Below are 72089 nucleotides of genomic sequence, written 5' to 3' on the forward strand. Positions count from 1 at the left end.
AAAAATAGAAGGGCGCATTTTTGGATTTTTATTTATTGACAAAAAGTAAACACACAACTTAAATTTAACACACAAACAAGAAAAACAGAATCTAAACAAAACTAAGAAACTGGAATCTTTATCAGAAGAAAGTTCTGATACTTTCTCAACTGGATCCCAGAACAAATTCAGCCTTCAAGTTTGCCTTTTCTTGTCCCCCTTTTGGCATCATCAAAAAGTCTGGCTTTTTCAAGTTATTAATCATCTAGCCACAGCCTCATAAGCAATTCATCGAGTGTGGGAAACTGAAGGCAGCGCTGCTAACTTCCTTTAAATTAAATCCACTTCCCTGCATAAGTTTTCATAATATACACAAACACACATGTTTCTGCCAAGTTCCAAAAGTATTCATTAAAATCAAAAGATGAACATCCTGCTGAACAATTAAAAATTTTACAAGCCAAAATAAATTGTTCATAAACTAAAACAGAAATTAAACAAGTTCATGACTGAAGTAGAAAAACAGAGATATGGCTAGGCTAAGGTAAGCTAAGGGATTTGAAGTGAGGCTAGTCTTGGTTAAGTCTGAAGGAGGTCAAGAATTTTCTTGTTCTCTCCAATGTTCTACTTCACATACCCCTCCATTTTATCTTGAAGACTCTTGAGATCCTTCTGGAACTCCAGCTTCTGCAGTTTGAGACTGCCCTCAAGACCTTGTAATTTCCTCTCAAGTTTCTGCACTTTTCTGTAGTTGACTTAAGCTGCTTCTCAGCAATATTAGCTCTATCAATAAGCTCAGCAACCTTCCCTGCAATAATATTTTCCTCATCATCATCCAATTCAAGAGGCTTCTCCATACTTGTTTTAGGAGTAGTGCTAGTTGAGAGCCTTCTACTCTTCCTTACAGCTTTGTCAGGAACTTCCTTCCCTTTTCTCTTTCCTCCTACAACCTTTTTCTCCTCTACTCTTCTAACCTTCCCATTCACTACCTCAAGGCTTATATTCTGTAGTGTCTCACCATTGATTACATTCTCTGGTTTTCACCTAGAAACTTAAACATAGTAGAAAGCACATCCCCATATCCCAGTTTGTTCTTTCTAGTAACACAATGTGATAGGTGTTGATACATTAATGAAGGAAAATTAATTTTAATCTTCTTGTAAAGGCAAAAAATGACAGCCAAGTCCATAAAAAATGCTTGACTTCTCTTCTCAGTCCTAAGCAGAATTGTTTTTCTAACCAAGATAAACAACAACTTGTTCAAGGGTCTTAGATCATTATGACTCATAACATTCTTCCCCCTTTCTCCTCCAAAAAACTCAACTATATCACCACTTAGATAGTCATTAATCTTCATAATTGTCTTTCCTTTCACATACAGTTCATAACCCACAGTAGGTACTTTCAGAATTTTCCCTAAATTTTCAACATCAAGTTTAATTTTCTTTTTATTCACTAAACTAGTGATCTTTCTTTGCTTTACCTGGAACTTTCTACAGAATTCATCCATAGCAACTGGATACTGAACATTATTTGAAGCAGTAGTCAACAAATACTCCCACCCTTGAAATTTGATTAAATCAAGAAATTCTAAAACCTAGACTTCTTGCACCAAGATATATCGAGTCTATGTCCAAAAACATACCTTTAAGAACTTGCAAGAAGTTCCAATTGATCATCATTCTCTTCTTCTTCTCTCTCTTCTAACACGTTTTCATCACTTTCCTCTTGATAATCTTCTTCTTCCTGCTGAACCCCTTTTTCGAACTCGTCAACTTCCTATATTTGCTTCTCAAGTAATTTTTCTTTTTCTTTCTTATGTTTCCATTCACAAACCCTTTCAAGTACACTTAAGGAAGCAATTTCTTCCTTTTCATTCTTGCTCTCTACTTCTTTAGGGTTTTGAAGACAGAGTTTTAGGGTTTTCAGCGGGCTTAGGTGATTTGGAAGTAGTTTTGGTTGTTTCATGAGAGGGTTTGTAGTTCACCATTGCTAGAGGAGAGGTTTCTTCTTGAATTATGTTTTCTGAATTGTGGGAGTTTTCTGAAGATAAAATTTTGGTAATGATGACCATAGTGTTTGATGGTGATTTTAAGCTTTGATGTTTTAACTGAAGAGGATTAATTTGATTTGACAGTGGAGTGAAAAGGTGGGTGAAAGATGCTTTTATATTAATTGAAGCGGTGTGATGGAATTGATTGGGTTTTACTGTTCAGTGATTTATTGGAACAAGTTCAATTAATTTTGGCAGGATGTATTTTCCAAAATTCGTTTTCTTTCCAAATTCATTTAATTTACAAAACAAGTTTTCTTTCTTAAAATACACATAATGGAACACGGTTTTAACACATATGAAATGTACATTATTAATTACTCAAGCAATTAAGTGTTTAGTGAACTAACCTTCAGTGATTAACAACGGTAACACTTCAGCTATGTTTAGCACACCAAAATTGCGCCAAATGCTCTTTTTGTTTTATTTACATTATTTTTGACTTTGCCATATCTTGGAACTTCAAAAGCAATCAAGTCAGCTTGATCATCCTAAGTTCCAATCTCAATTTCTCAAACCTTTCTTTGTTTAAGGGCTTGGTTAGAATATCAGCAATTTGATTTTCAATTTGACAAAATTCTAACTTAATATTCCCTTGCTCCACATTGTATTTTAGGAAGTGATGCCTAATGTGGATGTGTTTTACCTTTGAATGTTGAACTGGATCTTTAGAAATAAAAATAACACTTGTATTACCACAGTAAATAGGAACACATTCAAAAATAACACCAAAATCTCTAACCTGTTGTTTTATCTATAAAACTTGTGAGCAACATGTTGTTGCTGCCACATACTCAGCTTCAGCTGTGGATAATGCGACTGTGTTTTGCTTCTTGGAACCCCAAGAAACTAAACAAGGTCCTAAAAACTATACCATACCTGGAGTACTTTTCTATTAACCAAATCACCTGCATAGTCAGCATCAGTAAAGCTATTTAATTCAAATGAATCACTTCTAGGATAGAAGAGACTCAAGTCATCAGTTCCTTTCAAGTAATGAAGGATTCTCTTCACTTCTATCAAGTGAGATTCCTTTGGATTTTCTTGGAACCTGGCACAAAGATCTACACTAAAAGATAAGTCAGGTCTACTTGTTGTTAAGTAAAGTATTGAGCCTATCATACCTCGATACATAGTTTGATCTATGCAAGTTCGAGTTGGATCTTCATCCAACCTAGTTCCAATACCCATAGGAGTCTTATTGGTTTTTGCATTGTCCATCTTGTATTTCTTGATCAGTTCCTTGATATACTTTTGTTGATGGATCATGATTCCTTCTTAAGTTTGTTTAATTTGCAAACCGAGGAAGAAGTTTGACTCCCCCATCATACTCATTTCAAATTCTCCACTAATTAGGTCAGCAAAATACTTACACAAAGATTCATTAGTTGCACCAAATAAGATATCATCAACATAAATCTGTACAAATAATATATCAGTTCCAATTGATTTTAAAAACAAAGTTTTATCAATTTTTCCACGTTTAAAACCATTTTTCAATAGGAACTTTGACAATCTTTCATACCATGCTCTAGGAGCTTGCTTCAGCCCAAAAAGAGCTTTGTCAAGCTTATAAACATGGTTTGGGAACTATGGATTCTCAAATCCAGGAGGTTGTTCCATATAGACTTCTTCATCAAAAAATCCTTTGAGAAATGCACATTTAACATCCATCTGGTACAGCCTAAATCCTATATAAGCAGCAAAAGAAATAAGTAACTGTACAACTTCTAACCTGGCTACAGGAGCAAATGTTTCTTCATAATCGATTCCTTCTTGTTGATTGAAACCTTGTACAACAAGTCTAGCCTTGTTCCTGGCAATAATACCATGCTCATCTAGCTTGTTCCTAAACACCCATTTTAATCCAATTGTCTTCTTCAGTTTGGTTCTAGGTTCCAGATGCCAAACTTTGTTTCTTTCAAACTCGTTAAGTTTAGCTTGCATTGCATTAATCCAGTCAGCATAAGTCAAAGCTTCAACATAGTTCTTAGGTTCTATAGAAGATAGAAATGCATATAATGCATAGAAGTTCCTAAGATGAGATCTGGTCTGAGTTCCTTTTGTGATATCGCTTATGATTGCATCCACTGGATGAGATTTCTGATGTTTCCAAGGTTTAGGAGTAAAGTGTTTTATTGGATACAATATTTCTTCATTGTTGATGGCTGGTTCAACAGTAGGAACTTCATCTTGATTCTCAGTTTGAACTTCTTCAGGAACTTCCACATTAGCATCATTATGTTCTGGAACTTGTGGAGTTCTTGTTTCATCCTCCAATGTAGGTGCTTCATTTGCTTCTAGATTTGCTTCATTTTCCACTTGTTGCTTCTGCAATGATGTTGATTCCTCATCTGGATCCTGCTTGCGTACGAGTCCAATTTCAAAATCATCATCACAATCTTGTACATTAATCAACTATTCAGTTTCATCAAATATAATATGTACAGATTCCTCAACACACATTGTTTTCTTATTATAAACTCTATAGGCTTCACTATTAGAGGCATATCCTAAGAAAATTGCCTGATCATGTCTTTCATCAAACTTTCCCAAGTTCCTTTTACCATTATTATGAACAAATCATTTACAACCAAAAGATCTTAAATAAGAAATGTTGGGATTTCTCCCTTTGATATGTTCATAAGGAGTTTTGTTGGTGATGGCTCTAATAAATACTTTGTTTAAAATATAGCATGTTGTGTTTATTGCTTCTGCCCAGAAGTTCCTAGGAAGTCCACTTGAGATAAGCATAGTTCTAGCCATGTCTTCAAGGCTTCTATTCTTGCGTTCCACTACTCCATTTTGTTGTGGAGTTCTTGAGGCAGAGAAGTTGTGATCCATTCCATGCTCAGTGCAAAATTCATCAAATCTTGAGTTTTCAAATTATGTTCCGTGATCTGATCTAAGATGAATCAATGAGTTACATGTTCTTCCCTGTTCTATCTTTACAAAAGCTACAAATTCATCAAACGTTTCATCTTTGCTTACAAGAAAGAAAACCCAAGTGAATCTTCAAAAATCATCAACAATAACCATTACATACTTCTTACCACTTCTACTTTGGATCCTCATGGGACCACAGAGATCCATATGAATAAGTTCCAAAGTCTTTTTGGTGCTTACCATCTTTTTGGATTTAAAAGAAACTCGAGTCTGTTTTCCTTTAAAACAAGCATCACACACTTTGTCATATAGGAACTTAATGCAAGGAAGTCCTTCCACTTGTTCCTTAGATCTAAGTTTATCAAGTAAAGAAAAGCTTGCATGACCAAATCTCTTGTGCCATGATAGAGGATCATCCTCAATAACACTGAGACATGTTAGACTGCTATTAGGAACCTCATTAAGATCACAACATATTTGTTCCCTTTTTGAGTTCCTTCTAAGATTATGTTCCCAGTGTCATTGTGTATGATTCGGCACTTATTAGAAGTAAATCTAACAGAGTTACCTTTCTCACAAAATTGTGAAATACTTAACAAGTTGTGTTTGAGACCCTTGACTAAAAATACATTATCAATAGCATGGGAACTTCACCTTCCTACCTTTCTAATAGCAATTATATCTCCTTTCATATTATCACCAAAGGTCACAGTTCCACCATAATAGGCATCTAGTGAGAGAAATCTAGATTTATCTCCAGTCATGTGCTTAGAACAACCATTGTCGAGGTACCAAGTGTTGTTACCCCTCACTGGAACCTGCATGAAGAATCACACGTTAGTATCAGTAACCTAGGTTTCCTTGGGTTCCTGTGTAGGCTGAGATTACTTTTCATCACCCAAATACTGTTCAACAAATTTTTCATTCTTTTGTGTACTTTTTTATTTCTTAGGACATTTAACTTGTTTATGTCATGTATTTCCACAGAAATAACAAACAATACTACTAGGCAAATTAACATACTTCTTTTCCTTTAGGAACTTCTTCTTAAAACCTAGTCCCTCAGTTCTTTTGGTCTGAGCATTAGTAATCCAGTTAGGAACATTATACTCAACAGGTTGTTTTCCTTCCCTAACCTTCTCAAGTTCCCCCTCAAGTCTAGCTTTCTCCATCTTTGCATTTTCCAAATCAGATTTCAATTTTTCAAAATTGTTGAAATGAGATAGAGAAGGAACTTAAGAATTAGGAGTATCAATACTAATTTTAACAAGGATAGTTCCACATTCAAAAGTATTCTATCATGTTTCAATCATTCTATAGTCTCTTTTAAAACAATGTTATCATAAAAAAGACTAAAAAACCTGTATTGAAAGTCAAATTTAATGTTATCAACCCACTCACTATTTTCTTTGTAAGTAGTCAAAGCTTTATCACTTAGCTGTTTAGCTCTATGCAATTCCTTAAGTTCCTCTTGAATATCTAAAACAATACATATTAGATTCTCTTTAGAAAAATGTTTTAAATCATTTTGAGAAAACCATACCTCGGCCTCAAGTTCCTTCATCTTGGCCTTTTCATCAGTTTTGGCCATGAGACATAGATGAGCAGTTTCTTCAGGAGGTTGGTCTTCTTCCTCTTCTTAATTTATGTCTCCCCAGGAAGCTAGCATTGCCTTCTTCACATTGTCCTTAGTGAAGTAAGGCTTATATACTCTGGATTCTTTAGATTGCTCCTTTCCTTTGTTCTTTCCTTCCTTAAGTGGAATGTCTTTAATGAAATGATCTTTAGCCCCACACTTGAAACAAGTAGTGTCTCTGGAACTATTGAACTTCTTGTTCCTATCAAGCTTCCTATTATTCATCATCTTTTAAAATCGTTTAACTAGCTTGGCCATCTCTTCTTCATCATCTTTTTAAATCGTTTAACTAGTATTGGAACTCAGGTGTAGTTCATGAGTCATCAATGATCCTGCTAGTTGTTCCATATTGAACTTAGTGAAGTCCTTTGCTTCCTACATGGCAATAATTTTGGATCTCCACCATTCATCTTGTGGTAAGCTTCTCAAGATCTTTCTTGCCTGTTCATCAATAGGAATATGCCTTCCAAGGGAACTTAGTTCATTAATTATGTCATTGAACCTAGTAAACATTTCTTCTATAGTTTCCTTTAACTACATTTCAAACCTTTCATATCTAGAGATCAATAGATCGATTTTAGAACGTTTTACCTCATTTGTACCTTCATGAGTTACCTCTAGTAGATCCCAAATCTGTTTAGCAGACTTGCATGCCATGATACGATTATGTTCATGAGGTCCAAGTCCACAATGAAAATACTTTATTACTAAAGCATTCAATTCAAGTTTCTGATAGTCCTCTTTGGCATAATCTGAAATAAGTTTAGGAACTACCTCATTTTTGTCATTGGTTGCAGTTACCTCAAAATCACCAGCCTTAGTAACACGCCAAACTTGGTAATTTTTAGCCTTGATGAAGATCTCCATTCTATTCTTCTAGTAGGTGTAAAACTTACCGTTGAACATAGGTGGAAGTTGGGTGGAATACCCTTCTTCAAGTTTCTCCTTGTAGTTCATTTCTCCTCAGGAACTTACTCAGCAAAATTATCTGCTTAAACGTGAGAACCTTGCTCTGATACCAATTGTTAGTTGAAACGAATACTACAAGAGGAGGGTGAATTGTAGGTGAGTTCCTAGTGACTACTTTTGCAAATTATAAAACAGAACACAGAATGAACTTTGCAATGCACAAAGGATTTTACGAGGAAACCTTCCAGGGCCCAACTGGAAGTAAAACCTCGACCCTTTTAAAGGATTTCCAAACAAAAAACCAATCTACTATAATAGGGAAAACACCAAGTTACAAACCTATTATAAGACAGACCTTTACTCAGAAGATCCAATTAGAACTTGCTACATAGTAGGACTCCCCAACTCAAGTTCCCAACTTGAATTCTCTCGTACTCTCACAGTATAAATAATACACCACTTTTGCACTCAAAGCTATATTACCTGTATGCAATATAAATTTCATACACTTACACCCAAAAGCCCAACCAATTACAGATTATATAACACCTAGAATATGTTAGGCAAGAAATGCACAAAACCCAAAACTAATATGACAAGATTAAAGCTTGGCAAACTTACACAAATTAAGCTCAGAGATTTCTTCACGCAAAACCCACAAAAACTTATGAAGATGTGATATCTACTATTTATACAAGATTAACTTATAGCGAATAGGGTTTTTCAAAAGATAAATAAGTTAAATTAACTAAATCACAAAATATAGTTTTATGTAAATCTTTTTGAAGAAAACCTTTTTCGGAAAATAAGATAAAATAAGTTATAGCTAAAAGAATAATACCTTTTGTTAAAGCCGATTTTAAGAAACAAAACAATTTGAGAATCTTTTCTTAAATCTATATTTAATTTTTTTCCGTTTTAATTAAATTTGCCAATTATCTTATCAAGCTTCTAATAAGTTTCGTGCATATCTACTTAACATATTTAACAATAGACCCAGAAGATAAAATCTTAACAAAATTAATATTGTTGTGCCGCGTTTCTGTAATCCTGAATTACTTGGACTTCACGCAGACCAGGAACAAGTTCCTGCTGTCACTCGTTATCTAGTCTTTAACTTTAACTTTGCTAACTAAGTTCCTTCAAAAACTTACTATCTTCAGCTTGCATCCTCCAAGTTCCTGTTAGGGAACATTCTTGTTAAGGAACTCAGTTCGTGTTAGAGAACTCTTCTTCTATATTGTTTGATTTTCTTCAAAGGTCTCTTCATGTCTTCATAGTCTAAGTTACTCTTCCACCTCCAAGGTCAACTTCACCTATACTAATCAAACACTTATAAACCATTATTATTTGAGTTTTCTTTAGTTTAAGTTCGTTATCATCAAAACCTTTAAGCTTAAAAAATTGGTGATACCTTTAATAACACCTTGTCACGAACTTTAAACTCCTCTTCTATACGCTTCAACTCTGCGTAGCTCTTTTGGCGATCTTGAGCTGCTTGAATCATAGCTTGAATTTCCTTTACTTGCTTCACTGTATCCTAAATTATTTGAGGCCCTAGAATCATTGTTTCACTTATATCGTTCCAACAAATTGGACTACAACACTTCCTCCTATATAATGCCTCAAATGGAGCCAATCCTATGCTCGCATGATAACTATTATTATAGGAAACTTTAATCAAACCTAAGCTATCCTCCCATCCTCCTTGGAAGTCTATAACACAATCTCTCAACATGTCCTCTAAGGTTTGAATGGTTTTCTCAGTTTGCCCATCTGTGGCAGGGTGAAACGCTGTACTCATCTTAAGTGTCGTACCAAAGTTTTTTTGTACACTTTTCCAGAATTTTGAAAGAAACCTGGAATATTTGTTAGACACAATATCCTTTGGAACTCCATGTAACCTCACAACGTTCTTGATGTAAGCTTTTGCAAGTTGCTCTATCTTCCAAGTCTCCTTCATTGCTAAGAACACCGTAGATTTTGTAAGTCTATCCACCACTACCCAAATGGTGTCATTTCCACTCTCCGATTTTGGAAGGCAAGTCACAAAATCCATTGAAATGCAATCCCATTTCCATCTAGGGATTTACAATGATTGCACAGTCCCTTGGGGTCTTTTGTGCTCTATTTTCACCTTTTGACAAGTCAGACACTTTGCTAAAAATTCCGATACTTTATTTTTAATCTAGGCCACCAATACACCTCTTTCAAGTCCTTGTATAGCTTATCCCCTCCTAGGTGCACTGAGTAGGGTGTATTGTGTCCCTCTTCCATTAGCTTTCTCTTCATTTCGTCACACTTTTGGGGTACACACCATCGACCTTTGTCCCCCAAACTCCCATCTTCATGAATTTTGAAACCTGTAGCCTTGCCTTGTCTTATTTTCTCACGAATCCTATCTAATTTTACATCTCCTACTTGGATTTCCTTTATGTCATCGAAGATGGTTGGTTGGATAGTTAAATTCTTAAGAATGCCAGCTGGTACTCCCCATTCTACAAGTTCTAAGTTCATTGTCCTCATTTTTCTACATAACTCATCAACCACTACAAAAGTATTCAATCCAAGACTAGTCTTACGACTTAGAGCATCTGCGACTACATTTTCTTTCCCTTCATGATACTGTGTGTCCAAGTCATTATCATTCATACACTTTAACCATCTTCTTTGGTGAGAGTTCAAATGTACTTCAAGCTCTTATGGTCTGTGTAAATTCTACATTTCCCTCCATACAAGTAATGATGCAAGATCTTTAGTGCAAAGATAATTACAGCAAGTTCTAAATCATGGGTTGGGTAATTCACTTCATGGGTCTTTAACTGCCTTGATGCGTATGCAATCACCTTCCCATTTTGTATAAGCACACACCCCAAACTATTCTTATAATACCCCAAAATTTTCTATTTTATGTTTTGGGACAAAGCTTGTTTTAAGGAGGGTAGATTGTAATACTTATATATTTTGTGATTATAAAGTATGTGCAAATCAAAGTCTTATAATTTAAATTGTATTGCTTATTTGATAAAATTATATAAAATATATATGTTTATTTGAGTATATTTTTTTCTTATCAATTTATAAAAATCTTTAAACCCTCAAAATTCTTTTTATTATAATAATAAATAAATGTGCAGGCGTGTGTTTGGTTTTTATTGTTATTTATATTGATTTGTTCTTTGCAGTTGTGGGGAAAGTCTATCCATTCATACCTCCACCAATTTATGCACATAACATCATCATTATATATGATGATCAAATATTGTTTTTAATCTTTGCCAAGAAATAATAATTGGCATGAGTCGGATACTTTGACACCACAAGATCGGCGATCCTTTAATATTTTTTAGCTGAAGGTAATCACTCAGAAACTTTAGAGATGTTTGTATTATATTTCATATTATTATTATGTGTGATAAGATTTATTATTTATAATTTGTATTATTATTATGTGCAGGTTTTATATATGTAATTCGTGTGATCAAATTTGTATATGTATATTCCATATGATTGATTATTGTTATTATATGATATGATTAGAAATGAGTATCTGTAGACACCTAAAAATGTCTCCCCAAAACCAAACCCGATGATGAACAACCTTTCACCGCCATTATTGGTCGGGTTGAGGTATTTAATCTTGGAGTGCTTAAATCCATATTTCCATTTCATAAACCAATACAATTCCTAGCCCATTTCCCCAAACCATAACTTATTTTCCTCTTTTCGTGCCTTTAAACCCAAAATAATTCATTTCGTGTCCTTTATATAAAAACGTTTATTCCAGTTTATTTTGGTCCATAATATGTGTAATTGATTAAATAGTTGTATTGTGCTTTAAAAGAGCTTTCCATTTATATATTATAAGCCCAAATCCGAGTTATAACGAATAAGTTATGGCCAAAATATTAAATTGAGCCCAAACCGAACCTAAGCCCACCTTACCTACGACCCAATGATCATGTGGAGGGTCCAAATTATTTAATCCCATTACTAAACCAATTAGGATTAATTAGAAGCTTTTATAAGTTTCTAAAAGATCTTAATTATCCGTTTAGAAAAGATAAGATTAAAGAGTTTAAAATTGAATAAAACTCCTTTGTTTTGAAAGTCCTAATTTTATTCGAATTGAAAGACATTCAAAGATAGACATATATTATTTTCTTGCCTCATATTTTTTATCCAAATTTTATATTGTTGGATAGCCCTTGCAATTATCTTTCCAATGATATATTATAATATCAATTCCAAGCTATAACGGAAAAGATATGAATAAAATGTCAAACTCTATCCAAAACTGACATCGTCTTACTATTTCGGCCATATTTTTTATTATATAAAATATTTTAATCTAATTCTAATTAAATTAAAAATTAGATTTCAAGAGCTTTCCAACGATATCTTATTCATTTTATTCCAGTTTCTGGATCAAAAGATATGATAAAAACAAAAAATGCAAAAACTGCTGTCTATCGCAAGAGTTTTATCCGATTCGAATTCTTATCTTTTCTTGATTCGACCCCTCATATTTCCTTATAAATAGAGGTAATATCTCCCCTTTGAAATCATCAACAATATTGATCATCAAATAATTCTCTTCTCCCTCTTTAGCCTAAACACTAGCCTCCCCATTCTTTCACTATTTCTTCCTTTAAGCACTCCAAGGAGTCCATACAATACCTGAAGTTCTATACTTAAACCAAGGTGTGAAAGGTATAATTAACTGAGGGTTTGGACCAAATCAAATCTATATTTATTTAATTTAATTTTCATTTGCTTTACATTTTTATTGAAGTTACTAACAGTTTATTCATGATGTAGCAATTTAAAGGAACGCGCGGAATGTGAGTAATTAATTAGTTTAATTACTCTTATTTTATTTTAATATTGCTAGCATCATGATTAGGTTATTATTATTATTGTTTGATTTTACTAACAATTTATTGTTGAATTGCTTCCAATATTAATATTTATTTTATTATATTATTTATTGATCACTAAATTGCATGTTTAAAGGGAATATGTAATTGAAAATCACGCCTAATAAGATAATTTGGACAATCGGTTTAGGTTCCTTTTTAATCTTGTTATTAAATCAAGTGATCACGAAATTTTAGAATTACATGTTGCGTTAATATTCAACCAATTTAGCATAATAATAGTTTGGAGCAAATTGAATATTTTGTTTGTATGCCTTTGAGATCGCAGGAATCACTTTTCACTATAAGAATCGAGTAAAGGCCAATACGGGCGAATGTGACTCCATGACTCACTTCGTACCATCATCCCTGATCCTCCTTTCGTGGTTCTGAACCATATGGAATTAGTAATCTCATGGATTATGAATGGGGTGTAACCTTCACGGGTCAATCATTGTTGTCTATCGTTGTCCCTTATTCGTGGTTGCCTTTTTATGATCCGTGAACGGTTTACAAGTTCCTTAAAAACTTGTTGGCGGCTCCCTACTTTGCTTTGTCCCTAATCGTTGTCCTTAATCGTAATGTCAATTCCCACTTCCTATGAGTGTCAAGCATATTCACCACATGCTTTTACGTAGGCGCACTTCGAGCGACGCCTACAGTATCATATTACTTTTATTGTTTATTATTGATTATGTTTTATTCTAGGGTTCTAATGTTGTTTCTATAGGGAGTATTTTTTCAAGGATTTAGGGTTATTAATGCAGAGTATTATTTTGGGTTGGGAATTAATTATTTTTGGGTGCTAGTATTATTTCCATAAGAGTTGAGATGTTTTTGAATCAAATTGTTACATTATTTGGGAAGATGTGCCATTATTGAGATATTATAAATTATTTGTGAATGATTATTTGATTAACGATATATGAGATCAAAAGGTTGAGATTATTATTTTGTTCTTGGTTTGATTCTCGACGTTATATATCTTAGTCCTTGGCATGTTAGTGAGAGGATGATAATCATGAGTTGAGAATGAGGTACAATATTTATTTATTATTTTTCTATAGTCCCCTACAGTGGGAATTGGCCCGTATGTTGTCTATCTGAAGGTGTTTTTGTGGTTATTGAATGTATTCAAGTTTTTTTACTTGTTGGTCTGTTATTCGAATTATCCATGTCCAAGGCTAGGTATAAAACAAAGAACATGAAAAACTTATGGGATATATGAGTTAATTGAGTAAAAGGAATGTATTATTATTTGAGGTTGAGTTGATAAAGGTTATTTTCAGAGTACAATGTGTAATGTAGTATTTTAAACTACATTGTATAATTAATCTAGTAATGTTAATTATTATATTATTCTTTGTATTCTGATATGTGGTGATTACTCAGCTTTTGCTGACGTGTGTGTTGTTTTGTTGTGCTATTTGTGTTTGCGGCCATGTCTTTTTCTTATGGTGGTCCTGCGAGGATCTATTTTGAATTTGTCCTTAATGGTGAGCAGTCAAGTTTGTTTAAGCAGGTTAATCAAGTGATCGTAGCTAAAGGGAATCAAATGATCGATTAGTGTTTTTATAATGAGTTTGTAAAGTTGTATAAATAGCTCACCTAGATTTATTGAGTTGTACAGTTGGGATTTTGCAAGCCTTAACACTTGACAGGTTGTTGAGTGTGGCAGTAATACCTCCGATTTAGGTGTATGCATGCTCCGCAATTTTATTTTAAGATTGTCTAATTTTCCTTTATTGATTGTTTATTATTAGCTAGTAAATCGGGGGTGTTACAATTCTTTGATGCATAACAATACACATCATAGATACTAGTGTCGTATGGCAGTGTAAGCACTAGTGCTGTAACCAGCTTCTGTTTCAAGAGTTGGAATGCTTCTTCACACTTATCATCCCACTCAAACTTATTGCCCTTCTTCATCAGAGTAGTCATAGGTTTAGCGATCTTTGAGAAATCCTTCATATATCGCCTATAATATCATTTGAGACCTAAGAAACTCCAAACATCAGACACTGTTTTGGGCGTTGGCCAACCCTTCACAGCTTCGATTTTGGCTGGATCTACTTCCACGCCATCCTTAGACACAAAATGACCTAAGAATTCTACCCTTTTCTAACCAAATTCACACATAAAGAACTTTGTATAAAGATTGTTTTCTCTCAGTGTTTGCAGAATTGCCCTCAGGTGTTCTACGTGCTCTTCTTTACTTTTTGAATACACCAATATATCATCTATGAACACTACTAAAAAATTATCCCTAAATTGATGAAACACCCTGTTCATCAAATTCATAAAGATTGTTGGAGCATTTGTCAATCCAAATGGCATCACTGTAAACTCAGTGTCCATATCTCGTCCTAAATGCAGTATTAGGAATGTCCACATCTGCAATCCTCAACTGGTGATAACCGGACATCAAGTCAATCTTAGAAAACACTGTTGTGCCTTTTAACTGGTCAAACATATCATCAATCCTTGGAAGTGGATACTTGTTCTTTATTGTCACCTTATTTAATTCCCTGTAATCAATACACAACCTCATACTACCATCTTTCTTCTTAACAAACAAAACTGGTGCTCCCCAAGGAGACGCACTCGGTCTAATGTATTCCTTGTCTAACAAATCCTACAGTTTCTCCTTTAATTCACTCATTTCTGCAGGTGCCATTCGATATGGTGCTTTGGATATTGGTATTGTCCTTGGGACTAAGTCAATGGAGAAATCAATTTTTCTCTTAGGTGGCATTCCAGGGATCTCGTCCGGATATAAATCCAGAAATTCATTCACTACTTCTAGCTTAGTTGCCTCATCATGATCCATGTTTCTCACATTGAAAAAGTACACTGGATGCCCCTTTTTCATGTAACTTGCCAAATTTAATACAGATATCAACCTAGGGCATTTGGTTTCACCATTCTCACTTGTGTTCATTTTCACCTTCTGCGACCGACAACTTATTTCTGCATTGTACTTCTTCAACCAATCCATTCCTATAATGATATCAAATCTTTTAACCCAAACTTGATGAGGTCAGACTGAAACACTTTCACTTCAATCTCTAAAGGTACATTCCTAAAGGTTTTGGTACAATTCACTACCCCACTCATCGGAATGGTTATTGGTAAATCTACTACTTCTATTGTTTTCAGACATTCTTTAATTTTCGAAATAATTCTTTTTGAAATGAAAGAAAAAGTTACATCAAAATCAAACAAAACTTTAACATGAATAGAGTGTATAAAAAAATTACAAGTGATGTCATCTTTCGTGGAATCAGCCTCATGCCTACTTAACACATTCAGTTTTCCTACAACTCCACTTTTTTTGCTGATTGTTCCCATTGTTGCTATTATTGTTGTTTTTGCTCCATTCTGTTGTGCTCCCTTATTCCTCGTGAAGTTATTGTCGTTTCCCTGAAAGTTCCTTTGAGTCCCCCTTGAATTATTGTTCTTCTTATTCCAATTAGAACCTTTTGAGAAACACTCATACTCTCGATGCCCCGGCTTGTTACAAGCACGACAAGCAACCAAGTTTCCCTCACAATCCTTTCTAGGAAGATTAAATTTGCACCTCTTGCAAAAATAATGCCTCTCATTTCTATTATTCCCTTGGTTATTGTTTCTAGCCCCTCCATTGAAGTTACGTCCTCCTTAACGATTGTTACCTTTTGAGTTGTTGTTGTTGTGAAAGTTACTATTGTTATGGTGGTGTTTTTGCTTCTTGAAGTTGCTCTGGTTACCCTGTTGGTTCCCAGAGTTCTGCCCCACCTCTTTCTCTTCTCTTTAACTTCCACATCAGTGAGTTCCTTCTCTTTCTTCAACTCTAAAGCATACAAGTGTGCAGCTCTGCCATACACCTCATCCAAGGTTTCAAACACTTGTCCACATAACATTAGCTATAAATCAGTTGTCAAACCACTCTCAAATTTCCTAGCCTTTGCCTTCTCCGGTAAAAAGGACTCTTCTGCAAAACGAGACAACTTAATAAACTTTGTATAGTATTCAGTCACTGACATCCCCTCTATGTTGAGGTTTGAGAACTCCTCAGCCTTCTGCTTCTGTAAGAAGCTAGGATAAAACTTATCTCTCACTTTCTCTTTGAACATAGTCCAATTTAATCCATGTAGCGCTCTAATAGTTGTCTCATTTTGCTACCACCAAATATCAGCTTCACCTCTCAAGTAATAAGTAGCACATGCCACCTTAGAATTTTCTGGGCATCCAACTACCCTAAACAGTTTCTCAAACTCCCTTAACCAATTTTCTAGTATGGTAGGGTCAGGCTCTCCATGATAGATTGGTGGTTTACCTTGGGGCACCTTCTTGAAAAGTTCACCCAGAGCAGCCCCATTGTTGGTTGAAGTCCTAGCCAACTGTTGCTACAACTGCCAATTGTCTCATTACCTCATTCAAATCATTTCCATCATTACCGGAATTACTTCCCTCTGCCATTTTTCTTCTTCTTAATTAAGATCAAGGGTTTATATTAGAAATGACTTTGGTTAGCTCTTAAGATATACACTCATTTATTACTTAACACCCTTGAAACATTCACAGTAAAATTTGAAGCTAACAAATAGGGATAGCAAAAGCTAAGAATTCCCTAAAGTTGTAGCTTTGTTAATCAATTATTGGTTACTAACCAGCCATGCATTTAATAAAGCATCACATAAATAATAAAAAGTAATTCCCATAAATCCCCATAGCTTAGAAATAATTTATTGGAATTAATTTTCTTGGAATTTGACAATTGGGATGGTGACGTGAAATGGAAGATTTTGGAAAATAAAATGAATTATTTATCAATAGTATAAATAAGTTAACAAAGAAATAAATAGGATTTTTATTAATTAAAATAAACCAGAATTACAGAAATAAAATTGAGTTCTATAAACTTATGTACTACATAAGCTCACTGACTCAATGTGGTCATGTCACTTATTAATTTAAAACTAAAATAATAAAAATAATAAACTGTAATTAAAACTGAGTATCCATAACGAGGAAAACTATAAAAATCTAATCCTTTCGGATGTTGTCTCTCTTGTCTGCCGACTGCTTGTAGATACCAGGGTAGAACTTACGATCATCTGCCTCCTCCATTGGTTCAGGTGACTCTGGTTCAGGTTCTACCTGCATGAACTCTCCATCTTCTCATCAGAATAAATTTCTTTCATAATTGGAGTCGGAGGTGGATCTGGGTTAGAAATCTCCATGAGTGAACTATCTACGTCCCCTTGTTCTCTATTCTCTTCTTGACCACCTTGTGAAGAATTTGGAGGTGGATTTTTTCCCCAATGGATTTTCATAATAGTAGTTAGGGTAGGGAAGGTTGAATTGTCGGCAATAGGCTTTATCTATCCTAACAAGGTAAGAAATAAATATTGTGTAATCAGGGTATCACCGTCCATAATAGTCCCTATATTTGTAGTAATTTTTGATGTCCCCTGGTAAGTAGAAATCATCGAATTTGGCTTTAACAGCATAATAAGGAGGCTCCTCACGCAAACAAAGGACAATGATAGCTGATATACGATCAGGGCTATCAAAACCCCTGTCCCTTAAAACATTCCTGTAGGAACAGTCAAAGCGAATCTTTTGAACATAATCATAGGGATGTTCATTAGGTTTTTTAGTGAGTGAGCCTAATTTGGTGTATCTGATAGGATGATTCGGCATCCTGTATAGAAAAGACTTAGAAAATAATTCCCTTTCCCAATGAAAACAAAATAATACAGTTCTTGCATGAATTAGGTTTAATGTTCAATTAAATAATTTTCTTATTTCTAAACACACAAATACATATCCTCGAGCAATATATTCACATGATTAAACATTCACAACCTAAATATTAATCCATACAAGAACATGATTATTTCTAACTTATATGCCCAAAGACTTTCCTACCCATTCTCACCAACGTGCTTTTAAAAAACTGTAAACATATAATACTTACCTTAATCCTTGCTTTCCTACAAAAGAACAAACTAAAAAAAAATATTTGGACTCCTTTTTAATTCATATTTTCGAAATTAAATAGAGAAGAAGACCAAAAATTTTCGGTCCTCCCCCTTAAAAAAAATTTCAGACATTCTCCAATAATAAAAAAAAAAAATTTGGTCCTTATTTTAAAAATATCCGGACCCTTTTTTTAAAAAAAAAATCGGCTTTTGAATTTAATCAAATAAATATTTGATCTTCTCAAAATAAAATAAAATAAGTTTTAAAAAAATTTCACCAATAAATAAGTACATGGCCAAGTTTTAAATTAAGACACTGTAAAACACGTTTTTGGCTTTAGTGGTAATAAAATCTCAACCAAGGCTCCCAGATACAACTTTATAACACCCTAAAAATTCCTTCCTTTTAAAATACCTTTTTTTGCCCTGTTTAAAACTTTAAATAGGAACATATAAGACATTACCGCAACCGTGAAAACGGCTAAGGTAACTATCAAAGACACACATCGGAAGACTAACTTCAAAACCATTCAAAACAAGTCAACTTGAAGAGTCAAAAAACGAAAGTAAAGTCAAAACCCAAATGAAACGAAATAAAATAAAATCAACCTACAACTTGGAACCATTATAGGCCCTTATTAAAACCAAACCTACTTCAAAACTTTGCGTTAGTCTCATGCATAATAATATCATAAATAATAAAATCATTAAACACATCATATACCTATGAAAACTAGCATGATTTACTCTTCACTCATGCCCATTCATGAATATGCTTCATCACCTGAAAAGCTTCTCTCTACTTGTTTCCACTACTTTCCATTAAAAATGGTTCATTATATGGCCTAGATAAAGACAAGACCAACAAACACACAAAACACACTATCAACAAAGCTGAGTACATAAGCGCAATTAACACACTAACATGCAATTACCTATCAACACACAAATTACCTTGTTGCACCTATTTTTCAAGCATACAACATTCAATAAACTTCTCAACTAGACAACTACATAATTTATTTAGCGTTGATTATGCATCCCAACTAACCTCCCACAATAAATTGAGGTTACTGACATAGGAGCTAATTGTGCCAGTATCAATAACCACTCGTAAGTGGCGGAATTCCTGCGCAATATAATAATAAAAAGAATGTATAGCGTCCTGTACTCCATTAGAAGTTATGGTTAAATAGAAAAACCCCACAATTCCCCTCATATGTTTATTGAAAGGGTAAAGTCGTATCCCCAAATCAAAAATAATTACCTAGGTCCTCTAACTAAAGTAGATAGGGAAGTAGGGTCGAACTCCACAGGGAAACAAGTCTTTCTATTCCTAATTAATTATTATAATCTAAATTATCTAAGTAACCAATATTATTGTGAATAAATTCTATACTACGGAGAATAAGGTCGAAAGAAATAAAATAGGGGAAAATCAAATATTAAAAGACCTAGGGCATAGGTTCACTAATAAACAATATTCCAGGGCAAATCATAATAAGCAATCATCAAGCATTGGTTAATCAGATTATAAAGGGCTTTCGCTACGTATTATAATCACAGAGTTAATTTACCAGTATTAAATCTCATCTGTCGAATCTCGACTTAACTATTTATAAATTAGTCCGCCTATTGAAACTAAGCCTAAACATCAATTCTCATCTGTCAAATCTCGAATTAATTTTGCTAAACTCATACAATTAAATCTGGCCAAACCTAATTGCATAACATTAAATCAATCAATAGGAAATTAACCAATCATTGATAATTAACAATCACAAAATTACCCCTTCATATCATTTATTAGATCCCCATAAACCCTAGAAATATAACTACTCAAGCATCATCATAACTAAACTAATCAAATAAATAAAGCAAAGCATAATCAAAGAAGTAAGTAAAATAGCTGAAATTAAAAGAGAAGAAATTGTTACCAAAAGAAATCCGGATTAAAGGAAGTAATTAAGAACAAAAGTTGAGAGAGAGAATTTAAGGGAGAGAAATATCCTAAGTAGAGAGAGAAAGTCTGAAAAAGAAGGTAAAACAAAATTACGTACATAATTTATACTTAAACATTCCCCAAAACAAAAATTAAAAGTAATCTAATCAGGTCTGAGAAAAACACGCGCCCGATCGGGCGAAGGGCCGCCCGATCGGGCCCGCCTTTTTTGCTTTGCCCGATACTGGTGTGCCGCGCCCGATCGAGTTTATGCTCACCTGATCGGGCGCGCCTCTCCCTTGAGGATCCTTATGCGCGCAGCCGCCCAATCGGGCGTATGCTTGCCCGATCAGGCCCGGTCTTCTTCTTCGAGGCTCGGATTTCGATTGGGCTCAATTCCTCGGTCCAATCTAAGTTTCCTCATCGGGTCTTGATTAAACGATCCAATAGCCTCGGTATCTCATACCAAGCCCTTAATCATCGGCTCTCACCGACCCTGGGCTTCAAAAATGGTCGTGTCCTTCTAGCTTCCGTAGTCGATCCATAAAACCCGGGAAAATGCTCCAAAAGTGCAATTTCCTGTAAAATACAACTAAAACTACGAAAACACTAGAAAACACAAATTATTAATAAAAGTGGCTCGAAAGAGCCAAAAACAATACTACAATTATGACCAAGAGACGGGGGTAAAATACTATATAAAATGGACATATTAAACTCCCCCAAGCCAAACCTTTGCTTGTCCCTATGCAAAGATCTCATCAATGAAATATAAAGCATGCCTCACCCCAATAATCAAATCAAACATAAACGATTCAAGGCAAATCTAATGAACATGCTTCAATATCAATCAATCTTATTCATCCAATCACCCTTCCTCCCTAACAATTGTCAAATAGAGCAACCCACAAGAGCATATAGAATTCAAGACTAGTGCTCACACACTCAACTCTCATTTATGTGGCGAGTAAAAGATGAACTCGATCGCTCTCCAACCAACCCCTTTACTTGTGAACAATGCCCACCCATCTCACACTCTCGTGTGTTTAAAACAATGAACACTCAACCTACTAGTCGACTCGAAATATGTCAATTCATAACTTGCATTGATAAACAACACTTTCAGATTTACACAACTCTATGCACAAGGTCGAAAGGTCTTTAAAGCTTGTAATGTAAGGCTAGGGTAAAGGGTAGGATAAATTTGGGAGTATGTGAGAGAAAAGCTATGCATTAAGGGAGCCAAATCCTAATGAACCCATGATCAAAATAAATGATGATCATACATCTCCATCTAACTAACTCCAACAAAAATCCACCAAATACAACTCCAAACAATATAAACAATCCCATTACTTACAAAATTCACCCATAAAAATAATGATAATGTAGAACTTGAGTGAAATAAAAACTTTGAACTCATTCTCTTTTTTTTTTCTTTCTTTTCAAACTTGAATTTTTTTCTTGAACAACCTTCAAATAGAACACTTGAGCATTAAATTTTTTTTTTTACTCTTTTTTTTTCTTTTTAACTCATATTGGAAATTTCAACTTTGAAACACAACAAATCAATATTTTCCAATCAAACATCAAAGAACAATAACACTTCTTTTATTCCCACATTGTGCAAATAATGTGCACACCACAACTCCCTCACCTCACCAACTAATAGCTCCACCAAGCCAAGCTTGGGACTAGTAACCAATGGGGCTCATAAAGGCTTGTAATATGGCTAAATAAACAATAAAAAGGGCACAAGCAACAACATGGGTAACAAGAAGGGAATAAATGTATCTAATAATGTCTTAAGGCTACGTAAAAGAATGACACCTTCGTCCTCCTCATGTGCATAATAAAAAGTCATGAAACACTACTCTTAGTTGCAAATCAATACTCAAATTCATTGACATACCAGGAACAGTGGAACTATCACACATTTCCTAACCAAATCAACTAGTCAAGTACTATATTCACAAGTAGTTGGCAAAATTGACGCATGTTTAGGAATCCAAACAATTAAACTTCAAATCATGACCAACAAATCCACAATGCTCATTATCAATAACCAAGAATCAAAACAAATTTTCTCAAGAAAGGGCACAGGGAAGCATGATTTACAATTCATTGGAACGTATTTTTGGATATTTTTTTATTTTTTATTTTTTTTTTATTTTTCTCATAAAGGAAAGCAATAAAATCTACACTAGAAAGCAAATAAAAAGAGAAAAGGAAGAGAATTACCAAGCGTAAGATCACCCCCCAAGCCAAATCAAGCAATGCCCTCATTGACTTGGGAGTGTAGCCTACTTCTCATCCTCGTCCATCCTCGAATAGCCCCCTCCATGGCTAGAACCGGCTCCTCCATGGCTAGAGCCACCACCTCCATAACCCGAACCACCTGCAAAGTAGTTAGGGTCCACACTCCCCCCAAGCCCACCAAAAGGAACATCGGTCCCATAACCATGGATCGATGAGTAGTCCACATAGGTACCATAGGCACTTGGGTCCGTGTATCCGCCTTGCGGATATTGGAACCAATTGGGACCAAGTGAATCGGGGGGAATAGCCCCCCGACGGGCATAATCATTATACATGGGGTACAAACCCCTCCCGACGTTCCTCTCCACATACCCCGCCCGTCTATCTAGAGACCCAACTCTAGTGTCCAAATCCCTAACCATACTCTCGACTCTCCCTTGCCCCATCTCAATCCTATCCAATTGGCTCCTAAAAGCCGAAAAGTCATAAGGGGTGTTGGGGTCAATGTTGTAGTTGGTTGAGGAAGTGGGAATGTCATATGTGAAGGGTGGAGGTGGTGGGTAGTGTGGTGAATGGTTATGAGGGGAGTGGTCTAAGGGAGATTGGTGGGGTTGTGGTGAAGGGTGAGGTGGTTGAACCTCACCTTGACTGTTAATCTCGAAAGTATAAGAAGGCTTCCCCTTCTCAAATTTGGTCAAGGTGGGGTTGGGCAAAGTAAAAGCATTGTCCCTTCTACCCGATTCCCTTTGAATCACCCACTAAGTCTCACCTCCCATGACATTTATCCAATTTAGGCCACCTAAATAGGGTAGGTCCATAATAGTTGGGCCGACTACCTTCCCGTCATTGTTAGGGACAAAGTTAAGGTGTTTGACCGCTATGTGAGTTACTAGACCACCAAAATAAATGGGTACCCCAGACCTACCCGCCTCGGCCGCATTGGCCACCCTTTGGAATTGGTTGGCCATCTTGTGGAAAATGTTGAGCTTATCACTTCTAGGTATCATGTATGACCCTAACAATTCTAGCTCATCCCGCCTAACGTTGGCGGGTTCATGCCTCCCAAAGATGGTAAGGCCAACAAACCGTTGCCAAAACTTTGGCACGGGATGTTGTATCCAAGTGCCCTTAGCATGTTGGAGGAACAAGTTAGCATCCCCCATAAGGGATTGATAGACAACGACAATGTTGTCTTGAGGAGGTTCAATTGGCCTATCCGATTTTAACTAAAATAATTTGCCAAATTCTTTCAAAGACAATCTAACATCATTAAGTAATCTAAATTGAACATGAGAAATCAAAGCATTAGATTTTATGACATTAAAACTAGAAATAAATTCCAAAGTCAAGTAATCATAAGTATCATAATGCATGTTAAACAAACCACTCATGCAAATTCCTTTAAACAACTTTTCTATGGGTTTATCAATTCCTAATTAAACTAGGGTGGGGTGATGAACAAAACGTGTAGGAATTACCAGCCTTGACGTGAGATTGATCATCCTTTGCTTTTGCTCTTAGGTGGTGATGACCACCCTCTCCCATCCCAGAACTTACAATTCCGGGTCAATCCTAGGCTCTTGTTGCCTTGAGCTTTCCCCCCTTACAGTCCTAGATCTTTTGAGAGCCATTTTTGATGAAAAAAATATAGGAATTGAAGCTTTCTCTCTCTTAGGGTTTGATAAAAATTGAGAGAAAGTGGTAGAAATTGGGTGTAGATTGTAGAGAAAGATGAAAGGATTAAGAATATGCGAAAAAATTGAGTTTTGATGGAAGAATTGGAGGAGATCTTGAAAATAAGGGAGTTTGAAGGTGTAAAAATGGAGGTTTTAGAGAGAGAAAGTAGTAATGAAGAAGATGAAAGAAGAAGAAAGTGAGGCAAGAAAGAAGGGAAAGAATTAAAAGGGACGGCCAAAAATAGAAGCGCCCGATCGGGCAAGCCTCGCCCGATCGGGCGAATTATGCTGAAATCCAGATGCCTGGTTGCGCGCCCGATCAGGCGAGCTTCGCCCGAAATTTCTTTTCCTTCACTCGATTTTTCACAAAAGTGCGCCCGATCGGGCGAATTAAGCTCGAATTTCTAACTTCAGTTGCGCGCCCGATTAGGCAGCCTCTCCTGATCGGGCAAATTAAGCTCCAATTTCCAACTCCATTTTCGCGCCTGATCGGGCTGCCTCGCCCGATCGGGCGAATTAAGAGCTGAAATTTGTCCTCGCTTTCGCGCCCGATCAGGCGAGCTTCGCCCGATCGGGCCCGTGCCCAGTCGGATTTCCTTAGCTTCTTCTTCGATTTCTTTTCGTCTTCAAATTTTTCTAAGTCTCTTTACCTCTCAATCCTATACCTATACAAAAACACTTATAAAAGGTAAAATTTAACTCTCCTCGCTTCTTTAAAATAAAAATAAAAATAAAGAAAAAGGAAAAGGAAAACTAGTCTAGAAAGCAAGAAATACGGGTTGCCTCCCGCAAAGCGCTGGTTTATCTAGGTCTCGCACGACCCTCTTACCACAGTGAAACTCAGAGTGAATCGGAACCGCTTAGGTGAAGTAATTCAACTGCACCGATTGTAGCCCCCTCATGATATAGCTTGAGTCTTTGGCCATTAACCTTAAACTCGTTTCCATGTTCGTCGAAAACCTCCACAGAACCGAATTTATTGGCCTTTTTTACGATAAAAGGACCCGACCACCTTGACCTTAACTTTCCTAGGAAAAGTTTAAGTCATGAGTTGAATAGTAACACTTTATCACCCTCCTTGAATTCTCTCGGAAGGATTATCTTGTCGTGCCACTTCTTCTTCTTCTCTTTGTAGACTCGAGTACTATCATAGGCCGTCAACCTAAACTCATCGAGTTGGTTAAGTTGAAGTAACCTCTTTTCTCCCGCTAGCTTGGCATTTAGATTGAGCTCCTTAATAGCTTAATATGCCTTATATTCCAGTTCGACCAGGAGATGACATGCTTTTCCGTACACGAGTCTATACGGAGTAGTACCTAAAGGGGTCTTGAATGCAGTTCTTTATGCCCAAAGGGTGTCGTCCAACTTGTCGCTCCAGTCTTTCCTTGACTTTGCCACCACCTTCTCTAGAATGGCCTTGATCTCACGGTTAGAAACCTCAACTTGGCCGCTAGTTTGGGGGTGGTAGGCTAAACCTGTCCTATGGTAGACACCATAGTTTTTGAGGAGGGTGTCTAACTTCCGTTCATGAAAGTGAGATCCCCCGTCACTTATTATAGCTCTGGGTACACCAAATCTTGGAAAGATGATCTTCTTAAAAATTATGTGGACGACCTTGGCGTCATTGGTAGGAGTGGCGATGGCCTCAACCCACTTGGATACATAGTCGACAACAACAAGAATATAACGGTTCCCTTTTGAAGAGGGGAACGGTTCCATATAATCAACACCCCAAACGTCAAAAATTTCAACTTCTAAAATTTCTGTTTGGGGCATCTCATGCCTCCACGAGATATTGCCAGTCCTCTGGCAAGAGTCACAAGCCTGCACAAAAATGTTACCATCCTTAAACATCGTAGGCCAATAAAAACCTGACTCATTAATCTTGGCCACCGTTTTAGTCGGGCCATGATGTCCTCCATATGGTGAGGTGTGGCAACTAGTAAGCACACCGTGGACTTCCCATTCGGGAACACACCTGCGAACTAATCCATCTGCACACTCACGATACAAAAAAGGATCATCCCAAAAATAATGTTTAAAATCAGAAAGGAATTTCTTTTTTTGTTGGTAGGACAAGTCAAGAGATAGAGTACCACCCACTAAATAATTAGCAAAGTCCGCATACCATGGGTGTTGCTCTACAACTGCATAAAGGTTGTCATCAGGGAAAGAATCATCTATAGGTAGAGAATCCTTACCCTCATCATACCTGATATGTGACAAGTGGTCTGCCACTACGTTCTCTGCTCCCTTTTTATCTTTTATTTCTATGTTGAAATCTTGGAGCAAAAGAACCCATCGGAGTAGCCTTGGCTTTGATTCCACCTTGGCTATCAAGTACTTCAATGCTGCATGGTCAGTAAAAACAATGACTTTAGAACCAACAAGATATGATCTAAATTTTTCTAAATCATAAATAACAGCAAGAAACTCCTTTTCCGTAGTGGCATAGTTGACTTGGGCTTCATCCAAGGTTTTGCTAGTATAATAAATAGCATGCAAAACCTTGTTCTTTCTCTGTCCAAGCACGGCTCCTAGATCAAAGTCACTTGCATCACACATGATCTCGAAAGGAAGGTTCCAATCGGGAGCACATATGATGGGTGCCGATATCAAAGCCTGCTTAATCTTGTTGAAAGCCTCAAGACACTCGTTAGTAAAAATAAAAGGAGCGTCCTTGAGCAAAGGCTGTGTCAGTGGTTTAGCAATTTTAGAAAAATCTTTGATAAAGCAGCGATAAAACCCCGCATGACCCAAGAAACTTCTAACTCCCTTAACATTAACTGGGGGAGGTAATTGCTCAATAACTGATATCTTAGCTTTGTCTACTTGTATGCCCTTATCAAATACAATGTGACTTAGGACTACTCCCTCTGTCACCATGAAGTGACATTTTTCCCAATTAAGAACTAAATTGCACTCTTCACATCTTTTCAAAATCTTAGCGAGATTAATTAAGCATGAATCAAATGAAGAACCATATACGCTAAAATCATCCATAAAGACCTCCATAATAGACTCTATGAAATCAGAAAAAATGCTCATCATACAACGTTGAAAGGTAGCGGGTGCATTACATAAACCAAAGGGCATTCTACGATATGCAAAAGTGCCATAAGGGCATGTAAAAGTAGTCTTTTTTTGATCTTCAGGGTGAATCGGAATTTGGAAAAATCCCGAATACCCATCCAAATAGCAAAAGAATTTATGATTGGCTAACCTCTCAAGCATTTGATCTATAAAGGGAAGAGGGAAGTGGTCCTTTTTAGTGGCGATATTTAACCTACGATAGTCAATGCACATACGCCACCCTGTTACAGTTCTAGTGGGAATTAATTCATTTTTCTCATTGGTTATCACAGTCATCCCACCCTTTTTTGGCACTACCTGCACAAGACTTACCCATTTAGAGTCAGAAATAGGATAGATAATACCTGCATCAAGTAATTTCATAACCTCCTTCTTGAATACTTCCTGCATGTTGGGATATAATCTTCGTTGGGGTTGAATGGAGGGCTTATAATTGTCCTCTAGATGTATCCTGTGCATACAAAAGTCAGGGCTAATACCCTTGAGATCATCAATATTGTACCCAATAGCTTTCTTATGGGTTTTGAGAACCCCTAGAAGTTGGGAAGTTTGTAGGTCAGTAAGTGCAGTACTGATGATCACGGGGTGTAATTCCTGTTCATCCAGAAAAATATATTTTAAATGAGAAGGGAGAGGTTTTAGCTCATGTTTCTTGACCTCTGCAGGTTTTGATTCCAGAACTAAATTTACTACCTTCATTGTTTCCTTGGGGCTTAACTCTTTTAAGGAAATAGCCTTTTCAATATCTTGTACCTCATTACCCCAAACGCTTGCATTGTCTCTAGATAAATTCCCGCACAGAACTTCCTCTAGGGGATCCTTCGCAAGAATCTGTGGCTAGCTATCATCACAAATATCATCCATTATATCAATTACATTAATATAGCAACAATTTTCCTCTAGCATAGGCCCCTTCAAAACCTTCCCTAAATTAAAAGTAACATTGTCGTCACCTACAGAAAGGGTTAGTTTACCATTTTTATCATCAATAATTGCTCCTGCAGTATGGAGAAAAGGTCTACCTAATATAATGGGTATTTGTGTATCCTCTACCATGTCTTACACAACAAAATCAATAAGAATAAAAAATTTACCAACTCTGACAGGAACGTCCTCTAAAATACCTAAAGGGTATTTTACCGAACGATCTACCATTTGCAAAGTTATATTAGTAACTTTTTATCCTCCCATATTAAGTTTAGCACAGACAGACGATGGCATGACGCTGACACTAGCGCCCAAATCACACAAAGCTTTATCAATAAAAACATTCCCTATATGACAATGGATAGAAAAACTACTGGGATCCTTTAATTTAGGAGGGGATTTGTTTTGAAATAAAGCGTTACACTCCTCTGTGAAAGCTACACTTTCTACTTAATTAAAGGCCCTTTTCCTAGTCATAATGTCTTTCATAAATTTAGCATAAGCAGGAACTTGAGTGATTAAGTCAGTAAAAGGAACTGTTAGCATCAGGTTTTTCACAACCTCTAAAAACTTACCGAATTGTTTATCAAACTTACTCTTTAGTTGTCTATTAGGGAATGGAAGTTTGATAATCGGGCTCTGCACATCTCCTCCCTTATCCTGCGATTTACCCTGCACAGAAACATTAGTAGAGTTAGTATCTATTTGTAGCCCTGCAGGGCTAGCAGGATTAGCGTTTGGTACAAAGGAATCTAGATCAAGAACTGGTCTATCTTCCTTTAGCATAGGAGGACCATCATATTGTGAACCACTCCTTAGAGTGATTGCATTGGAATGATCTGTAGGATGGATAGGTTGTGATGGTAGAGCTCCCTACTGACGGGATTGTAGGGTAGATGAAAGTTGTGCAATTGATTGTCCATGATTTTATTATGGGGTAGGATAGTATCAATTTGCGCATCCCTACTCTCCATATGCTTTTGCATATTGGCAAGTATTGCTCTAATTTCTGTCATGGCAGGGTCGGAAGATGATAAGGGTGATGCTTGGCTTTTCTGGTCGGAATTAGGATGATAATATTTTTGCTGTGGTGGGGGTTGTTGTTGTGGTTGTTGTGGAGGTGGAGGGTTTTGTACATTGGTGCTCCGGTACGAAAAATATGGATGGTTCGTATAACCGACATTGTAGGAATTGGAATATGGGTTATTCTGCCTATAGGTTTGAAAGGCATTAACTTGTTCCATAGAGCTGCTACAATCTTGCTCCCAATGACCTACAATTCAACAATTTTCACAAAAATCTTCATTATTAGCAACAATAGAAACATTAGCTATAGAGTTAGGAGCAATAGTAAGATTATCCAATTTTTGACAAATAGACGTTAATTGAGCTTGCAAAAAGGATACGGAATCGACATTATGTTTTCCTTTTTTCGCAAACCCTCTCGGATTCCCATATTGGGAATTGTGTATTGCCATGTCTTCGATAACCTGTCCTGCATCGTCCACATTTAAATTCATGAACTTCCCACTAGCTGCAGAATCTAGCACTGATCTAGAAGAATTTCCAAGTCCATTATAGAATGCTTGGATCAATTGCCATTGTGCTAGATTGTGGTGGGGGCACTCTCTCTGTATATATCCTTGAACCTCTCCCAAGCCTCATATAGCGTTTCGTCGGCCTCTTGAGCGAAGTTCTGAATAGCACTCCATAGCACCGTTGTTCTCTCTGCAGGATAGTATTTATTATAGAAATTCAAAGCAAGAGTTTCCCAGTCAGTAATACCAAGTGAAGTTCTATTCAAACCATTAAACCATAATTTAGCTTTGCCACATAATGAAAAAGGAAAAAGAATCTCCCTGATTTGGTCTTGCGTGACCTCGCCTTGTCTAATAGTGTTACAATATTGGCAGAAATCTGCGATGTGAAGATTAGGATCTTCACCCTTAGCTCCACTGAATTGCTTCTTCTCTATCATAGTGATAAATTGAGGCTTGATTTCGAATTGAACTCCATCTAGTGCCGGAGTGGGAGTAAGGTACGGGAAATCTGTGAGGTTCGGCTGCGAGTAGTCACTGAGTTTCTTCTGGGCCGTCATCTCTGATTTTGGATCTGAGGGAATATATGTATCACTAGAATCAGAGGGAGGATCTCTTCGACTGTTGTCCTCCTCAGAACCCGCCAGAATTGGTCTATAGATTTTCCTTTGCCTATGAAAAGAGAGCTCGATCTCAGGATCGAATGGAATGTAACCTGATCTGGAACACCTGGGCATAAACAAAGAACTAAAAGACAAATATGAGAATTGCCTCAAAGAACTAACGTTCTCTGAGACAAAAGGGGATAATCTAGACTACAAAAAATAATCAGAAAACAAAAATAAAACCGTCTCCCCGGCAACGACGCCAAATTTTGACAGGGTAAATTCGTATCCCCTAATAAAAAATTAATTACCTAGGTCCTCTAACTAAAGTAGATAGGGAAGTAGGGTCGAACTCCACAGGGAAACAAGTCTTTCTATTCCTAACTAATTATTATAATCTAAATAATCTAAGTAACCAATATTATTGTGAATAAATTCTATACTACGGAGAATAATGTCGAAAGAAATAAAATAGGGGGAAATCAAATATTAAAAGACCTAGGGCATAGGTTCACTAATAAACAATATTCCAGGGCAAATCATAATAAGCAATCATCAAGCATTGGTTAATCAGATTATAAAGGGCTTTCACTAAGTATTATAATCACAGAGTTAATTTACCGGTATTAAATCTCATCTGTCGAATCTCGACTTAACCCTAGAAATAAAACTACTCAAGCATAATCATAACTAAACTAATCAAATAAATAAAGCAAAGCATAATCAAAGAAGTAAGTAAAATAGCTGAAATTAAAAGAGAATAAATTGTTACCAAAAGAAATCTAGATTAATGGAAGTAATTAAGAACAAAAGTTGAGAGAGAGAATTTAAAAGAGAGAAATATCCTAAGTAGAGAGAGAAAGTCTAAAAAAGAAGGTAAAACAAAATTACGTACATAATTCGTACTTAAACATTCCCCAAAATAAAAATTAAAACTAAAATAATTAGGTATGAGAAAAACACGCGCCCGATCAGGCGAAGGGTCACCCGATCGGGCCCGCCTTTTTTTGCTTTGCCCGCTGCTTGTGTGCTGCGCCCGATCGAGCTTATGCTCACCCGATCGGGCGCGCTTCTCCCTTGAGGATCCTTATGCGCGCAGCCGCCCGATCGGGCGTATGCTTGCCCGATCGGGCCCGGTCTTCTTCTTCGAGGCTCGGATTTCGATTGGGCTCAATTCCTCGGCCCAATCTAAGTTTCCTCATCGAGTCTTGATTAAACGATCCAGTAGCCTCGGTATCTCATACCGAGCCCTTAATCATCGGCTCTCACCGGTCTTGGGCTTCAAAAGTGGTCGTGTCCTTATAGCTTCCGTAGTCAATCCATAAAACCCGGGAAAATGCTCCAAAAGTGCAATTTCCTGTAAAATACAACTAAAACTACGAAAACACTAGAAAACACAAATTAGTAATAAAAGTGTCTCGAAAGAGCCAAAAACACCACTAATTATAACCAAGGGACGGGGGTAAATTACTATATGAAATGGACATATCATTTATACTCAAGGTATGCACGTTCCAAGAGTTTTGGTGCGTAATCTCTTTCACTTTACGTTATTTACATATGATTAAACTTGGTGATGACTCTCAAAACAAAATCATTCAATCAACAATAATTATTCAAACAATCAAATATACCAATTTAATTCTTGAATTATTAGTGACCACATAAAACTTAATATTGAACCCTTTTAAAGTCTATCTCGGTGTCAATAACACCTTAAACGCATAAAGTGTCACAAATCCTATGCCTCGGTGTTAAAAACACCTTAAGTGCACTAAGGCACCAAAAATATAAACCCTCATCAAAGACACTTAAATAGTTCATTTCCCTTGCTTAAAGCATCAATAAAAATTAAATGAACCATAATAAAATTTTCTTTTAATATTACAAGTCAAATTAAACATTTAGTTTAATTAAACATGCTTCTTAACATGCCATAAATTAAAGTGTGGTTCATAAACAATATTCCAAACTATAATTTTCCATCCATTAATCTATCACAAATAAATCATGCTTCATAATTCAATCACCAATAACAACCAAATCATAATTTCCATTCCAAATCAAGCATGATACTACTTGTAGTCAATTAAACACATTTAGCATGCTACTAAATCAAGAACATTATGCTAAAAAGTTGAACGTACCTTGTATATGATCTTAAAATCTCCATGACTAATAGAAATCACTCACTTCGAAGTTTCCTACAATTTAAAATCATAGAATAATATTAAAATCCTCTCTACACAAATTTCCTGCAACATATACTATTATTAAACCACTTATAATTTAATTAAAATAAGCTGAAATTATATTTAAAACATCATACTTTAATTCGAATTTATGGGTAATTGAAATTTTTCTTAAAGAAACTTGATTTTTAATGCACTACAAAAAATTCCAGCATTATATTTTGATGAAAACTTGTTGTAATTAGGCCTTAAAACACTTAATTAAATCAATGGTTTAAACCATTATATATCATAATCCTTAAATAATTAATAATTCAAGAACCTAGGGTTTAAAAAATTAGTGCTTTTCAATTAAAAATAAAATGTGAAAATTAATTTACATGATACTCATAATCAAACATAATAATCTAATCACAAAACTCATAATTAATAATTAGATATAGGATTAAAATAGTTTTTTTTTTTAAAACAAAAGATTTAATTTATTTTTTCGAAGAAACCGGGCAGCCGACAACCAATGTTGGGTGTTGCCAACGTCGGTGGATGCCTACTGCCGACGACTAGTGCTATTGGTGGCCGGTGGTGATGGTGAGGGCCGAGAAGGGGAACGGTAAAAAAGAAAGAAAAGAAAAAGAAAAAGAAAAATAAGGAGAAAGGAAGGGAAGTTTACCTTAGGTTTTCTCCACTCTGGGCAAAGTTTGATTTGCTTCAAGTGTTGAATATTTATACCCCTTCTTTAGAAACCCTTCTCCCTAAACTTTTCCTTTTCAATCTTTCCTAATCCCTTCCCTAATAAAAATTTACTAAAATAAACTTTCTTAAATTAAACCCCAACTTAAATAAAATAATTAATTAAATAAACTTTCCTTTTATAAAATATTTCTAAACTTCTTAAACTGAATAATTAAAATACTTTAAATAAAATATTTTATTTTATTTAAATAATTCTCAAAATACTTATTTTAAATAAAATACCTATTAAAATACGGGGTATTACAGAAACTCTCTACAAAGATGAAAAACCTGTCTAACCAAGTAAAAACCACCAAAACCTCGACCCCTTTCTACCACCCCTGCCCCGCTCTATATAACTCTTATCAGAATCTGTTTCTCTTCCTTGGATGTGCTTATAAAGCAATAATTGAAGAAAATTTATGGTAAGTGAACAAAATGCACATACCCTCTGTCCCCCCCACCTAATAAGATAACTAGATAATGGTACTATATTAGCAATATCCAAGGGCCTTTCATGATGCTTCTTTTATATTAGTTAATATGGTACTACTTAGAAACAAACAAGGAAATACCCACGAGACTTTGCCATAACTAGGCTGCAAAAATGTGTGTTGTTTGCTGCCATAACATGCTAAGCAAAACCAAGCACTCTCCAAAGAACTAATCATAATTTACATGTGAACATTGCATAAACTAACAAAGAACGTTGCATCAACTAAATAAAGAACATTAAGTACATCATCTAACAAAGAACTTTCTACCATCTAACAAAGAACATTGTATCATCTAACAAAGAACATCTTATTCTCTAATAAAGAACATTTAATTTTATAACAATGACCATATAGACATAAATGTAATGTACAAGATAATATGTACAAAAAGAATATTTCCAACTAAATAAAGAACATATAGACATAAATGTAATGTACATAATAATATGTAAAAAAAGAACATTTCAACCTAAATAAAGAACATTAAGTACATGGAGAATAAACATCTGGACTTTTTTAATCAAAACATTAAAAAAATTCAAAAATTCAATCTACGAGTAAAAAGCACAAAAAAAAATCTTTTAAAAAAATAAAGGAAAATTCGCCCAAAATAATACCGTCTCTCACTCATATTACAATAATGGAGCAAGCTTTATTTTATTTCAAAATAGAACCCCACCTTTCACCCCACTTTTGTACAAATGGAACGAGTTACATGCAACCTGTTAATTAGTCAGATTGTAGGTGAAAGTCAACGGTTGACTTCCATTCCCCCTCTAAGGATGCCATCTTGGCATTAATTACCCCCAACTACCTCTCTTTTCCCTCTTTACTTTCTTTCCCTCTCACACTCTGTCTCATCTTTCCTTTCCCTCCTCTATGTACTCCATTAAAGAAGACATTATACCATTAAAGAAGAGAGTGAGTACATAATTGAAGGTTGTTAGCCGTCCCCATCATCTTCAGAAGGAAGCCACAGTGGATGGAAGAACATAATTTGAGAAGATTGACTACCCTAATTGTGCAGTAAAGGTACGATTTTTCTCCTTAATTCGTTGATAAATTGTCGATTTGCAATGTCATGCCCGTGATTTATGAAATCTGAGCTTTAAACCTTTTAATTAAGTGTATTTTGCTGCCATATCATAAAAAAAAAAGTGCGGGCTGCTGCTAGCATGCCCCAGCAGTAGCCCCGCACACCATGTGCGGGCTGCTAGCAGCTGCTGCCCCTTGGGTGTTGCGGCTGCGGCTGCTGCTAGCCATAGTGCGCTAGCACGCACCAGCCAACCATCCTTGGCTCATCATGGTGCGCATGCTAGCAACCTATGCTAGCACATTATGCTCCTAGCACTCAGATGCTCGAGGAATTCCGATGCTAGGGGTATTTTAGAAATATTTTCGATTCATTATTATTTGCGCGTCTCGTCATTTACTATTTTTGACTCGACTTCCAACGCTCGGTTTCGGTGCTCTAAATTCGAATTTTCGACGTCTAAATATTAAATACTCGGGCGACTCATTATTTTCATCCGAATTAATTCGTCAAGTCGGTTTGTTAATTGCTTGGGTGTGACCCGAAGGGTTCAGTCAAGATTAAGCTGTAATATCAATTATACATTATTATTACTGATCGGAAGCGGCCTCCACCTAGGCATTCCGATCACTTGACCTTACTTAATATATTAACTTTCTAATAATTCTGAACCCACTATCAGTATAATACACTTGTTCGAAGGACACCATTCCTTTCAATCTCCCACTTGTCCTTCTGGACAAGTGAGCATTCAGTGTACAACCCCTTTTCTATGTCTCTTCATGTCTCTTCATGAACTACAGTAAAAGATTATTCGTCATCCCTGTTACGTCCAAAAGTGTTTCTCAAAATCCGAGTTTAACTATCAATAAGCAAATGATTTAAAAAATCCATCTGAGCACGGCCATGCATTTTCATAGTCTCGCTCTTCGAGAGGCCTTGTAAACAACAAGACATGTTCCCTATTATTAGTAGGGGGGACATTCCCAGTCGTGTAATGTAGCTTCTCTTACTAAGAGGACCTAGCCGCCTGATAGCCGTCGTTATAATCCCCAATTACGGCAGACGTGTGACCATTATAAATAAACAGACTAGTACTCAGACAAGAGACCTCACAATACTCATGGTCAAGGAAAAGAGTTCCAATAGCAATAATGAGAAATATACTTATAACGATTTTGAATCTCTTAAAGTATTCTCATAGGTCGATCTAGTATGGTTCTAAACCAATACATGTGCAAATGATTTATGTCCTTATAGCACAAGAAAAGGTGCCATAAATCATACTACACACTAATCTCCATTGGTCATTAATTGTCCACCATATAAATGTCCTTAATTAGGGATAATTTCCGATTAAAATATTCAATGTTCACTTAATAGGTATTTCTTTATCCAAGACCATTGTTTTGATACCCTATTTTGAACATTCTTTAAATCGAATGGACTCATTATTTAATTTTAACCACAATTAAATAGAAACAGAGTGATTTAAATTGTATGTAAATTTAATTACTCCAAAACTGAATGGTTCATCATAGTGTTTTACATCAACATTGTCCAAAATTTAATTAAAACACTAAAATAAGGAAATCAAAGCCAGTTTCCAATGTGCTTGATTCCCATTGCCTCAACATGTTTGTTGTGCTTCACTTGAGACAATGGTTTAGTGAGTGGATCGGCTACATTATCATCCGTTTCAACCTCATAAATTCTGATTTCACCTTCTGATTTCCATTCTCTAATCATGTGAACTTGCCGCTTGACATGTTTGACCTTCTGATGTTCTTGTGGCTCTCTGGCCTGAACAATAGCCCCATTGTTGTCACAATAGAGATTTATTAGACCTATTTTGGGTGTTTTTGTCCCTCGGGAGAGTTACAATACGAAGACTGATCCAGGGTGAGTTGTACCTGCAAAACAAACGGAGACACCAGTTGGGTGGTGCTCCGCCTCCGACGCATAAGTTAGAAACTTAAAGGGAGAAAAAGGTGCGGAAATTTAGGTAGGTATCTGCTCGGATTCCAAGCTCAGGATGTCTCTATCAAAGAGTAAATGTGTAATAAATGATCAAATGTGTCCTCAAAATGAGAGACATCTCCCTATTTATAGGGTCTTTGGGAATTGCCCCTGATTAGGTCACTGAACCCTAATCATTAGTGAGCTGCGCCATTTTCCGGCGTTATCGGGATTTGGGCCTGAAGGCCGCCTTTTCCCCTTTATTTCTGGAATGACACGTGTCAAGCAGGGATTGGTCCATTTTGGACCAATCTGAGGCTGACACGTGTCACCCTCTGATTGGGCCACGTGGCAGGGTGAAAATACCCTAAACATTTGCCCCTCACAGATGTGACGTGGCACGCCACGTGGCATCTGTGACACATGTCACGCTCCGGTTGGCGGTAATTTTACCGTTACAGAGTAACCGTTCACCTTCCTGGTAAATTACGGAAATGCCCCCAAATTTACCCTCTATATATAGCCATTTTACCCTCATAATTTTGTACATTTACAAAAATTTCCTAGAGAGAAAAACTTTGAGAGAGCAGATGTCATCGGTTTGAGTCAGACGCGAGCAAGAAAGTTTGTTCTTCAACAACCCAGCCGGTCCCGCCTACTTTTACATACCAGATCAAAAGCTACCGTCTCTGTCTCTCTCATCTCTTTTCTTTTTTCACCGCTTGTACATATTTCTTGCAATAAATGGATGCATTACCAACACACACGGCACATCCTAGGTTAGAGTCCAGCCAGTCACCAGGGACGGCTAAGTTTAGGACTGGGAGTGACGGCTCGGGGTGTTGGGACCACCCTTTGCCATGGATTCCGACCAGTTATGTGTCTGTGCAGGACACCATGGCTCGGACAATGCAGACGGCCACGGACCCAAATTACAAGAGCGAAGGCTCAGGCGGTCAAACGCCTGAGGGAGAAACGTCCGGTCAGGGAGACCAGACGGCTCTGGAGAGATCCCCTCCGCGCGCCCCTTCAACCCTGCTGACTCTTTCTTGGAAGAGTGCGATCAAGGTGGCGACGAGGCCGTCTTTGCCCCCCTGGACCTAAGTGAGGAGGGGACGGAGAGTGACAGCTCCGCCTCTACCTCTGAGAGCAGCGATGACTTACCCCCTCTTCCGGATAGCGAGGAGGAAGAAAGGAAAAAGAGGAGCGAGAAGGACGATCCCTTCAACATCTTCGTCCCTTCCAAGGACCGGATCCAAACAGAAGAGAACTTAAAGAACTTAACGAAAATGCACCCGCTAGGAGGCGGGTACAGGATCCGGATGCCGCCTAAGAATGGCACCATCGCCTGGGAGGACGATGAACAGAACGCCAACAGCTATTTTGGCTGTTATGAGGTGGCGTTCAAAGCTGGCCTTCGCTTCCCCCTTCACCGGGCGGTGAAGGCAATTTTAAGAGGCTACGGCCTTGGGGTTTGGCAACTTACCCCCAACTCCTAGACCAACATTCTGGGGTATGTTGCCGCCTGCGAGTTCCAGGGGCTTAACCCCGACTGGGAGGCTTTTGCAAGCATGCACTACCTCAGCAGAAGCCCAGGCGGCTGGAGGGCGTGGTACACTCTAACCACGCAGCCGCAATATATGATGACCTTGGACAAGGTCTCCAATTTTGATGGCTGGAAGCACAGGTTCTACCTGATGTTAGCCCCAACCAGACGGGAAAACTATGAATTGTTGGGCAGGAAGTGCGCTCTTCCCCGGATCCCAGAGGAAGACTTTGTCAAAATAATTGAGGCAAACTTTTTCGGCCTCACAGACGCAACTCTATCAACCGGGGAAACAATAAAAGTTCCTAAGAATTGGATTCCCAAGAGAGCTTGGTTCAAGAATGAATGTTTCCTGGCCGCCTGCGGGCTAGGGCACATGTTTACCAAACGTATGCGGAGTTTATACCGTCTGTAGTATTTTTCTATCGAAATTGATTTATGATATTGACCAATTTCTCTCTTTTTGCAGAAGAAGCACTAAACATGTTGCAGTCGGAGAAAACTCCCAAGCGGTCTTCTGCGACCATCCGCAAAGATCTTGCGGAGAAAGCTGTCGCCGAGCTCAGGGCCAAGGAATTGAGCACCTGACCCTTTCTTAAGTTTATTTTAAGAATTATCTTGCCCAGATACTAACTTTGACTTGGTTAATTTCGCAGGGGGGAGAAGTTGGGAAATCGTTTGAGAAGAATCTCAAACGGGCTAGAGAGGAGGCCCCAGCCATTCTCAACAAAATAAAAAAGTTTGCCTCTGCGTCAACTCCTGGCGCATCAGCCGGGGCTAAGACGATACGGGTATCAGGGCGACTCGAGAAGGTAGGCGGCAGCATGTGCCTTGATCTTATCAACCCTTTATCAGCAGCCGCGGGGTTCACCACGCCTGCAAGCGGTTCCCGCTTGGCCGGCTCTGAAGGTAAGAACCCTTTTGAATCTTCGCTTGATCTGGGGTGGCCTTTACGGGTGAAATCCCACTCACAACAGACGTCATCCTCAAACGGTCGGCAACAAATAGGTGTTGCCTTAGTTTCGCACTCATCACGTATTGATTGTGGTGCAGATCAATCTCCCCGCTGGCCAGACGTCCAGAAGCACGCCAAGGCCATGCTGGAAGCCGTCCGGATGAGGGATAAGGACAATACCCCTAGGATAGAGACGTTCAATCTTGAACGCGTTCTATCCCTTCTGGCTGAGGTAAGAAACTTGTCAATTCAATTTTATTTTTTCCAAGTGTCTTATCCCGCCTGCCATACTTATGCCGCCTGACTTTTTACAGGCCATGCTGCGGGTGGACGGGCTCAAGCGTCCTTATTCCCGCAAACGGGAAGAGGTAAAAAGGGCCAAGAAGACCGCCATAGACGCTGATAATAATGCTTTACACTCGACTATCGTAAATGAACTTGAAACTAAAGCAATAATTATGACACAGGCGTTTAAAATCCAGCAGCTGGAGCTAGATCTGAAGGCGGCCGACCAGCGGGCTACGAATGCTGAGACGGCCAAGAAGGGGGCGGAGGAGGCCCAGAAGAAGGCGGACGAGAGCGCCAAAAAGGCTGATGAGGCGCTCAAGAAGGCCCAGGCGGACCTTGGCAAACTGAAGACCAAGGTTGAGAGGTTAGAGAAGGATGCTGCTCAAGCTCAGAAAAACTTTGCAGCAACCCTGGAGGTGAAGCAAAACCGCCTTGTTGCTGAAAGTGATGCTGACAACGACGCCCGTATGAAGATTGCTTGGGCTGCCTTGTACCCAGATGCGGATTATAGCATCTGGGCAATGGCGCACAGCTATGCCGAGTACGTGGTGTACTTGAGAGAGCAAGGCGAGCCAGATCCTGCCTCCTTTGAAGCCTGGATCAACTCCAATGAGCCGGCCGCACCTGAGCTTCCTTGTCCTGGTGAAGCGCATTAAATTCCCTCAGATGATGAGGAGAAGCGGGAGAACCAGGAGGCTCCGTCTGCAGGCCAGAACTGACCCCTCAACGGCAGTATGCCAATCTTTGCTTTTTTAATTTTCTTTTTATTCAAGCTGTATGCCAAAACTTTCTTTTTCCGGCCTGCGTGCCGAGTATCTGTGTATTTACCGGCTGTGGAGCCGGGTTAATTAACAATTTCTTTCTCCCGGACGGGGTCCGGTTAACATTTGATCCATTACAACCGTTTGGTTGGATGGACTTTTATGAAATGCACCGACTGAGTCGGTTTTGATCATTTTACATTTGAATTTTTATTTTTTGCAAATTTTAATTTTGCCTATCTTATCAAAAGCATGCGGCGATTTCTTGCCTAGCTAGTCAATAGCCTGGTTGTCCTTGCCCCTGGCTGTGTGATTGGTTTCAAGTGGAATTGGTTGATTGACTTGAAAACGTCTGATGCTGCAAAGAGCATGATATGTTTGTAAGTCAATCAATCACAGTAGTGATTGCCCCAAACCAAGTGCACAGCCGTACACCAACAGGCGTTTCGGTCACTACACAGACGGCGTATGTCCGTCTTGGTAGAGATTTCATAGCCATTGAACTCTTTTGCCCCAATTGGGGTGAGAGGTGCAATCTTTGGAATAAATAACCTAAGTGAGAACTTCAGCCGGTGACCGACTGATGCCTATGGGCATCCGGTATTTGGGAACTTATTCGTTCTTCATAGGTTATTTTGGTCAGACGGCTATGAGTTGACCAATTTGGTCGTTCAATTTTTGTCGTCTGCATGGATACGTAGAACCAACAAATAGTATGTTCTCTGCGACGATTGCACCCGGAGGGGTGTCACCGGACGCCTTTGTCCATGTTGGGACAGGCGATTTTATAAAATGAGAAACCATCCGGCCATTTTAGCCTCTGGTCTTGTTCGAGACCGGTTGCGCAGCCACTAAACGTTTTTGTGCTTAGTTTCTAGTCAGTATTGAATTTACACTAAGCATCGAACTTAGATTTTTAGACAGACGGGTCAGTCTGGGTATTACCCAAGCTGATAATCAGGCGGTTGAATAAAAAAAGTATCAAACCTAAATAAACAAAGGAATTCGAGTTTTACCCAGGCGGTCTAACAAATGTAACCTTTACTAAGTATCAAACCTAGTTGGGTAAAGGAGAACCCGCCTGGGTATTACCCGGATGGAGAATCAAAAAATAACACAATTTGCAAACAGTTTGATTTCATTGATTAGTTCATTTGTTTACAAAAATTTACATTCTCAGAAGTAGTACTTATTCAGATTGTCTACATTCCAAGTTCTAGGCAGGCGCCTGCCGTCTGGGGTTTCCAGGCGGTAGGTATCGTCCCTTACTTCTTCATAGATCCGGTAGAGGCCTTCCCAATTTGGTGTTAGCTTTCCCAACTCATTGGCCGTACCGGTTGCCTCCATTTTTCGTAATACTAAGTCGTCAACTTTCAAAGGACGCTTGTGTACTTTTTTGTTGTAGGCTCTAGTTATTCTCAAACAGTAAATCGCATGACGCAAGGCGGCATTGCCCCTGCGTTCTGGGAGTGAATCCAATTCCAGGAGCATTGCTTCCCAGTTTGCCTCTTCATCATACAGCATGACTCTAAGAGTCGGCTCGTAACGTTCGATGGGCAAGACGACTTCAGCACCGTAAACCATGAGAAATGGGGTTTCACCGGTTGCCCCTTTTTCCGTTGTCCGGATGGCCCATAGGACATGGATCAACTCTTCTGCCCACAAGCCACCGGCTCTTTCTATTTTCTTCTTAATTTCGTCTGAGATGAGTTTGTTGAAGGCTTCAACTTGGCCGTTTTCTTGGGGCCGGCCAACAGATGCAAAATAGCTTGAGATCCCCTGATCTCCCAACCAAGTTTTTAGCTGAGGCGTCTCAACCTGAGGACCATTATCAAACACCATATACATGGGTACCCCGTACCGGGTGATAACATTCTTCCAGATGAAGGAAATTACGTCTGAGGTCTTGATGTTTTTAACCGCCTCAGCCTCAACCCACTTGGTGAAATAATCCACAGCCACCAAGATGTAGCGCTTTCCGCCTGGAGCAGGCGTGTAAGGACCTAAGATGTCCATGCCCCATTTTGCAAACGGGATTGGGCTGTGGATGGCCGTCAGATCAGTAGCTGGACGATGAATAAGTTAGCCAAACTTTTGGCACTTGTCACATTTTTTCACCAATTCCTTGGCGTCTGCCTCAAGAGTGGGCCAAAAGTAATGTCGTCTGGCTCTGACGGCTAGGGACCTGCCACCTATGTGAGAGGCGCAAATTCCCGAGTGCAAGTCTTCGAGAACTTCCCTCCCCTTTTCTCGGGTGACACACTTCAACAGGGGTTTAAGAAACCCCGCCTTGAAAAGTTCTCCATTTCTCAACTCGAAGCTCGCAGCTCGCTTCTTCAGGACGGTTGCCTCGTGTGGCGAATCAGGAAGGGTGCCGTCTGAAAGATAAGCCCGGATGCCATCCATCCAGGTAGAGCTTTGGTCTAGAACTTCAATAGGATCTTCATAGATGCTTCTCTTTTCTAGGACTTCCCAAAAGACAGGCCGAGGCGTGTCATGGAAGGCGGAAGATGCCAGTTTTGACAATGCATCCGCCTGATTGTTTTCAGACCTAGACACTTAATTTAATCGGAATTCCTCAAGTGCCCCGGCCTTTTCTTTGACTGCCTGAAGATATTTGATCATAGCCGGATGGGTATCCTCATAACTTCCCTCATACTGTCTAACAACCAATTGAGAATCAGAGTAGGCGTCAATTTTCATGGCCCCTGCCGCCTTACACATGCGTATGTCGGCTAGTAGGGCTTCATATTCCCCCTCATTGTTAGAGGCCTGAAACTTGAAGCGTAGTGCATATTCAAATCTGTCTCCTTTAGGAGACTCATAAATTACGCCTGCACCACAGCCGTTCTTTGTAGAGCTCCCGTCTACGTACACTTTCCAAACCTGATCAAGATTATCCGGAGCCACCAGACGAGTCATTTCAACAATGAAGTCGGCAAAAGCCTGACCTTTCACTGCCTTTCTTGGTTCGTAAGTGATTTTAAGGCTCTGCATTTCAATAGCCCATTTCAACATTCTCCCGGATGAGTCCAAGGTAGACATTGGCCGCTTGAGTGGCTGGTCCGTATAGATCACCACCGGATGTGCCAAAAAGTAAGGATTTAATTTTTTGAATGCCATATACAAAGCAAGGCCAAATTTTTCAACCATGGGGTACCGGAGTTCAGCATTTTTAAGAACATGGCTAATGAAGTAAACCGGGAGCTGCACGCCGTCTCGCTCAGCAAGGAGAACGACACTGAGGGCATAGTCTGAGACGGCTAAATACATGTACAATGTCTCCCTAGGCAAAGGACTGACCAACCTAGGCAGAGAATGTAAATGCTCTTTCAACCTCTGGAATGCCGCCTAAACATCATCCCCCCATTCAAATCTGGTCTTCTTCCTGATTGCTTGGAAGAAGTAGAGGCATTTGTCACCTGACCGGCTGAGGAACCTCCCTAAGGCGGCCAGACAACCGGTGAGTCTCTGAACTTCCTTGACAGAACGGGGTGACTTCATGTCAATCACCGCCTGTATCTTTTCGGGGTTAGCCTCTATCCCCCTTTGATCAATCAGGAATCCGAGAAACTTCCCAGACTCAACACCAAAGACGCATTTCTTAGGATTTAACATAACCTTATGCCGCCTGAGTGTGGTGAATGTTTCTCGGAGATCAGCAAGGTGATCCGCCTACTGCTTGGATTTGACTATCATGTCATCAATGTACGCCTCCACATTCCTCCCAATCTGATTAATGAAGACCGTATTAATCATCCGTTGGAAAGTGGCAGGCGCATTTTTCAAGCCAAACGACATCACAGTATAACAGAATAGCCCCTGATCTGTGACGAAGGTCGTCTTCTCTTGATCTTTCTTCCACATGGGTAACTAATGGAAGCCGGAGTAGGCATCCATAAAGCTCATCAAGGCGTGACCGGCTGTAGAATCGACCAGACTGTCGATCTTTGGAAGCGGGTAACTGTCCTTTGGACACGCCTTGTTGAGGTCTGTGTAATCAATACACATGCGCCAGGTCCCATTCGGTTTCGTAACAAGGACCACATTGGCCACCCGGTCGGGAAAATTACAAGGCCGAATGAACCTGGCGTCTAGCAGCTTTTTGACTTCGGCAGCTGCCACTTGACTTCTTTCCTCGCTGTGGTTTCTTTTCTTTTGCCGGATGGGATTCTTTTTGGGGTCCACGGCGAGTCTGTGGACAGCAAGATCCGGGCTGACGCCTGGCATCTTCTCCACTTCAAAGGCAAAAATGTCTTTGAATTCCTTAAGCAGAAGGTGCAAGCTTGCACCCAAGGTAGCATGAGCAATCGTCCCAACCTTAACAGTACGTTCTAGACGACTGTCATCCAGAACGAGATCAATGCTTTCGCCAGCCGGTTGGGGACGGAGCTCATCCGACCGTTCACCGGTTAGTGATTGCTATTTTTTCTCTTTCTTCACCTTTCCTTTCTTTTCTTTCCGGCTGCGGGTGGGGCAGGAGCTGGGTCGGCATCCTTGACATTGTCAAGGTCTATTGGTTCCTGACCGCCTAGGGCCACAATATCTCGGACGGCTGAGAGATAGCACTCTCGGGCCGTCTTCTGATCCCCATTCAAGGAACCAACAGAGCCGTCATCCCTCTCATACTTGATGAGCATGAGGGACGGGATGATTACTGCCTTGGCTACGTTGAGGGTTGGCCTGCCAAGAATGATGTTATAGGCGGTCAACTCCTTAACGACCAAGAATCTGACGACAATATGTCGTCCCTAGCCTTTCTCTCACAACCGGATGGGTAAGTCAATTCTCCCGACTGGGTAGACCATCCCACCCCCAAAACCAACCAAGGGGTGGGTGACCGGATGCATGCCGCCGACGTTGTATTTCAGCTTTTGCAGGCACCGGAGGCTGATGATGTCTGATGATGTCTGATGAGCTGATTGGCAACCTTACATTCAATGACCACCGGATCATGCGGGCGGCGGACGCTGCCCCCCCATCCTTCTCAGTGATCAAGACGTCTGGGAAGGAGGAGTTGGCTTCCTCCTGTTCATCATCATCTTTGTCCATCTTTCGAAGATGGCTCTTGGTGCCACTGATGGTAGGGCCACCACATGAGAACCCACCTGCTATAGTGTAGACCGGCTCCTTGTCGGTATCCGAACTACTAGCAGGCTGGGGGTAGTCTTGGAGGACTGACCCTTGTTTTTCTTTTTTGCCCCGGCTGGGGACTTAGAAATGTAGGACTTTAATAGACCTTTGTCAGCCAGACGGTCCAACGCACGCTGAAGACTGAAGTAGTCGTTGGTGTCATGGCCGACCTCCTCATGGAACTGACATAATTTATTCTTGTTTCGTGACTGGACAGAACTCTTCATAGGATTCGGCTTCTCAATGGACAGCCGGTCCTTTACCTCCATGAGGATGGAGTTACAGTCTTTATTAAACTCGTACTTGGGGACGTACAGTTTAAATTCCTTCTTTTTCTTCTGGGACGGCTGGTCAGAGTCAGTAACCGCCCAGACTTCTTTTCTTTTCTTGCTCTCTTCTTTGTTTTTGGCCGGCTAAGCTGACCGACTGTCTTTCTGTTTGTCGGACTTGGAGTCGGACTAGCTACCAGGCGAGCAGAGGTCGGTAGCTTGGATGTTGCTTTCCGCCTCCCTGAGGGACGCCTGTAAGGTGAAAGCCCCTATTCTGACGAGGTCGAACTTAAAAGTCGACCCGTCTCTCAGACCCTTGAAAAAGTCTGTAAAAACTACCTCGTCAGAAAGTCCTTGAATCTGAATTCTTATCAGATTGAACCGCCTGACATATGAGCGCAACCCTTCTCTCTCTCCCTGCTTAACAATGCTCAAATCAAGGCTAGTTTTCTTCGCAGGGATGTTCATTGAGAAGTTTGAAGAAAACAGGAAGGCGAGCTTCCTGAAGCTATCGATGGACCCAGCTGGAAAATTGCCAAACCATTGTTGGGCAATGCCCTTCATTGTAGCCGGGAAACACCAACACCAAGTGGCATCATCCAACCCCTGCAAGTACATGAGGTTGGTGTAAACGTTCTTAACCTAGGCCGGCTGAGCCGCCTCGGTTATCTCCCGAGTGAAGCTGCCAGTCCAGTGGCTGGACATTTGGGTATGTCGCCTGACCCCTAAAGAAGGCAAGCTGCATGAAGTGAGGGGGATACTGTCTGTAAGCTTGAGTAGGCACATACGGTACAGCTCCAATCATGTGAGGGCCAGAGTGGACGGTATTACCGCTTGTCTGGCTCTCATGCAAGGAGGGTGCACTCCCTGCGGAAATGTTGTTGAAGATGTTTGGAAAGTTCGACGTTGAAGCCGACTCAGACAGTGATTGGTTTTTCCGATTTCCCGGGCATCAAGCGTTGATTTTTTACTTCTAACCGGTTGTTGGGTCCGGCGAGTGTTATTGATGTTCCTCCCAGGAAGGAGAATTTTTTACCAATCAATGGTCCTGGCTGCCTTCTCCTTTGGATGGGGAGTGGGCTGCCGGTTTCTGACTGACTTCCCCTTCTCTGGAGGAGTCTTCTTCGCCGACTGACCTTTACTTGGGCCAGCCCGGCTTTTGGTGATCAGCTCTTTAATTTCACCCTTGAAACTGGTCATGAACCTCATGAGTTCGTCTCGGGTGACAGGGGCTCATCCAGCTTCCGTTTGGGTTTCCCCTTCCGGCTGCCCAGTAGGTCTGCTCGGTCCCGCCTGGGAGGCGCCCCGCTCTAGAGTCTCTCTGGGCCGGATACGCTTGATTCTGAGAGAGTCGTCTTCGGCTGTTGAGGTTTCGACCTGAGGATCCTCATCCTCCTCATGGTCTGTAAAGACTTCTGGGTCTTCGCCCAGACGGTTAAGGGGTACAGACTCTTGAACCATCTTCGAGGTACTCTCCCCACAGACGGCGCCAAATGTTTTGGGTGTTTTTGTCCCTCGGGAGAGTTACAACACGAAGACTGATCCGGGGTGAGTTGTACCTGCAAAACAAACGGAGACACCAGTTGGGTGGTGCTCCGCCTCCGACGCACAAGTTAGAAACTTGAAGGGAGAAAAAGGTGCGGAAATTTAGGTAGGGATCTGCTCGGATTCCAAGCTCAGGATGTCTCTATCAAATAGTAAATGTGTAATAAATGATCAAATGTGTCCTCAAAATGAGAGACATCTCCCTATTTATAGGGTCTTTGGGAATTGCCCCTGATTAGGTCACTGAACCCTAATCATTGGTGGGTTGCGCCGTTTTCCGGCGTTCTCGGGATTTGGGCCTGAAGGCCGCCTTTTCCCCTTTACTTCTGGAATGACACGTGTCAAGCAGGGATTGGTCCATTTTGGACCAATCTGAGGCTAACACGTGTCACCCTCTAATTGGGCACATGGCAGGGTAAAAATACCCTAAACAAGACCCTTGATGGAGGGTACAACATCAAGTTCCCCAATGAACTTACGAATCCAAACTGCCTCCTTAGCTGCCTTAGATGCTGCCAAGTATTCGGCTTTTGTTGTATCAGCAGTTGTGCTTTGCTTAGCACTCTTCCAACTAAACGATTCTCTATTGAGACAACATATGTACCCATACTGTGACTTGAAGTTGTCTCTATCTGTCTAGAAGCTTGCGTTGGTGTATCCCTCTATAACCAATTCATCTCTACCACCATAACCAGGAATTTATCCTTGTTCCTTTTCAGGTACTTTAGGATATTCTTGGCCGCAGTCCAGTGCGCCTCTCCTAGTTCTGATTGGTATCGGCTCATAGCGCTCAAGGCATACGATACATCTGGCCTAATACATATCATGACATACATGGTCGATCCAATAAGTGAAGCATATGGAATCTGATTCATCCTTTACCGCTCATCAGGTGTCTTTGGACACTGCTTCTTGCTTAGGGTTATGCCATGTGACATGGGTAGGTGGCCTCTCTTGGCTTCTTCCATGTTGAATCGAGTTAGTACCTTATCAATATAAGTACTTTGACTCAATCCTATCATCCTCTTTGATCGATCCCTATAGATCTTGATGCCTAGTATGTACTAAGCCTCTCCCAAGTCTTTCATTGAAAAGCATTTCCCGAGCCAAGCCTTTACTGACTTTAATAACGGAATGTTGTTTCCAATGAGCATAATGCCATCAACATATAAAAATAGGAAGGCGATGTCACTCCCATTAACCTTCTTGTAAACATAAGACTCATCTGGATTTTTGACAAAACCAAATTTACTAATGGCTTCATCAAATTGCAGATTCCAACTTCTGCTTGCTTGCTTTATTCTATAAATGGACTTCTTAAGCTTGCATAACTTTCTAGCATTGTCTTGGTTGACAAAACCTTCAGGCCGTGTCATGTAGATAGTTTCTTCCAAAATTCCATTGAGGAAGGCGATTTTGACGTCCATCTGCCATATTTTGTAATTGTAATATGCAGCAATCGCTAGAAGAATCTGAACGGACTTAAGCATTGCAACTGGAGAAAAGGCTTCATCATAATCAACTCCGTGAATTTGCCAGTAACCTTTTGTTGCCAGTCTAGCTTTGTAAATCAATACATTTCCATCTTTGTCGGTTTTCAACTTAAAATTCCATTTACATCCGATAGGTGTGTAACCTTCGGGTAAATCAACCAAGTCCCATACTTGATTTTCAAACATGGAGTCCATTTCGGATTTAATGGCCTCTTGCCATTTTGCAGAGTCGGGGCTCGTCATAGCTTTCTTGTAGGTTTCCGGCTCATCTCCATCCACTACTAGAAAGTCCTGAATTTTTGTTAATACAACACCAAGATATCTGTCAGGTTGAATCTTGGCTGAGTTGACCTACGTAGGGTAATGGACTGGGAATCCGCATTGTCGGTTTAACTTTGCATATTTTGACTTTGACTAATGTTAATAGATGCTTCGTGAGCACTTTGACTGTCAATTGTCCTTGTTGCTCGTCCTCTCGAACTTCATCGAGTTCGATTTTCCTCCCACTTGTCATTTTGGAAAGATGTTCCTTCTCCAAAAAGACACCATCACCAGCAACAAACACTTTGTTCTCAGACTTGTTGTAGAAGTAATACCCCTTAGTTTCTTTTGGATAGCCCACAAAGAAACACTTGTCAGATTTTGGATGAAGTTTGTCAGACATAAGTTTCTTGACATATGCTTCGCATCCCCAAATCTTATGAAATGTCAACCTTAGAGGTCTCTTCGTCCATAATTCATATGGAGTCTTTTCTACAGCTTTTGACGGAGCAAGATTTTAGTGTAAGTGTCGTAGTTAAAAGTGCATGTCCCCAGAAAGAGATTGGAAGTTCACTAAGACCCATAGTCGATCGTACCATGTCTAACAAGGTTCGATTTCTCCTTTCGGATACTCCGTTCCATTGAGGAGTTCTCGGAGGTGTCAATTCTGAAAGTATCCCATTTTCTTTCAGATGGTCATCGAATTCTTTGCTCAAATATTCGCCACCTTGATCCGATCAAAGCGCTTTGATTTTCTTTCCAAGTTGATTTTCAACTTCACTCTGAAATTCTTTGAATTTATCAAACGATTCAGATTTGTGCGACATTAGGTAGACATATCCATATCTACTATATTCGTCCGTGAAGGTCATAAAATACAGATAACCATTTCTTGCGGGTGTACTCATTGACCCACATACATTGGTATGTATTGGCCTAATAGATCAGCGGCCCTTTCTCCTAACTTGGAGAATGGTTGCTTTATCATCTTTCCTAATAAACATCCTTCGCAATTCTCAAATGATTCTAAATTGAATGAGTTTAGAATGCCTTCTTGTAGAAGTTTCTTGATGCATTTGATGTTAATGTGGCTAAGGCCACAAGTAGGTTTGACTAGACTGTGTAGTCTTAGCTTTCTCAGCGGGATTATTGACGTTATAAATATTTTTGTCTAAACATAGCACATAAACACCATTTTCAGAATGTGTCGTACCATATAAAACATTATCGAGATAAAATGAACATGATTGGTTTTTTACTCGAAATTCAAAACCTTTGGCTTCCAACGCCGAAATTGGAATAATGTTTTTGGTGATGTTAGGAACACAATAAACATTGTCAAGTTCCAAAACTAGCCCCGTGGGCAAAGAAAAACTAAGAAATCCTACGGATATAGCAGCAATCTTTGCTCCATTTCCTACCCGGAGCTCGATCTCTCCCTTCGCTAGCCTCCTAGTGTTCCCTAGTGCCTGAGAATTGGAACAAAGGTGTGAGCCACATCCGGTATCTAATACCCATGAAGCTGTGTTAGTGAAGTTAAAGTCTATAACTTAAATACCTGATACAGAAGCAACGGTTCCGTTTCTTCTTATCTTCCTTGAACTTGAAGCAGTCTCTCTTGCAATTTCCTTCTTCTTGCAATAGAAGCATTTGAAATCAAACTTAGAAGATGCTACCTTCTTCTCCTTGTTGTCTTTGGTAGCTTTCGTCTTAGGCGGAAAGTAGTTCTTGCCTTTCCCCTTGAAGCCTTTCTTCTTTTTGCCTGCCCGTTTAAACGACTTGCCCTTCTTGATCATAAACATATCATGTTTTCCCTCATCTTTGAGCGTCTGCTCAGCTTGCTTCAACATTCCATGAAGCTCAGTGAGGGTTTTCTCCATGCTATGCATGTTGTATTTCATTTTGAACTGGTCATAGCCTTTGTGAAGGGAATGGAGAATGATGTCAATAGCCATATCAGTTGAGTACATGTACTCAAATAATCCGATCATTTAGAGCACATGTGGGCTGACTGGTTCTCCTTTCTTGAGCTTAATCTTAAGGATTTGCCTGTGGGTTTCAATGAAAGGAATGGTGTCCTTCGAACAAGTGTACTATTCCGTTAGTGGGTTTAGAATTATTAGAAAGCTAATATATTTAGTAAGGTCAAGTGATCAGAATGCATGGGTGAAGGCCGCTTCCGATCAGTAATATTAATGCATAATTAATATTACACCATAATCTTGACTGAACCCTTCGGGTCACACCCAAGCAACTAACGAACCGAAGCGACGAATTAATTAGGAATTCATTAATAAGTCGAATGAGTAATTAATATTTAGACGTCGGAAATTCGAGCTTGGAGCGTTGAAAGTCGAGTCGAAAATAGTAAAAGACGAGACGTGAAAAGTAATAATAAATCAACAATGACCGAAATACCCCTAGCGTTAGTAAAACCGAGTGCTAGTAGGGGCGCGGAAAAAAGCTAGCAACCCTCACCAAGTGTGCATGGCAATGCTAGCATGTGGCAGCTAGCAACTCGCACACTTGGTGCGTGGCTTGCTAGGCCGTGGCAGCTAGCAGCCCACGCTTTTGTGCGCAAGTGAGGTGGGCCAAAGCCTCACAACCACCCCATGGCAGCCCACAAGGAAACCATGGGTGCCCAAGTGAGCTGCCATGTGGCGCAACTCAAATAGAGGAGAAGAAAGGGAGGTGGCCGGTTATGGGAGCATAAGTGGGGGGCAATTTTGGTCCCCCCCTCTTCCAAGTGGTCCTCACCTACTCCTCCTTGTATGCTTGCCACTTGTTGATTTATTACTAGTTTGATTATTAATTTTATTTTAGATTTAAAATAAATGGGAAAATCAAATTCTCCCACATTGATAGGAGAGCTTTTCACACTCATGCATTTCCCTATAAATACCCAAGTTGGGGTATTGGGAAAAGAACTTGAGTAAGAGTTGAAAAAGGCATCAACATTGTGAAAACCTTTGAACTCATTAATTACTCGGGTTTTGGTCGAGCCTTGCTAACCCCAAAGCATTGGACCGTTTTCGGTGGTCGAGTAGTGGGTGGACTATCGTTGGAGGCCGTTGTAATTTCAAGGCTTTCTTTCGAAGTAAGAGCCCCTTCCGATCGGGCGAAGCACGGTCCAAAGGTAATCGTTTTATCTTAATCTTGTGATTAATTTAACTTTGTTTATGGTTTTATTTATTGCGAGTGCGGTCTTGTTTTTGGGTTTGTTTTTGTGGTGAGTATGACTCACTAAACCCCAACATTCAAAACTTTCAGTTCAAGTCTGCTCTTGAAATATATTCGGTAACTCAGAGTTCGAGTCTGCTCTTGAAATATATTCGGTAACTCATAATTGATCTCATAAGCCAATTCCTTCCCGAAGAAGGTTTTCTGAAGTTCAAGAGACATAGTGGCTAGCATAACGCACTTGACATCCCGATCGGCCACTTGCTATCGGTTAAGGGCAGCCTGAGTTACCTCCTCATTGTGAGCCTCGGGCATTTCCTCATCAAGGACATACTCTTTCTGTTCTTGCATAAGAACGATGTGCAGATTCCTTTGCCAATCAAGGAAATTGGTCCCATTCAACTTCTCCTTATCGAGAATAGAGCGTAATGAAAACTGTTGTTTGAGTTGTTCGAAGACATGATTCTACAATTGAAAGAATTTAAAATGAAAAACCATTTAAAAATACTTAAATAAGATTGAATTTAATTCATGCATATTTCAATACTTATTTAACGTCTTATTTACACACAATATTGTCCCCATTTTGTGAAAATAAGGCGATTCCTAGAACCAAGGGATCAACAAGTAATTTAGGCATGCTTTGGCTTGTCCTAACACTTGTTATCCCAAGGTAAGCATTACCTTGCTAATGGCTCCAAGCCATTCTTTGTTAGATAATCATCTCATCCAATGCATCTTGACGATGTATCTCTTTTTCCACGGCATGTGAGGACTCCTCACTCATACCGATGAGTTCAACCAAAATCATCTTGCACACACGGTGCGCCTCACCAACCTCAAAGTAGTATTGGTGCCTCGCTTTGGCGTAGCCCACCATAACACCCATTCGGTTTGCAAGTGTTGTTTTGGAAAGGCAAGTTTTAACTCAATATTATTAAGGACCTAGGATTTCTATGATGGTTAATTTAAGTGAACTTAACAAATCATCACAACATTTTGAAAACCTACACATGCATCTAACATATCATTCATATATAAACACAAGCATAAATATATAAAGCATAAGAATAAGATGCATATTGGCAACTAGCATGACCCTTTGAATTCTTCAAGTCTTCAAAAGGTCTTCTCTTGCATCTTCATGGATTTGCCTTCCAAGAACCTCCGTCTTCAAGACTTAACCAAATTATTTAACTACTAGTATCTACGACTAGGATTAATATAAATATTAAGGTACAAAAATACTCCACGGTACGTAGACCGTATTTAGATTTACAAAAATACATCACGGAACGCAGTCCGTATTTTCTATCCTAATCGGGTCCCACTAGTTGCCATTTCATAAAACCTGTGAGAGAATATACATTCCATTCATCCATTCACTATATGTGAATGGTCCATGCATTTTACAACAAGAAAGTAATAATGCATTAAACACGCGCGCGCACTAGTAACTAATCTAGGTGGTTAATCCGATTAACACGCCTAATTAAAATTAGTCAAAGTTGTTTAACCGATTAAGTAACTGACGTAATTAATAATTAAATCTCCCACTAAATCCCGCATCCAACTTAATTAATCCAATTAATTAAGCCAGTAGAACCCAAAATTGTCAAAATAAATTTTGCCAATGTCGTTCATAACCGAGGTCTAGCCTCCAAAATTTTTATTAAAGTAAACAAAATTAATTAAAAAAAATATAACAGAAAAAATTGCAAAATATCATTGCCAAAATACATGTGGTAATTAAGGGGTGGTGCACATGGTCGTGACTCATGCCAAGAATCACAACCATAGCTTAGAATACAGCATACGCTTCGACTCTTCCACAGGGCGTGCAAGAACGTGAGCCACGGGGCCACACAAGCTTGCTAGCCATGCGCACCATGCCGCAAGCATGACATAGCCCCCAAACATGACGTCTGCACCAAGCCCACGCACATGATGCTCGTGTATCACTATCGCACTAAGGCCGCACCACAGCTCGGCTGTGTGCTGCGCTACGCACGCACACATGCACGCACGCAGCACTGCCGCAGCGTGCTGCTGCTGCGTTGCTGCTGTGGCTGTGCGCACTAGCCACGCTCATGGCTGCACGCAACATCGTTTATTTTTAAAATCATAATATCGGAGCCTCGCTCTTAATTTTTAAAATCATAATATATTTCAAGGTATTTTTATGGCTTAATTTTTCTGGTTATAAGTTGCTAATAAGCGTTTTGACAAATAATTTTAAGTCTTTCTAACCTTGAAAATTCATTGCATATTTATGGTGGTTATGTAATTGGTTCAATACATATTTTATATGCTTTTTTAAACCTATTTAGGCATGATTACTTGGTTGTAATTTGTGTTTGAAAGCTTGGTTTTATTTTTCACATAATTGAAAATTAATTGCATTAAGTTTGAAATTGTTGTTCTTTGAGGCTTCCAAGTACTAAAGATTCAATCTTTAATTATGTTAAGTGATTGAAACTTTGAGTTACTAAATTCCATGAATTTTTTGTTGAACTTTGTTAATTTAATCATTTTTTAGTTGATCGGATTCATAAAGTTTGAAACTTGTGATAGAAATTTGTTTATCTTCATATTGGAAGATATAATTTTTCAAAGATTCACAAGTATTAAAGTTGGAATCTTTATTGAAATGATGTTAATTTTTCCAACTCCCTTTTATTTTGTCAAAACTCAAGATTAATTTAAATTAATTAAATTAATAGTGAGTAATTTCCTTCTTATTTTTGTTGCACCAAGTTAAACCAATTTTATTAAAGAATGGTTCTTGGAATAATTTTGGTTTTATGCACTTGGATTAATTTATTTAATTTGGACTTGTTATAATTATCATTTTTCCTCAAAATTAATTGATTCTAAAATTAATTTAGTAATTGATTAAATATGTCACACAAAGTCGGGATTTTTCCCGAAGCATGAGCATCAAATCGAGGCCTAAGAGCCCCTAGCATGCTCTCGGCCAGCCGGGTTGCTCACGCAACCCACATGGAGCTACCGAGGCTGCTAGGAGCCTCGAAATGGTGCACATGCTCGTGGTGGCTGCTGCACGTGCAGCCCTAGGCGCACCATGGTAGCCTTGTGGTTTGCCGTGAGTAAGCCGCCTAGGGTGCTTGCATTTGAGCTTACTTGAGGATTGTTTTTTGTGCATAGCTTGGTACATCATTAAGAGGAATGTGCGTAGACATTGCTTGTGAAGCAATGTGGTGTAATGAGATCGTGCGAGTTGTGAGCACTCCAAATCTTAGTGCTAGGCACTTGGATATTTTGGACTACGTAAAGTTTTGTTTTTTCCGTTTTAATTATTTTATTATTCTCATTTGGTTTTAATTATTTTAATAAATTTTTAGAGGCTAGGCCTCGATTTTTATGAGCGGCGTTTGCAAAATTTATTTTGGCAAATAATTGGGTTTTACCGGCTTAATTAATTGGATTAATTGAGTTGGATGCGGAATTTAGTGAGAGCTTCAAATATTAATTGTGCTTATTTACATAATCGGTTAAAACAACTTTGAGCAGTTTTAATTAGGCGTGTTAATTGGATTAACCACTTAGATTAGTTACTAGTTATCGCGTGTTTATGCATTGTTACTTGTTTATTTTTGTAATATGCATGGGCCGTTCACAAATAGTGAATGGATGAATGGAATGTATATTCTCTCACAGGTTCTATAAAAATGGCAACTAGTGGGGCCCAATTAGGATGGAAAATACGGACTGCGATCCATGATGTATTTTTGTAAATCTAAATACGGTCTACATACCGTGAGTATTTTTGTACTTTAATATTTAGATTAGTCCTAGTCGTAGATACTAGTAGTTGCATTTATTTTGGTCAAGTCTTGGAAGACGAAGCCATGAATTTGCAAATGAAGACCTTTTGAAGATTTGAAAATCTCAAGAGGTCATGCTAGTTGCCAAATGCATCTCTATTTATGTTTTTCGATATATATATGTTTATGTATATGAATTATATGTTAGATGCATGTTCAGGATTTCGAATGTTGTGATATTTAATTAAGTTCACTTAAATCAACCAACATAGAAACCCTAGGTCCCTAATTATTTAGTAAACTTGTCATTCCTAAACAACACTTACCAACCGAACGAGGGTAGTGGTGGGCTACGCAAAAGCGAGGCATCACTACTAAACGTAAGGCATACCAGGTATGCAAATTGGTTTTGGTTGTACCCAACGATATGAGTGATGGAGATTAAACATGTGACAAAGTGAATAAATTGTTGAGAGAGCATTTGATGCGACGATTTATTCAACCAAGAGCGGCTTGGAGCCATTAGCAAAGCGTTGCTTACCTTAGGATATTGAGTGTTAAGACAAGCCAAAGCATGCTTAACCACTCTTTGTTTCTTCGGATCTTGGAATCGACTTATTCTCGTCAAATGGAGACAAATTTCACGCATGGATAAGACATTTAATAAGATTGAAAATTTTCATGAATACCTTTTAATTTTCAAACTTATTATGTTATTTACTTGATAAATGGTTTTACTTTGCACATATATTTGTAGAATTCCAAATCAAATTGTATTGTTTTCCATGATTAGTAAATGAAATCTTTGAGAATGGTTCTTAAAGAAAAATAAAGCATTTATAAAAGACAATTCTCATAAATGACTTTTAAGGACGGTTGGACATCATGTATTCAAAATACTAGGTAATTTTGATAAAACATTAAGTATTGAGTTGCAAACTCAAATTGTCAATATTGACAACCAACATATCTTTTCGTTTAATACATAGATGTGTATGACTCATTGATATAGTAATTCGAACGTGAATTAAAGGAAAAGATGGAACTTTGTTTTACGACGCATTAGATGCTTAATTATGCCTAACAAAGTATAAAAGTCAAAGACTCTTTAAGAAATGGTTCTTAAAGATTATGAGATAAAGTATGATAAGAAATATAGGAAACGAGGAACAAAGATAAGGAATGAGATTTCATTTTACTAAAGAATTCATGTTATTGAAGTTAACTTAGCAACTCATTATCTTCACAAAGTATCGGATACTGCTTGAGTGTTCCACTTTGAAAGTGACCTCAAACTATTGAAGATAAGCTAATTTATCGACTTACAAGCTTAGAATGAAGCAAGTGGTGCTACATCAGTTTTAAGGTCGTATGCGTTTTTTAAAGACCTTAAAGCTAAGGCTGGAACAAATAAATGGTGATTGTGTTCCATAATCAACAACTAATCTGTTTACACACGGAATGACTCACATTCAAAGCCATGAGCAATATTTGCAAATTTATTTGAATGGTGTGGTTGTCTAAACCATGAGTCAAGAATGCTTGATTATAGACAAACATCATCTTAACATGATAAATTAGAAAAAGCTCAAAGTCATGGGCATGATTTGCGTTCCGAACATCTTTAGCAATGTCACATCGACAAGAAAGTACTCAAGGCTCTATTAGATAGGCTCTTGATAGATGATCGATTTAGAATCGTTCTAAGACAAGCAAGTCTTACTTGTTGAAACTGACAAAGTAAAGAGCTATTATTCTCGGTATAGACAATTGACTCCGAAAGCTAAAGAGAATTCATTTACTTCAACGTTTCACAAAGAATTTGAAAGAATATGGCTATATTCATCAAACGTGAACAAACTTGACCTTGAATAATTCAAAGAGTTTAGTGAAGTACATAATCAACTTGGCAAGATATTAAAACGTCTAGATTAGATCGAGTGATGTTTGCTTGAGCCAAGCGTGACTATCACAAAGTTATGAAATTGAAATAATTCCACAAAGAATATAGTGTGTCTTCACGGAGACCTTGATGTCATTTAAAATCACTCGAACAATGATGGATCACATCCCTTCCTATAAAGTTCTTAAGATTTGCACGAAGGACTAATGTTACACTAAACAAAATGTCGGAGCTAAGAAACGACGCCATATTAAGTTATGGATGGAATTATCTTCCAAATGTCTTTTCAAGAATATGTTTAAAACTCTTAGCCACGGTGGGGCTGGCTCAATGGGAGCTAAGTGACTCAGTGGGAGCTCACCAGCTTATCAAGATCTAGGTGGTTGAGTGGGAGCTTAATGGCTCATTAAAGGCTAAGATAGCTCAAGTGGGAGCTAACTGTTTGTTTTACAACGAACCTTTACCCAAATACAATATACATGTCTCTTTGTAAGCATTCAAGTGAGACCACGGGCATTACCTCCACAACCTAATTGAGAACATAGTGTTTGTTGCTCTAAGTGGTGTCTTTCTGGAAAGTAACACGTTTCCAAAACGACAAGTGGTAGGAAAATGAACTCGATGACCATCGAGCTTAGCAACAAACTAGAACTAAGAACCTTAGAAGACCTAAAAAGGACTTCGTGAGAATGCTTGATCAAGAATACTCAAAAGGACTTTACAAGTGACTTAAAAGAAAATTCATTACTCACAAAACTTTTGAAAAGTTGAAGTAAGATCAAGAAAATCAAAGGGCTTTAGAAGTGCCTTGAAACTAAGTGTTTGATGCAATAACCCCGTATAGGTATAGGATTCACCAAAGGTTTGGGTTGAATCCTATAAATTTTGGTGAATTCTATACCTATACGGGGTTATTGCATCAAACACTAAGTTTCAAGGCGCTTCCAAAGCCCTTTGATTTTCTTGATCTTACTCCAACTTTTCAAAAGTTTTGTGAGAAATGAATTCTCTTTTAAGGCACTTGTAAAGTCCTTTTGAGTATTCTTGATCAAGTATTCTCACGAAGCCCTTTTAAAATCTTCCGAGATTCTCAGTTCTAGTTTGTTGCTAAGCTCGATTATCATCGAGTTCATTTTCCTCCCACTTGTCGTTTTTGAAATGTGATTATTTCCAGAGACACCACTTAGAGCAACAAACACTATGTTCTCAATTAGGTTGTGGAGGTAATGCCCGTGGTCTCAATTGAATGCTTACAAAGAGACATGTATATTGTCTTTGGATAAAAGTTCGTTGTAAAACAAACAGTTAGCTCCCACTAGAGCTATCTTAGCCTTTAATAAGCCATTAATCTTCCACTCAAACACCTAGCTCTTTCTAAGCCGATCAACTCCCACTGAGTCACTTAGCTCCCACTAAGTCAGTAAACTCCCACTATGGCTAAGAGTTTTAGACATATACTTGAAAAGACATTTAGAAGTTAATTTTATCCACAACTAAATATAGCGTCCTTTCTTAGCTTTTACATTTTTTTTAGTGTAACATTAGCCCTTCGTGAAAATCTTAAGAACTTTATAGGAAGAGATGTGATCCATCATTGTTCGAGTCATTTTAAATGGCATTGAGTTCTCTGTGAAGACACACTATGTTCTTCGTGGAGTTATTTATGAAAATTTCAATTTCATAACTTTGTTATGGTCACTCTTGGCTCAAACAAACATCCCTCGATCTAATCTAAACGCTTTGACATCTTGCCAAGTCGATTCTGTACTTCACTGAACTCTTGAACTATTCAAGGTCATGTTTGTTCACATTTGATGAATATAGCCATATTCTTTTAAATTCTTTGTGAAACATTGAAGTAAATGAATCCTCTTTAGCTTTCAAAGTCAACTATCAAGAGCCTATCTAATAGAGTCTTGAGTACGTTCTTGTCTATGTGACATTGCTAAAGATGTTCGAAACGCAAATCATGCCCATTAATTTGAGCTTTTGCCAGTTTATCATGTTAAGATAATGTTTGTTTATAATCAAGCATTCTTGACCCATGGTTTTGACAACCATGCCATTCAAATAAATTTGCAACTATTGCTCATTTCTTTGAATGTGAGTCTTTCCGTGTGTAAACGGATAAATTGCTGATTATGGAATACATAAACCATTCATTTGTTCCAGCCTTATCTTAAAGGTCTTTAAACAAAGCATATGACCTTACAACTGATGTAGCACCACTTGCTTCATTCTAAGCTTGTAAGTCGATAACTTAGCTTATCTTCATTAGTTTAAGGTCACTTTCAAAGTGTAACACTTAAGCAGTATCCGATACTTTGTGAAGATAATGAGTTGCTAAGTTAATTTCAATAACATGAATTCTTTAGTAAAATGAAATCTCATTCCTTTTCTTTGTTCCTCGTTTCCTATATTTCTTATCATAATTTATGTCATGATATTTAAGAACCATTTCTTTAAGAGTCTTTGACTTTTATACTTTGTTAGGCATAATTAAGCATCTAATGCGCCGTAAAACAAAGTTCCATCTTTTCCTTTAATTCATGCTCAAATTACTACATCAATGAGTCCTACTCATCTATGTATCAAGAGAAAAGATATGTTGGTTGTCAATATTGACAATTTGAGTTTGCAACTCAATACTTCATATTTCATCAAAACTACCTAGTATCTTGAATACATGATGTCCAACCATCCTTTAAATTCATTTATGAGAATTGTATTTTAGAAATGCTTTACTTTTCTTTGAGAACCATTCTCAAAGATTTCCATTACCCATCATGGAAAACAATATTGTTTGATTTGGAGTTCTACAAATATAAGTGTAAATTAAGTATAACAATTTATCAAGTAAATAACATAATAAGTTTGAAAATTAAAAGGTATTCATGTAAATTTTTCAATCTTATTAAACGTCTTATCCACGCATTAAATTTGTCCCCATTTTGCGAGAATAAGTAGATTCCGAGATCCAAGGAAACAAAGAGTGGCTAAGCATGCTTTGGCTTGTCTTAGCACTCAATCTCCCAAGGTAAGAACCGCTTTGCTAATGGCTCTAAGCCACTCTTAGTTGAATAAATCGTCGCATCTAATGCTCTCTCAACAATTTATCCACTTTTCCACGACATGTTAAGACTCCATCACTCATATCATTGAGTACAACCAAAACCAACTTGCATACCCGGTACGCCTTATGAGTCTAGGGAGTGGTAGTGATGCCTCGCTTTGGCGTAGCCCATCACAACTCTCAATAGGTCGATAAGTGTTATTTTGGAATGGCAATTTTACTCAGTATTTAGGGATCTAGGGTTTCTAGGTTGGTTGATTTAAGTGAACATAATTAATCATCACAACATTCGAAATCCTAAACATGCATCTAACGTATAATTCATATATAAATAATCATGAATATGTAAAGCATAAGTATTTTGATGCATATTGGCAACTAGCATGACCCCTTGAATTCTTCAAGTCTTCAAAAGGGTCTTCTTTTGCAACTTCATGGCTTTGTCTTCCAAGAACCTCCATCTTCAAGACATGACCATAATTATGAAATACTGGTAACTACGATTATGACTAATCTAAATATTAAGGTACAAAAATACTAAACGGTACGCAGACCGTATTTAGATTAACAAAAATACATCACGGATCGCATTCCGTATTTTCTATCCTAATCGGGTCCCACAAGTTGCCATGTTTATAAAACCTGTGAGAGAATATACATTACATTCATCCATTCACTATTTGTGAATGGCCTATGCATATTACAAAAAAAAACAAGTAACAATGTATAAACACGCGATAACTAGTAACTAATCTAGGTGGTTAATCTAATTAACACGCCTAATTAAAACTAGTTAAAGTTGTTTTAACCGATTATGTAAATAAGCGCAATTAATATTTGAAGCTCCCACTAAATTCCGCATCCATCTTAATTAATCCAATTAATTAAGCCGCGAAAACCCAATTATTTGCCAAAATAAAATTTGCAAATGCCGCTCTTGAAAAACCGAGGCCTAGCCTCCAAAATTTATAAAAATAATTAAAACCAAATTAGATTAATAAAATAATTAAAACGGAAAAATCAGCAAAAACGAAGCCAACTGTACTCAAGTTGTTCACGCACTACATACGTGCTAAATGAAAGTCAAGGTTCTCTAACAACCCCGCACTATACGGCTTGGCGCACGTGCCTTCACCACCCCACGTAGCACCAGCTAGGTAAACCCTAGTAGTGTTTGCTACGGGTTACAAGGTGCTAGACACAAGGCCACGGCTGCTTGTCCCTTTACACCAAAACACAAAGCACATACACGCACTAAACGCTCGCACACCCCACGCACATGGCCGCACGCATCAAGCACCCCTTGGCAGCCACATGCGGGCTGCTATGCAATCCAACTAGCCAAGGGAGGCTTTGCCTCGAATTGCGTGCCATAGCCTTGGGATTTTAGTCCCAAAAAACCACTGAAGCTCGATCTTTAATTCAAGGCTTCCGCCAAAAGAGTGGTGTGTCCCTAAGTGCGGCTTGGGAATGATACAAAGAGCTCCAATGCTAATATCCACATCATGGAATACAAAAGTATCAACTCATTCACACTTTTATGCCGGTCTCTCACCTCAAGGAAGAACAAGCTAGGATGCCGGAGCCATTGGGCCAATCATGAACAAAGGAGAAGATGAGGTGGAACAAATCATAGAGGAGGTCGTAAGGCATTATGAAGATTGGTATGAAGGAAATAGGGATGCTACATCTAGCAAGGGTGTTTATGCTTTAGAGAAAGCTAACGTAATTAACAACCTCTCCACCCAAATCTCCAAGATGACCAAGCAAATGGATGAGCTAATGAAAGAAAGATCCAATCCTCAAAGGAACACCTCCCGTCCAACCAAGGGAGGCAATGGTATGAACGCCCCTTCTTTTTCTTCTTCCTACAACTCAATGCCTCATGGACGTGTGTTTTGTGCGAATTATGGGACCTATGGTCATGATATCTCTCAATGTGTATATTCTTGTGAAGTTCAACCCCCTCCCCAAGAACATGCTGATATTGTGGAAGATGTTAATGCTATGAATTTTTCTCCTCGAATGGGGAATATGGGAAACTCAGATCAAATATGGAACTGGAATCAAAGTGGAAACCGTGGTTGGAACCAAAGTGGTGGTGGTTATGATTATTAATATCATGTTGGGGGAGGCCTTCCAATTTAAATGGAAGAGGCTACTCTAACCAAAGAGGGTATGGTAATCAAAACCAACAACCTAACTCTTGATACTATGACCATCAAAATCAAAATTTTAGTGATCAAAGTAACATGGGAAACAATCAACAAAGCAATGTTCCTAACCAAGGCACTAGAGGCAATAGGGGTAAATATGTCTCTAACTATGCCCAAACTAATAGGCCCCCGGGTTTCCATCAACCCCAACTTCCCCCACCTCAACAACCTCTTGAACTTGAAGCTCCTCCAAATGATCCCGTGATGGCTAAACTAGAAGCCTTATTGAAATTGTGTTAAGAGGATCAAAGGAGGCATGAAGAGAAACTAAAACGAACCAATGCTCATACGAAAATGTTTGAAACTCAAATAGCTCAACTTGCTTCTAATTCATCCCCTTCTTCTTCTTCTTCCACCATTCCAAGTTACGGAGTCAACCCAACACCTTTGTAAACAGTGACAACTAGGAGCGGGAAGGTAGTGGGGAGTGATCCTTTAGTGGAGAAAGAGCCTCAACAACAAATGAAATTATAGAATGAGGGTGAGAGAGCCAATGAGCCATTGAGTGTTGAGAAAGAAAAGAATGTTGAGGTGCCAAAGGAGAAGGAAGTTGCCCACTTGCCCCTAAATTTCCAACCTAGAGAGGAAAAGCTACCCTTACCACAAAGATTTGTTAGAGCTAAGCTTGATGCCTAATTTGCGAAGTTTTTGGATGTGATAAATAATTTGCAGGTTTCTCTTCCTTTTGTTGATGCTATGAAACAAATTCCCCACTATTCATAATTCTTGAAAGTCCTTTTGAGTGGGAGAAGGGAATATGAAATGGTGAGATTAACCGCCAATTGTAGTGCCATTCTTTCCAACAAGCTTCCTACCAAGTTGAAGGATCCGGGTAGCTTCTTTATTCCTTGTTCCATTAATGGTGTCGAGATTGACAAAGCATTGTGTGATTTAGGAGAAAGCGTGAGTCTTATGCCCTATTTCGTCTACCAAAAGCTTAGTACAGGAACTCTCTCACCCACAAATGTTGCTCTCCAGCTAGCGGACCGTTCTACCAAGTTTCCCATGGGTAAAATTAAGGACATTCCCTTAAGGGTTTGAAAGTTCACATTTCCTGTGAACTTTATGTACTAGAGATGGATGAGGATGATAGGATTCCTATAATTTTGGGTAGACTATTTCTAGCTACTTGTAGAGTAATTATCGATGTAAAGGAGGGTAAGATGACCTGAAAAATTGATAAAGATTCAATTGAATTTGATTTGAATAGTGTCATGCAACAACCTTCTTCAAGTGGTGAATGTTTTAGAGTTGATGTTCTTGATAATGTGCTCAAAGAATTTTCTCACCCCTTTGTATGCTACTAATGATCCTCTTGAATGTGTATTATTAAATGAATTCAAGATGGGTGCTCAGAAGAAGGACATGCAATTTTATGAGGATTTGCTTGAGGAAAGCAAGTGGGAGTGCAAGGATGAAAGCATGAAGGAAGAGGCTCCCTTTATTCATGATCTCTTTTAAGTTGAAGAAAGAGAAGAGAGATTCAATGGTAAGGGAGCACCAAAGGTAGACTTGAAACCTATACCTTAGGGCTTGAGGTATGCATATCTTGAATCAAATAAGTCTTTCCCTGTGATCATGAATTCTAATCTAATGGAGGAGCAAACCTCCCTCTTGATCGATGTTTTGTGAAAACATAAGAAGGCTTTGAGATATACCATTGATGACATCAAAGGTATAAGCCCATCCTTATGCATGCACAAAATCGATCTAGAGGGAGATGATAGACCCGTTAGACAAAGGCAAAGGAAGCTTAACCTTTCCATGCAAGAGGTTGTGCGGAAGGAAGTGGCTGAGCTCCATGATACGGGAATTATCTACCCAATTGCTCATAGTGATTGGGTATCTCCCGTACAAGTTGTGCCTAAGAAGGGTGGTATGACGGTAGTGAAAAATGATAATGATCAACTACTAGTTCCTATTAGGCTTGTTACTGGCTGGCGTATGTGCATTGACTATCACCAACTCAATACAAGTACATGCAAGGATCATTTTCCACTACCGTTCATTGATCAATTGTTGGAGAGGCTTACAAAGAATTCCATCTATTGTTTCAATGATGGTTACTCGGAGTTTTTCCAAATCCCGACTGACCGCAAGGATCAAGAGAAGACGACTTTTACATGTCCCAACGGTATTTATGCGTACCGTAGTGTAGACACCCATTTGTGTCTCCCCAAAACCAAACCCAGTGATGAGTAAATTTCATGTCATTTGATTATCGAACAAAGAGAAAGTGTGAAAAGTCTAGTGATGAGGATGTTTTTATTAAAATATCTTTTCTTTCTGTTTTTGAAAATATTTCTTTTCTTACCTTATTTATGAAAAATGTGCATTCCAGTTTATTATAGTCCATGATAAGGGTTCAATAATGATGTAGTTGGATGGGGTTTGAAAAGACCTTTCCAGCGATATATTATAAGCCCAATTCTGATGAATAATGAGGAAGTTATGGCTAAAATACTAAACTGGGCCCGATTAGGTTTTATATTCGGCCCAATGATCTAGGGGAGGGCTTATTATTAATTATCATTCCTAAAGCTATTAGGATTGATTATAGTCTTGTAGAATACTCTATAAGGTTCTGTTAAATCCTAATGGAGTTAGGATTGATAATTATGTTTCAAAGAGTTTGAAATTGAATAAAACTACTCATTTTTAGAATACTTGTTTTGTACGAAGTGGAATATATTCAGATTTTATTTTTGTGCCTCATAATATTTATCCAAATTTTATATGGTTGGATATATCTTGAAATTATCTTTCCAATGATATATTATAATATTAAATCCGAGTTATAACGAAAAAGATATGAATGAGATATTAAACTATATCCAAAACTGACACCCTTCCAATATTTCGGCCATATTTTTTTATCTACAAAAGATTTTTAATCTTATTTTAATTGGGTTGGAAAGTAGACTTAAAGAGATTTCCAACGACATATTATATGCCTTATTTGGACTTCCGGATCAAAAGATATGATAACAACAAAAATGCGTGAAACTGATTATTAGCGCCTGACGACAAGCATTAGCGCCTGGCGCTGAGGCTTGGCGCCTGGCGCTAATAACCAGCGTCTGGCGCTAATTGTGTTTTATTCTCGTTGAAATTCTAATTCGTTTTTTTATCCATCCGACTGATTTTCTCAATAAATAACCTCTTAAAATTTCGTTTTCAATAATCAATTCTTAGCAATAATCAATTTCCATCAACAACTCTCTAATTCTCTTCTCTCTCTAAGCTAAAGCTTATTCTCTCTCTCTCTCTCTTTCTAGCCTAGCCTTTTACAAACACAATTCCGCATACATTAGCACTAGACACAACTAGCATAGTTCGAAGTTGCCTTCGCCCTAGACGTGAAAGGTTTGATATTTCTGAGGGTTTGGTCCAAAATCTCTATTTCCATTTATTTAATTTGATTGTTTGATTTTATTATTTTCCTTGAAGTTACTAACGTGTTTATTTTGTTATTAGAAAGAGGTACGAGGCATCCAAGTAAGTGCTTTAATTGATTTATTGATTTTATGGTTCTTAGAAATCATGTCTAGGTTATTATTATGATTCCTAGTGTCATGTTAGGGCGTTTTGATCTTCCTAGTATCATGTTTAGGGTAACAACTATAATTTCTAATATCAAATTTGACAATTTTGATTCCTGCGATGCTTTCTTTTCTTTCCTAATATTCATGTTAGTATCATGTTAGGGCTAAAGCTTTAATTTTTATTTCTTAGTGACATGGTAGGGTTTGTTATTAATCTTGTTAGTATCATGCCTAGGATCTTGCTATTAATATTATGCTTTTACATGATTATTTTAATTATTATTATTTGATGATTATACTTATAATTGTTATTTTGATTATTATGTTGCTTGATATTTATTGTTATTGATTGATCACACCTTTTATGCATGTTTAAAGGGAATTGGTACTTGTAATCATGCTTAATAAGATCATTATAAATCTTGTTTAGGGTTAATTTGATTATAATTCAAGTGATCGACAATAATAGTTTTATTTGTGCATTAATATTCAACCAACATAGATTAAATAGGTTTAGGGTAAACCTATTGACTGCATGTTAGTCAGAAAGCGCACATGAATTTGATCAGAAATAAAGTAGAGGCCTATTATTAGGGCAGGTTCAATCTCTTTTAGGTTGGATTTGTACCTTCAACCCCGAACTACCAGTCAGGGTTCCAGACCTATTCGAGTTGACGATCTCCTGGATCGTTATGGGGTGTAACCTTCACCCTGTGAACTGTTTACAAGTTCCTGAAACTTGTTGGCGACTCTTTTGCTCTAGCTTCCTTCCCTTTGGACGCCACCGTACTTTAGTGTATGATCACAGTGGGGTTCAAGCTAGGGGTAATGCTTGAAATATTCCCTACAGTTTTTGACGACTCGACTGGGGAGGATTTCTATTTGAATTCCTGAAATTCATTTCGGCAATGATTTAGAATGAGTGGATGAGACTCGAAAAGTTCCGTTGGAGAAGCCACCTATGAAGATTGTCTATCCAATCTATCTCATTTCCTAGTGCGATGTGAGAGAGCAAACCTTGAGGTGAATAGGGAGAAATGCCATTTTATGGTAGAAAGCGAAATTGTTCTAGGGCACAAGATCTCCCATGCCGACATTGAGGTGGATAAAGCCAAGTTGGAGGTCATTGAGAAACTTCCTCCCCCCACCAATGTGAGGGATGTGAGATCTTGTCTTGGCCACGCCAGGTTTTAGAGGTGTTTAATTAAAGATTTTTTCAGTTTTTGCTAAACCTCTCACATCCCTCTTGCTACAAGATAAATAGTTTATGTTTGATGATGCTTGCCAAGAGTCTTTTTGTAGGTTGAAAGAGGCACTTTGCACCGCTCCTATCGTCCAAGGACCGGATTGGTCTTTACCATTTGAACTCATGTGCGATGCAAGAGATAAGGCTATTGGATCGGTTCTTAGGCAACGAAAGGGGGCAAAACATCATGTCATTCACTATTTGTCCAAAACTCTCAATGATGCTCAACAAAATTATACAACTACCGAGAAGGAATTCTTAGCGGTTATCCATTCATTTGAGAAATTTAGAACCTATCTCATTGGTTTAAGGACTATAGTGTACGCCGACCACTCGACTCTAAAATATTTGATAAGCAAGAAGGAATCTAAACCTAGATTTTTGAGATGGGTTTTAGTCCTTCAAAATTTTGACTACGAAATGAAAAACAAAAAGGGAGCTGAAAATGTGGTGGCGGAGCACCTTTCGGGGTTGGGCGGTGCAAGGTTTCAGGACGATGGATTTCCAATAGAGTATGCCCTAAGAGATGATGTTTTATATGCTCTTGAGGTGAAGACAGAACCGTGGTATGTGGACATAGTGAATTATTTGTCTTGTAGTGCCATATCTCCGGATTTCACTTTACAACAACGTCGAAGACTCAAGTATGAGGCTAAGAGATATATATGGGATGACCCGATTTTGTTGAAGAGAGGGGTTGACAGTTTATTAAGAAGATGCCAACGACGAGGTTCAAAGTGTTCTTCATATGTGCCACTCATCTCCTTGTGGTGGGCATATGAGTGCTTAAAAACCGCCTCCAAGATCTTGCAATCTATGCTCTTTTTGCCTTCTTTGTTTAGGGATGCTTGGAAGTTTGTCAAGACTTGCGATAGGTGTCAAAGGACGAGGAACATCTGTAGAAGGGATGAGATGGCTCAAAATCCCATCCTTGAGCTTGAGGTCTTTGATGTATGGGCTATAGCCTTCATGGGCCCTTTCATTTCTTCTCAGGGAAACAAATACATCTTGGTAGCTATTGACTATGTGTCAAAATGGGCGGAAGCCGTGGCTTCTCCAACGAATGATTCAAAGGTAGTATTCAACCTATTCAAGAAGGTGATTTTTCCAAGATTTGGTGTCTCAAGAGCTATAATTAGTGATGGGGTCGCATTTTAAGCACCACACCTTTAGTCGCCTTCCCGATAAGTTTGGTGTATCTCACAAAAGAGGGCTTGCTTACCACCCTCAAACAAGTGGTGAAGCGGAAATTACCAATAGGGAGCTCATTGACTCTTTATGGGCGTATAGAACGGTTTAAAAGACTTCAATAGGGACCACTCCCTATAAGCTTGTATATGGAAAAAATTATCATTTGCCGGTAGAAATGCAGCACCGAACTCATTGGGCCATCAAGCAATTCAATTTCGATCTCCATAGTGCGGGTGAGCAACGAATTCTTGAGTTACATGAGTTAGAAGAATTGAGAATGAATGCCTATGATAGTGCGAGCATTTACAAGGCAATGACCAGAGCTTGGCATGATGCTCAAATCGTCAAGAAGGAATTTGTCGAAGGCAAAAGAGTCCTCCTCTACAACTCTCGTTTGAAGCTCTTCCTGGGAAAGCTTAAATCATGATGGAGTGGGCCATTTGTCATCACAAGAGTGTTTCCCTATGGTGCTTTTAAGATCTCGAATGATGAGCACCCCCCGTTCAAAGTTAATAGTCACCGCCTCAAGCCCTACTTGAAGGACTCCCCGTTGATAAGCCAATTTCTACTACGCTTCTTGATGTGCATCATCCACATGATCCACCTTGATTTAGTTCAAGGGTGTCGAACTAACAAGGTAAACTAAAAGCGCTTCCGGGAGGCAATCCGAGTTTCTAACCCTTTTTCTACTATTCTCTTCTCTTCATACTTTAATCTTTCTATCTATAATTTTAGATTGATGGATTTGTGTGTTTTGGTTGTGTTGGAATTTTTGTATGTCTTGCCTCTATGGAAAGTACATTTTACATGGTTCTTAGCATGATTGTGTGGTGTGTTTTAGTGTGTTTTGAAGAGAAGTTTTTGTGCAAATTTTGAAGCTTTTCTTTTTGGGGGAAGTCCGAACGAGCTCCATTGAGGTTCAGGCACTCTCAATCTGGAAACAAAACTGTGTTGCAAACTGAGAATTTTGAAAATTTGGGTGGTTCGACTGAACTCCATAAAGGTTCGGTCGAACCTTGGAAAAAGGTGTGACCGAACTTTCTGGAGTTCGGTCGCTTCTATTCAGGAATTAAAATTAGAAAACATTTTGCTAGAATGATAAAATTGAAGATTGAGAGTAGGTTTGACCAAACCTTGGTGTGACCGAACTTTCTGGAGTTTGGTCGCTCCTGTTCAGGAAATGAAATCTGAAAAATAATATCTGCCAAATTGCTGAAATTAAAGATTGAGAGTAGGTTCCACCGAACTTTGGTTTAGTTCGATCGAACTTTGGTTTAGTTCGACCAAACCTTGGAGAAAGTTCGACCGAACCTACCCAAGGTTCGACCGAACTTCTATCAAGCAGGTTTTTTTTAAACGCCAAAACATTCGTAGCTCTCATTCTCCATTCACCCATTCGACACACACTCTCTCTCTTCTCTTCTCCTTCTCACTCTAAAACTCCATTGTCACACCCCCTTTCAACCTCAAACCTCCATCAAAAGCACTCCAACCTCTAACCTATTTTTCATCCTTTACTCAATTTGTACAATCTCCACCCAAAATTCCTCACAAAAATCCATTTTTTCAAAATTTTCCCAATCTCTAGGTTTTGAGTGACTTGGTATTTTTGGGTTTTCACTTGCTTTCAATCAATTATGTTATGGTTATTCTAGCTTTATCAAGTTCATTTTGTCAATTTCTCTTAGTTTTACCATGTTCTACATGTTAAAGTATGAATTGTGGTAATATTGAAAATGTTAGTAATGGCTTGTTTGATGTTTATGGTTCTTGGGATTTCCTTGTTGCAATTGAATTGTTGTTGATGGTAGAAATTGTTTTTTGATTATTATGCAAGTATACCTTGATTTTACTTGATTTCAATGTATTTGCTTAAATATGTTGATTTTTCTCTAGGTTGTTCATGTTACCTCTTGTTTGAGAAATTCATGAGTTGGATGTAATTTTGTGATTGTTACTCATTGTCCTTGGTTTGATTTTGATTGGTTGTGAGTGATTATCATGAATTTTGGGGGACTTCATGCCCATTTTCACCTAGACTTTCTTAGGATTTGCATTTGATAGCCATAGGACTTTTCGCTCACGCCTTGGTTTATAAGTGTTCATTAATGCCTTGAATTGTAGTGTTGTTATCCTATACATCTATTTCGAAATTCATGGCTATTACTTTCATGCATACACTTTTTATCTTGGCAAGCTTTTTATGTCACCTCTTGGCTGGAATCTTCCTAATGATAGCTCTTGGTTGTTTTGTAGAGTCAAAATGTTTGGCAAAGGTAAAGGCAAATCCAAGAGGAAAAGGGCGGGTGAGCCTTCAACACCCTCTTTCCCGCCTCCTCCTGGCATTAATGATCACGACATAATTGCTCTGAATGATAACTTCTTGAATATCTACATAAATCTCATAACTCGTCCTATTCGATCAACAAGATTCTTTTGTGCTACAACCTTAAGGAGACTCGGCATCAAAGATGAAAGTCGTTCTCTTAGCATAAAACTTTGGTTAGGGCGATTTCATCGATCTTCACGCTCACACCTATGAGCGAATCACATTAGAGTTCCTTGCCTCTCTTCGCAAGAGGTCATTGAGGAAGACGAAGAGAGGAATGAAGCTCAAATTGTTGTTCACTTTCGAATGTTTAACGAAGACCATTCCCTAACTGAGGATGATTTAAATGACATCTTCCATTGGCATGCAACCGAATTTTATCACCCTTCCAATATGACCTCGATGTATCGCATCCCATACAATGAGCAAGAGTGGTGGCGGAGCATCTCTACCAAGGACCATTTTTGCACTAACACGACAAGGTTAACAACATCATCCATATTTATATGAGATACTTTGCCCGGCTTCTTCAATATGATGTATTATTCAAGGGAAACCTTGGC

At 38.5% G+C, this 72089-nt stretch overlaps 1 protein-coding gene across 1 annotated transcript; it reads left to right on the forward strand.

Moving 5' to 3' along the window:
• Window positions 1–34011: 34011 nt before the first annotated feature.
• LOC110700498 (protein TolA-like) lies at window positions 34012–40386 on the forward strand. Its single transcript, XM_021878048.1, has 5 exons — window positions 34012–34844; window positions 38820–39259; window positions 39404–39537; window positions 39620–39673; window positions 39773–40386. The coding sequence occupies exons 2-5, from the start codon at window positions 39175–39177 to the stop codon at window positions 40247–40249; spliced, it is 750 nt and encodes a 249-aa protein (XP_021733740.1). The 5' UTR covers window positions 34012–34844; window positions 38820–39174; the 3' UTR covers window positions 40250–40386.
• The last annotated feature ends 31703 nt before the right edge of the window (window positions 40387–72089 follow it).

This window comes from Chenopodium quinoa, unplaced genomic scaffold (genome assembly GCF_001683475.1).
Source record: "Chenopodium quinoa cultivar QQ74 unplaced genomic scaffold, ASM168347v1, whole genome shotgun sequence".
Classification (NCBI taxonomy): domain Eukaryota; kingdom Viridiplantae; phylum Streptophyta; class Magnoliopsida; order Caryophyllales; family Amaranthaceae; genus Chenopodium; species Chenopodium quinoa.

Bases quoted from the DNA above. Each gene is read 5' to 3' on its own strand.
- LOC110700498 (XM_021878048.1), top strand. From the start codon at position 39,175: ATGTGCCTTGATCTTATCAACCCTTTATCAGCAGCCGCGGGGTTCACC. The intron at 39,538-39,619 runs GTAAGAAACTTG...GACTTTTTACAG, and splicing joins TTCTATCCCTTCTGGCTGAG to GCCATGCTGCGGGTGGACGG. The intron at 39,674-39,772 runs GTAAAAAGGGCC...ATTATGACACAG, and splicing joins ATTCCCGCAAACGGGAAGAG to GCGTTTAAAATCCAGCAGCT.